Source organism: Trematomus bernacchii, unplaced genomic scaffold (genome assembly GCF_902827165.1).
Source record: "Trematomus bernacchii unplaced genomic scaffold, fTreBer1.1, whole genome shotgun sequence".
Classification (NCBI taxonomy): domain Eukaryota; kingdom Metazoa; phylum Chordata; class Actinopteri; order Perciformes; family Nototheniidae; genus Trematomus; species Trematomus bernacchii.
In genome coordinates this window covers 8,296,916-8,367,625 of record NW_022987513.1, presented here as the reverse complement: position 1 = coordinate 8,367,625, position 70,710 = coordinate 8,296,916, and the positions used below count along the sequence as shown (strand labels likewise).

At 39.1% G+C, this 70,710-nt stretch overlaps 6 protein-coding genes across 8 annotated transcripts; 4 read left to right on the top strand and 2 right to left on the bottom strand.

Moving 5' to 3' along the window:
* Window positions 1-1,848: 1,848 nt before the first annotated feature.
* LOC117468921 (transgelin-3-like) lies at window positions 1,849-8,701 on the top strand. The gene is made up of 5 exons (XM_034113298.1): window positions 1,849-2,040; window positions 6,315-6,501; window positions 6,876-7,047; window positions 7,562-7,664; window positions 7,783-8,701. The coding sequence occupies exons 2-5, from the start codon at window positions 6,322-6,324 to the stop codon at window positions 7,934-7,936; spliced, it is 609 nt and encodes a 202-aa protein (XP_033969189.1). The 5' UTR covers window positions 1,849-2,040; window positions 6,315-6,321; the 3' UTR covers window positions 7,937-8,701.
* A 6,875-nt stretch (window positions 8,702-15,576) lies between these two features.
* On the bottom strand, window positions 15,577-23,417 carry pafah1b2 (platelet-activating factor acetylhydrolase 1b, catalytic subunit 2). The gene is made up of 6 exons (XM_034113628.1): window positions 23,240-23,417; window positions 22,716-22,797; window positions 21,719-21,808; window positions 21,376-21,492; window positions 19,938-20,060; window positions 15,577-17,899 (listed from the first exon to the last, which is right to left on the bottom strand). The coding sequence occupies exons 2-6, from the start codon at window positions 22,794-22,796 to the stop codon at window positions 17,621-17,623; spliced, it is 690 nt and encodes a 229-aa protein (XP_033969519.1). The 5' UTR covers window position 22,797; window positions 23,240-23,417; the 3' UTR covers window positions 15,577-17,620.
* Window positions 23,418-23,732: 315 nt separating this feature from the next.
* LOC117499487 (myelin protein zero-like protein 2) lies at window positions 23,733-26,634 on the top strand. Its single transcript, XM_034151901.1, has 4 exons — window positions 23,733-23,736; window positions 25,779-25,981; window positions 26,036-26,252; window positions 26,407-26,634. The coding sequence occupies exons 1-4, from the start codon at window positions 23,733-23,735 to the stop codon at window positions 26,448-26,450; spliced, it is 468 nt and encodes a 155-aa protein (XP_034007792.1). The 3' UTR covers window positions 26,451-26,634.
* A 2,578-nt stretch (window positions 26,635-29,212) lies between these two features.
* Window positions 29,213-31,867, bottom strand: LOC117469873. 2 transcript variants are annotated; one of them, XM_034114343.1, is made up of 3 exons: window positions 31,853-31,867; window positions 30,362-30,569; window positions 29,213-29,741 (listed from the first exon to the last, which is right to left on the bottom strand). In XM_034114343.1, the coding sequence occupies exons 2-3, from the start codon at window positions 30,539-30,541 to the stop codon at window positions 29,277-29,279; spliced, it is 645 nt and encodes a 214-aa protein (XP_033970234.1). In that variant the 5' UTR covers window positions 30,542-30,569; window positions 31,853-31,867; the 3' UTR covers window positions 29,213-29,276. The 2 variants fall into 2 exon arrangements, with proteins under 2 accessions (XP_033970234.1, XP_033970224.1); XM_034114333.1 differs by lacking the exon at window positions 31,853-31,867 and having other exon boundaries at window positions 30,362-30,820.
* Window positions 31,868-47,474: 15,607 nt separating this feature from the next.
* On the top strand, window positions 47,475-54,489 carry LOC117469172 (myelin protein zero-like protein 2). The gene is made up of 5 exons (XM_034113550.1): window positions 47,475-47,812; window positions 50,134-50,303; window positions 50,675-50,885; window positions 52,159-52,327; window positions 53,349-54,489. The coding sequence occupies exons 1-5, from the start codon at window positions 47,752-47,754 to the stop codon at window positions 53,530-53,532; spliced, it is 795 nt and encodes a 264-aa protein (XP_033969441.1). The 5' UTR covers window positions 47,475-47,751; the 3' UTR covers window positions 53,533-54,489.
* A 4,250-nt stretch (window positions 54,490-58,739) lies between these two features.
* Window positions 58,740-69,138, top strand: scn4bb (sodium channel, voltage-gated, type IV, beta b). Of its 2 annotated transcripts, none has more exons than XM_034152258.1 (6): window positions 58,740-59,065; window positions 59,321-59,618; window positions 63,379-63,542; window positions 63,629-63,848; window positions 64,443-64,572; window positions 64,788-69,138. In XM_034152258.1, the coding sequence occupies exons 2-6, from the start codon at window positions 59,534-59,536 to the stop codon at window positions 64,882-64,884; spliced, it is 696 nt and encodes a 231-aa protein (XP_034008149.1). In that variant the 5' UTR covers window positions 58,740-59,065; window positions 59,321-59,533; the 3' UTR covers window positions 64,885-69,138. The 2 variants fall into 2 exon arrangements, with proteins under 2 accessions (XP_034008149.1, XP_034008158.1); XM_034152267.1 differs by having other exon boundaries at window positions 59,309-59,618.
* The last annotated feature ends 1,572 nt before the right edge of the window (window positions 69,139-70,710 follow it).

The window sequence follows — 70,710 nt, the reverse complement described above, 5'->3', positions numbered from 1 at the left end:
TGAGATCATTTAGTAGTAATGCCTGAATGTAACAATAATCCACTACAGTTAAAAGTCAGATTCCAAATGAAAATTACCAAAGTATTATTGCCAAAATGTATCCAAATTAAAAGTGCTTACTATGGAGAACGGGCCCTTACTAGTATGCTATTTTAACCTTCAATTATATTAAAACAATCAATGATGAAAATAGTTGTTCATCGCAGCCCTTTATCAAAACTGACCCTTAAGTGAAATCCACATGAAAGCATTATTTTAATAAAAATGGTAAATGCTGAAAAATTGAAGATAAAAAGATTCCTTAATGTAAAATAAAGCAATGAATGTATGATAAAATGAAATATTATTGTCAAATGATTTACCTTTTTTAAGCATGCATTTACTGCGTCATAATGACATGTCAAATGTCTATTAGAAGGACAGTTATCTAGCTTTTCGGCTATAAGAAAGCGATTGAATTGTTACATTTAGAAAAAGGGCATTCGAAGATCACAGACCTCAACCAAGGTTGTGTCCGTAAGAGAAGAATACTGTGTGCATCTGATCCAAAATGTAATGGGTTCTTCTTTGGCCCGTGCTCCACTCTTCCACCCAGTTTTATGACAAATTGCTCCTTGTTGACAAACCAACAAAACGAACCAAAAACATAACCTCCTTGGCAGGGGTCAAAGGAAGGTGTGTTACACTGCAGTGTTGTATAACAGAGGGCAGCACGACTTCTTTCTTTGTTTGATTTGTGTTTTAACTAAGGCATTTTAAGGCTTCATAAGAGGCTGCTTCTGATTAACTGTATCTACAAAATATAAATAAAAAATAAAAAAGTCATCACATGTTCATGATCACTTTGAGTTCTTTTTAAGTTCACTTGATAAAAAAAAAGATCCTAAACCCTCATGTGATCACAGTTTGTTCACAGGAAAGAGGAAATGTTTTACTGCAACGAAACCCCACTCAGGTAGTGAGAATGATTAACTCTTTAAAGTCCTGGTGGTTAAACATTAGCCTGTAGTCCTGCAGTTGAATAACACTAAACAAAGCTGACATGGCGTGTCTCAGCTACATGACTTCACACATGCCAGCTCCTCACATTGTTATCACGTCTGATGTTTTATCTCGGAGCCCCGCCGGGTCCTGACATGCCTCTGAGGGAGTGTCTCTCCCTGTTGTCATGGAAACCGCCTAGATTTTCACCTCTGTGCTCAAATTAATGACAAAGGGACAAGAGTCACTTCCAGATGTCTGTGTTTACATCTCCAACTATTAGGTAAAGAAATGCTGTGACGTGTCATGACCTGTTTATTCCTCCTCTTTGTGTCTCAGCATGAAACTCAACAGAGAGGAAGAGATTTGCATTCAACAGCTGCCTGTTTATTTCAGACAAACAAACATCACCAGTTTGAATTAAGGCAATAAATAAACTCCTACTCGTGCCTCACTGCTCTCTAATTACTGTAACTCCCTTCCTGGGCAATATTCTCCAGGATTTTTATCATCCCTCCCTCTTAATCCTGTCTCATTCTTTAGTGGTGGAGGGAGACATTTGGAGAATTCTTTTCAGTGACCACACCAAACTCCCCGGTCACATGCCCACTTTTTCCTTCCCGGCCTTCTCCTAAATAAGGAATTACAATCTGAGTGAGGAACAGGGAGAAAGAGCAAAGGGGCGGGCCCTAGAGTGAAATAAGAGGATGTGAGGCATATATCTCTCTCTCTCTCTCTCTCGATAGAGTGAGATCGAGAGAGATCGAGCTCAGCCTATAAGCTATATATAATCTCAGTCTTCTATCGCTCTCTTCTCTCTCTCGCTGACTATCTCCTATGCTATCTCTCTCTCTCTCTCTTCTCTCTCTCTCTCTCTCTCTCTCTCTCTCTCTCTCTCTCTCTCTCTCTCTGTGTCTTTTGAATGTGGTGAAGTCATATATTACAGACGAGGGTGTTTGCTGTATTTGTATTGGCTGTCCTGAGTGGTGCACTCTGTACTGTGTAGGAAGAAGAAGAAGCGCGAGAACACACCTATTCACCTGAAAGCTACTACACAACGTAAGTAAACGCTTCTTGTTGTTTTTTCTCAGCCTCATTCAACAATCTCAGCTTTCTGGTTTCTCGCTTCTTTGTTAAGCTTGTGGCTAACTCAATGCAGGAAACAAGAAAAAAAGGAGTGTAATGTATCACACACCCTCCCCTCGCTCCTTCCCTCTTACTCTTGTTTGATCTTTGTTCTTTTTTTGTGTGTTTCTGTGTGGATCAGATGATTTCTGAACAGCCCACTAGTTTGTACATTCCTGTGTTATATAATCCTGTTTCTTATCTACCTTTAGTTTCAGCACTTACAGTGTGAGGCCTCATAGCTTCATGGGTTCAGGCTGTAGTTAAATCTCTAATAAGAGAGCTTTCAACATGTAACCAGTATGCTCTAATAATATGTCATTTTCAAGTTTAATGTATGCTGTGAGCACCAGGCTGCTGGTTCAGGATATGGCAGTTAAACTGCGTATGTGTGCATCACATATGTTGTTACTTTTATGGTTCATGGTACAGTTTTATGTGTAGGCGAGCGCTCTATGCATGTGACATAACTTGAAGACTGTGACGTTGGGCTGTTCTCACTATCTTCAGTGATAAACTGATAGATACAGAGTGAATTCACAGTCTAGGTCGTCAGCAGCAGCTGCTCAAGTATCGTTAATCCATTGTGTTCACATCACAAAACTTGCCAAATGCCCTTTAGCCTTTTGCGAAATGACTCAAAAAGCAAATATGATGAGTTTTGATGCTATTGAGTTGACTCAGAAAATAACTGCGATGATGCAGTTTTATGCAGCCCTGTCGCAATAACAAGAATGTTGTGAAACATCTTGAACGGATGACTGCGAGTTACTATGATACAAAGTGGAGAATTTGGGCGGGGCGGGATACGACAAATATATAAATAATAACTGGAGTTGCATCTGAGTGCACACTTAACCCTCCAATGACCCACAGGAGCAGATGAGTGTAGGGAAGAGATATAAAGGACTGAGTAAGAGGATTTGTGAAAGTCAGTCACATCAGTACGCAGCGGTTCTTTATTTCACTGTTGTTTCGAGTAAGGACGCTAAAAAGAAAAGATAAAAAAGAAAACCTATCAGTGTGGTTTGTACTGCAGCGTAGGCGGACTGTTTGACTTTTGGCTGTGGTCAAAATGACAAACATCTTATAGTAAGCTTTATATATAGACTTCCAGAATTTAACTGTGTGGCAATTATAATAAACTCTTTACTGTATACAGTAATTCGTATATTATAATAGTCAAACAGTAAAACTTTGTAAGCCATGTGATGACAGGTGAAGACGCTGAAGCATTGAACGCTGAAGCATTGAAGTACGCAGATCAAAAGTGTATATTGTAGAATAATTCATTACAACATATTAAGACACATTAATTTAGATGTGGAAACTAAAGACACTCATTTAAAGAAATGTGGGTAGGAAATGAAAACGTGTAACTTTAGTTACTCTTTGCCAGAGCATGTTTGAGCAAGTTTAATAACAACACACATCTCTGTTTAATGACGCATTGGTTTTTGTGGGGTGTTGTAGCTGCTACTCTATGATTACAAGATGTTCCCATTGAGTACTCTGCCACTCCTATTTCATTTCTAAAGTCTACAGGTCTACAAAATCTTCCAAAACATGCACTCAAACCCCTTTACACACTCGCCTTTGAATGGCTGTGCTATTATGCTAGTTCGCACCTTAAAAGTCACTTTAAAAGTAAAAATCGGTCCCACAAATGGTAGATATCAGTGCAGAGTTACAGAGTTATGATCCAATCGGCAGTTGACATGTGTAGTCCAGAGATCAGAGTGCAGGTTACACCTAATCCAAAAGAACAAATACTTTGACTTCATGAAACTCCCAGAAATAAATCTGGATGTTTGCAGCTGCTGGATGTTCTCTGGGCGTGCCAGGACAAAACAGATGGCAGTCCTCATGCAATTGAGAAAGAGGTTATCGAGTGTTTAGATATTTACTTTACTCATGTTGTTGTCGCAAACTGGTTTTGGAGTCACTCAGCGGACAGGAAGTAGCTTCTTCTCCACTTAACCACTGCAACCTCAAGACAATGAACAGAGCCACAAGTGTGATCTATGGCAGCACAGGCTCCAGTGTGGGACTGTGGACACAAGGAAGATTTGTCATACCATTACCACATATTGTTTAAAACTGAGAAGCCTCTGTTTTGCAAGATATGTAATAGATGAACATATCTATCTATATAATAAATCTGAGATTTTTGAACAATCTAACATGAACATGAATAAAATGCAACAAACTAGTACAGTTTCCCTGAAGGGCAGAACATATACAGCACCAAAAATGTGTTTGCATATTTGGCAGAAAGAAAAGGCAATCAAGATGATTTTCCTATCAGCTAAAAACATCTCCATATTTTAATACACTTCCCTAGTTTTTCGGAAATCTGAGTGAATTGCATAACTCTAATAATCAGATCTGCAAAAGCAATAGCTGCAGCATGGTGGTTAACACGTACGTCTTGAACTTTCATGTTTTAACAGGCTTCGTGTTTTTTTTCTCCTGCTTAAAGATTGTTCCCATAGTGATCAGCAGTGTGTTGTTTTGTTTAGAGTCATGCACACACACATTCTGTAGCTACCTTTGTCAGGGAGGGAGGAAGGAAGTGACAGCCGAATGAGCAAACAGGATGCAGGTAGCGAGGCAGTTCTGCTGAAGCCAACAGGAAGCTCAGACTGCATTAATAAGTGAGATAGGCCAACCATAATGACTAACAGCAGGGTAGACATTAAGCATTGTTCAACATCCATGGTACAAAATGTCTTTGTTAAATAGAGACACTGACATGGTGAGGATAATGCCATTTCAAAGCTTCAATCTGTGGTTGTTTACTTCACGAGATAGTTATTAAAAGTGCACATTGTAGCGTCATGATTAATAAAGAAGATGAAGGACTCCATTAGAATGAAATACCCTAATGTATTATAAAAGGCACACTCACTTGTGTATGTCCTTGTTCTGTCCTTTACTGTTATTTGGATTCTTTCCCTATTGCCTTCACTTTCAGGTGGAGAGTTAGATAAAAAGATCATAACCACCTGAAGGTTAGCTTAGCTTGGCATAAGAAATGGAAATAGGTAAAAAACGGTGGTTTGGATCCAAAGGTTAATTTGCCTACTAGCACCTCTTTAGCTCATACAACAAAAAATAATTGAATGATTACAATCTAGTGTTTTCTGAGGGCTTATGTGCTATTGTTTGATTTGGAGCAGTACATTAGAGTTAACTGTACACTTCCTGTGATTGACCCTTGGAGGTTCTGGTTAGCAAACTTCAGACAAAGCTAGGCTAGCTGTTTCCCCTTTCTTCAGTCTTAATGCTAGGCTAAGCTAACCAGCCTTTGACTTTAGCTTCATATTGAACTCACAAATATAACAATGGTTGGTATCAATGTTCTCATATAACTCAATGACAAAGTGAAGGATTGTATTTTTCAACATTTTTAAATAATAGTTCAACCATGAGCACTAATTCCCTGATTTCAACACTTACACCTTTAAAGGTAGGGTAGGTAAATTTGAGAAACCGGCTCGAGATACACTTTTTGTTATATTCCATGGAATGCTCTTAACATCCCGATAGCAATGAATATCTTAAGTGCTTTGACAAAAAATCCATAAAAAAATGTCATCTGTGGAAGCCGTAGTACTGTAAAAAGCACGACCAATCATTTTAGCCTGCCCGGCTAAAATAACTGGATGGCCTACCTGCCTGTCAGCCTTCCATCTGTGCACAAACTTATCTCGTGCCCTCATTGGTCATGTGCGCGTTCGTGTGTGTTGGAGGAGGGGCTCTATAAGGAAGTGGCAGATTTTCTCCGGTTGTGTATTTTCAAATTCTAGCGATATCGAGCCGGTTTATCAAACTTACCTACCCTACCTTTAATATATAAATATTATTAACCTAAGCTAACCTAACAGTTTGAACAGTAAAATTGCTCTTGGAACATGTGAGGACAAGTTAAACAAAAACAGAAAAACATATTCTGAACATTTTAAATCCATACGTTCCCAAAAAACAAGGTCTAACTCACAATAGAAACACATTAACACACGCATTAGGCAGAAACAATTTGTTCTGACCGCAGGCCAGGACTGTGGGTCTGGATAGGGCAGGGACTTCACTCTGAACGGTTTGTCATCTATTAAATATCCATTTTGAAAGGACAGAATTAGCTGCCAAGGAGTACAGTTTGCTCAGCTACCTGTGTATCTAACAAAAATCTTCCCTCCCAACAGGGTCAACATGTCCAACAAAGGTCCTCAATTTGGTTTGTCCCGGGAGGTGCAGAACAAGATTGATAAGAAGTATGACCAGGAGCTGGAGGAGAGGTTGGTGGAGTGGATCATGGCCCAGTGTGGCTCGGGCGTGGAAAGGCCGGAGCCAGGGAGGACCGGATTCCAAAACTGGCTGAAGGATGGATGTGTGAGTGTTCAGTTTGCATATAGGTGTAAACATAGATCTGCATTATGTACAGTACTGTATGTTTACAGAGATCTACAAAGAGGCTCAATTGTCTACAAAAAGACTCAAAAGACAACAAGACACAAAATCACTGCAAAGAATCTCAAAATGACTACAAAGAGATTCAAAGTTACAACTACTAAGGGACACAAAATGACTACAAAAAGAAACAAATTGAAAACAATGACACACAAATTGACTTTAAAGAGACACAAAAGGACAACAGTAAAAAAACAACTACAATCACTTTGTGTCTTCCTCGTTTGTAGGAAAAGTGGTGGGGCATTTACACATCATGAACCCATTGTCTAATAATGCACCTTTGCTTCATCTAGCTGCTGTGTGAATTCATTAATACCCTGTTTGGAGCCAAAAAGCCCATCAGGGCCATCAAGAAGTCCACCATGGTGTTCAAGCAGATGGAACAAATATCCATGTTTCTCAAAGCTGCAGAAGACTATGGAATCACCAAAACGGACATATTTCAGACTGTTGACCTCTTTGAAGGTAAGACATCCCGCAGCACTTCAGAGTAATTAGAGATATTATAACTGTTTAGGGTAAACATTCTGTATAGTAGATATCAATATGAAGAAGACATGTTTTGTATGACAAGTTTCCTGAAATGTTATGTTTTAAAATACAAATTGAGAATTATATTAAGGTTACTTTTGGTGAATTTTGCAGAAATGTTAAGACACATACAGAAAAGTGAAGCAAAATTGACTTTAATGTATTTTTTTTCTTTCCACTTGTCAGAAAGAAGACATGCTAAAGGCTCAGAATAGCCAATACTCAAAATGAACCATTGCATTAAAAAACACTGTTTTATTGCCTGTAGTGTCACACTTTAATGGTGTGGCAGATTTACCTTATTGTATATATATATATATATATATATAATAATATTCCTATAAGCAAGGAAAAGGAGCTGTATTCAGTGGTGTACAGCACAGGCCACTGCCCCCTTCCCTGTATTTGGTGTGTGCTCTGTTCATGTGGGACTGTTGCATGTCTTCAGGCAAGGACCTGGCTGCCGTGCAGAGGACCCTGATGGCTCTGGGCTGTTTGGCCATCACAAAGGACGATGGGTGTTACAAAGGAGACCCCAGCTGGTTCCACAGGTGAGATTCCTCAATAGAAGAAATGTGTCTCTTCTCTCTTTGTTGGTAAAACAAAAGAGGTTTTATTCCGGTGCTAAGGAGTGAGATTGTGGACTGAGATATGTCTGTATGTGTGCAGGAAAGCCCAAGAGAACAGGAGAGATTTCTCAGAGGAACAGCTGACCGAAGGCAAGTGTGTTATCGGCCTGCAAATGGGCACAAATAAGGGAGCATCTCAAGCTGGAATGACAGGCTACGGACAAGCCAGGCAGATCATCAACAACAACCCCTAAACCCTCCTCCAAGAAACTGTTTCTCCTGACTCTTACCTTGGCCATCAGGAGAAATGTAACCTGACTGTTTTCAAACATAACTGGACCAAAACCGGGACCAATGCACATTTATCATGTTTGGCACACATACATAGATCGATACCTTTAACAGTGCAAGTGAACAATTAGACAGAGCATTTAACACAGTGAATTGTAAAGGATTTTCCTAAAGGATCATTCCAGTTGTTTTGCATGTTTTAACCCACTACCTAAAAAAGGAATGTGCTTTAGTTTTCTGAAAAACTTGATTTTAGATTACTGTTTTCACCAGATACGCAAAGGTTTCAGTTATTTTCAGTTCACTATAAAAAAGCACCTTGCAGAGACCTGTGACTTGCTTGAGACACATTCACATTTAACATAGTTTGCTTCAGTTTTTATTTCAACACCTACATTATTGCAGCAGGCAATTTCAAAAATCTGCCCGTTGGTGCATTCAAGGACACTCTGATATCTGACGATGTTTAATGGATGAAAAAAAACAAATCCATTATTTGACACGATGTCCATATTTGCTTGGTTGCAATTATACCACAAATGAATGCATCACTAAGGAGAGATTTGAAGAAGTCTGAACTAAACTGATATATAGCTAAAACCAAAAAATGTGCCAAAGGGAAAATGATACACCGGTTAAGTGAATAGTGATAATGTTATCATAAGCAAGTTTGTCTCATTTGTTGTGTACTCTGGACTGGATTAAATTGCAACGTGGAAGGTAACAAGTGTAGTGTTGTGGTTTACAATCATTTTAAGCACACCATTTAAAATTATTAGGTTACAACAAACAAATCCACCGGTCTGGTCAAGTGTTATCGTTAAATACAGTTGTGTGTGTTTGACCTGCTCCATAACACAACCTGCAGTTAGTTAATTCAAGTCCAACTCATCAAGATGTCAGTCCTTCTTTTTACAGTTTAATACATCTTCTATAAAGGCTTGGCTTTGAAATAAACTTAGATTTTCCTTTTAAGAAGACTCTTTTGTGTTGAAAAGGCAGTAGCAGGATTTGTCCACGTATTACTATTGATCACACAAATCACGGTGCTTAGTGAGGCATCAGGTAAACCGTAAAAGTAATGTACTCACTAATGTACATAGCAACCAAAAATGTGAGTTTCTCCAGGTAACATAACACTGCCTTGTTTGCTTTAAACCTGAGCTTTACTCTATAAAGAGATACACAGATGTAATAATGCCTGTTAAAAAAGACAATCTGTCCCAAAGGAAGGAGACAAGAGAACATGAAGCCTGGATTTTTCCTGGCCGGGCTTGCCTGGTTGGATGGATTGAGAGAAACAAAGGGGATTCAGAGGAGGGCTATCACTATATCCTGCCAAGGTTTTGTTTATACTTTGATTTTTAAGCTGTTCAGCATGAACTGACTCTGGAGAGGCCGGAGATGGAGAGGAAAAGCAGGAAGGAGACGACAAAAAGAGAATTAAATCAGGTTTGTGGAGAGAAACAGATTACAATGAAACAAACAGGAAGAATTTAAAGAAGAGATTTCGTACGATCAAGGTGGCCGTCAGGAGAGCAAAGGACCTATCAAGTCAGAGGGTGTTTCCAAAAAAGGAGTGATCATTGCAGAGGAAGGGCAAACAAAACATTTCCTTTTCCTCTTCCTTCTTATTCTTAGTCTGTTAACAGGATGCTGTGTGTATAACAGTTTGCCACAAAGGGGTCAATTGTAAAATCAGGAGAAACAAGTATGAATTTGAAAAAAGTAGAAATTTGAAAAAAGTTAGTTCATCTATTATTTTCACTATAAAAGCATTAGAAAAAATGCTTCTTCACTGTACAGTCACACTTATCAAACAGTTCATGAATATTTTGTTCTGGTCTTTAATGTATCAAGACCCCTTAAAGCTATTCTCAACACTATATAATATGTTAGTGTTGATGCTACAGGACATTAGTGTCTGTGGGACGGCAGCTCTTCTCAGCTCTAGATTAAATAATTATAATTGTGAAACCGCATTTATTATTTCAACACTAATATTTATTTCCACACTCGCGCTTTCAACACTAACTAATGTTCTTAGCATAAGTGAGCACTTTGAGTCTCACAATGCTAAACACACATTTATCTCAGAGGTCCAATAAAATATCGTGCCAGCTTTTTGTCCCTAAAAGACCCTTCTACACTCTTTACTGTTTCTCTGTCTGCAGCAAACACACTGTGTAGGTCTGGTGATTCTACTGTATGTGGATAAAATGGTTATTTAAACTGACATTTTCAACCTTTTATTTGTTATATTTTAGTTTTTTATTACTGTTTAATTGCCATTAGGAACTTTGCAATCATAAGTGAAGCAGGATCTTCCATTCATTTAATCAGAAACAATGCTATACCTAGTCGTCCTTTATTGACTTACTGAGCTAACAACCTTTAGCATATAAATCCACTCCCTCACAATACAATCTTATCAGCTATTGTTAGTTACACTGTAGAGAAGTTAAAGTGAAACAAGTGAATCATGATAAGTGAAAGATTTGTTAAAGAGTAATAAATCATGAGCTATCCAGCCATGAGATAATTTAACACTTTGATCAAGGTAAAGCACTGTGGTTGTGTAAAACTGCCTTAATTCTACCTCAAATATGTTCAGGTAAAACTGATAAATTCATATGATGGACTCATAATTCACTTTTTACCTGAAGAAATGTAGAACATAATATTCTTCAGATATTTTTCAGACAAGCTCAAGCAAACATATCAACCACTGCCTCCATGCAGTATCTTTATCTCACAGTCGCAATGAATTAAACATTCCTACAGCTAGTTTTTTGTTTTTTTAACTGGCGCCCGGCCTTTTTGACACAGGAGCTATTTTTTCACATTCCATCAGGGTTTTAATAAAAGTGTGGAAACACTAACACGCCGCCGGCCTCACAGCAGAGGAATGCACTTTGCTGCCATACAGGGGCATAACAGGGGCGACGATTAGACATGAGGTTAAAGAAATGGCCTTATGACTGGAGAGATGCCCGTCTGATCCTTAGACTGTCGGAGAAAATGTGAATGGGGGAGCTGATGTAACACACACTCCTAACACTAGGCTTTAAACAAGACAAAGGAGAGGGGCTCCAGTAGACAGCTGAATGAATTAACACAAAGGAAGTACAACAGAGTATTAGAGACATTGTAGGTAAAATAAATATAAGCTGGATGAGGGGGGTAAGATTTAGAGTTTAAAGTCTGTGGTGTATTGAGGTTGATCCAAACTTGTGTAAAACAATGTGGGTTAGGGTTACGGTTAGTTCCTTTGCAACATAACAAACAAAACATTTATCTTTTTCCTGTACATTTGGTAAATGTTATACATTATGTGTGTTTTTTTAATTTATTTTGTAATACTACCTTAATGTTAATCTTTATCCCAAGTTTCTTTCTCGTATATGTTCTACTTTTAACTCTGGGTAGTTTTTTTAACGTTTACTATTACACCCCTCACCTGGCTACGTAATGTATTTATATTCAACATACAATGGCCTCATTACGGTGTAACACAAAGGTCATTGAAGGTCAAAAATAGCTTTCAGCTGTGTCTCAATAGGAAGAATACAAGGTTAACCAGATGTTTACAGCAATTCTAGTCACGTATGTACAATAACAAGCACATAATAGGTCCCTAATGTGTCACTCTTAAACCACCATACCAAGTAATGGGGTACAGTTTAAGGTAAACATTTGAACCAGTTTGAATGAATTAAAGTAAATGGCCTTTCAGTCTGATTATCAGGCTAGAACTAATGCTTCAGATGAAGTCACTAAAGTAGGACACTGATCAAGGCTTCCGAGTGATGTGATGGAAAAAGTTGTCGCCCGGGCAGCTTTCATTCTGGCTTGACCCGCAACACAACCTCTGACCGTCCTCCCATGAAAATCCAGTCATTTCAGCAAGGGCCACATAAGGACAACGTCAAATGGCATATCATGGTGTCAAATCAGAAAACGCTTTTATGTGCAGTTCTAGATGGCATGAATTTACTTTGATTAATTTGAGGATTTGTTGTGTATCTTTTACCAAGGAAAGACCTATTGCACTTTTACATTTATCGTTTTTGGGTTTGAATTCACACATCTCAAAATAAATCTCTATTTAATTTTGAAAATGCTTATCTTGTTTTACAATAGCTGTCTTTCCATAAACAAGAAAGTACTTCAATTCAAATGTTCTTTGTAGGCATGTTCCGTTTGTATAAACTGTAAGGAAGAGATGTCAGGCCTTAGGTTCTACTTTCTCAAAAAGTCATCATTTTTGTTTAAACATTCAAATGACAAGGGAGGACAAGTGGGATGTGAGAAAACCAGATGTGTAGCAGTTTAAATTCTGCTGAGGGAGAAAGGTTAAGACACAGTTATTGGAGCGAGAGAATTCCAAAGGGCAGCTTGTCCTACAGATTATTCTGCGCGGAACCACATTTTAACACGGAAAAATAAGAAATTAATTGACAGCAAAAGCAATGTCAGGCTGCTTTGGTTTCTACTCGGCAAGGAGATGTCAGTCAGAAGTCATTCAGGTGCTAGTTAAGACAATATTGCCCTGGGGAAGTAAATAGGACAGCCTGACCCTGACCTGAGACCTGCTGAATTAGCTTTGGGACAAACACAATTACTGTGAAGTGCAGTGCAGAAATCAATGAGTATTAATGAATTTTGATGACCTAGTCAAGGAGTAGTAAGGCCCTCTGGAATCCTTCAGCACTGTGCGAGTGAGGTAAAGACACTCTTACACAAACCTCTCTGCGGGTAAAAAAGCAGAGCCAACAATGAGCCAGATTGGTTATTTTCTGGACTGTACAGTCTTTGAATGCTGTTTAATTCAGGTGAAATTTGCATTGGAGATCCCCAACGCATGAAGTGTTTTTTAAATGTTGAAAAGCAACTTGTTTGTGAAACATAGAAAAAGGATTTGAAACAACACTACGCAACACATAAAATAAACATTGCCTCTGAATATGTGTGAATGACTCAAGAGGCTTTTATGGTTGATCCAGAAAATCACAGAGGAAGGTGCAGCAGTGTGGCAGCATGCGTCTGAAGCTCTCTCTGTGGCTGCATTGAATGAAAAGAGGGTGAAAAGGTAGGTCACAGGAGTATCAGGTGTAAATGGTGGGTAATCTGAGTCAGGAATATGACTAGAAAAGGTTGTTTTAGAGGCCAAATATTCTGAGACCTGAAAGGTGAACCGTTCATTTAGACGCCATTAGAGGAGGAGGACAAAGCTGTTAAGGCAGCATGACAAGATGGAAGCTGAGAACGAAAGGGAAATATCCACTGAAATCCCTCAAATCTCACTTTGAAGAAATGCTGATCAGGTTTTTCTTAAACTTGCCAAAAACCCAGATTTCATTCCACTTTATGATACAATTGATCGCCTTGTCAACCAATTATTACTGTCTGTACAGTATGCTGCATTGAAGCTGAAAAGCGTTTGGCGTTAGGAAGAAGTTCCTCAGGGAATGTGATGAGGCCTTTAGTCTGTTTATGAATCCCAAGAGGCGCAGTCATGTAAAGTCATGTGCCAGATAACGTCCTTTCTGTTGATATAGGAAAATGCTTTGGTCATGAACACGTAAAAATAAATATACTCTATATTGTTTATACTCATTGTTTATATCATCTTTTAAAAATGACTTAGTCACAGGCTGTATATTTAAAACTCAAAATTAAATGGCTAAAGATATAAAATACCAATACTCCTCAACCTCCGCACTACGGCATTACACTTACTACAGTACGCTAATGAGAGCCCTCCCCTGGCTGGTACTGGTTACTACCTCAGGTAAGCCCAATATCAATCCCACCATCCATTGTGTCAAATAATTGCTCTGCTGCTTAGCACAACAAAAGGAAATGCTAAAAAAGTTCCAATGTCACATTTTCAAACTTCTGCTTTCATAACGACAACAACTTCTGTATTTAATTTCCTCTTAAATGACATGATCCGATTGTGCAATTAAAACATGTGATGGGCTTATTTTATTGTAACAAATAATTACTGCATCACAAGGGTTACATCACATGGCCCTTGGCACAAGTCCGCACTTATATTGGTTATTATTTATGAAATGAGGACATCTGAGAGAAATAAAATTGCATGGGCTTCAAAGACACTGAAACCCATGAGAAAAATGTGACTAATTCAAACTGTAGAGCTTCTTGTTTTCAAGTAAGTTAATTAGATTTGATCTGTAATTTATTATCACAGACATCTTCAATTTAAAATAACTAATTCCACAGTACACTTGCAATGCAAATAGCTTTTGAAATTCCGCAAATAATACATAACTTATGTTATACCGGGGCTGTTTTATACATATAGTTTTCATACTATAGGTCTCAAATGCATTTTCGTCCATTTATCACTTTTGCCAGTATATTGCACACCCTGACCCCACAGGTTCATTAAAGTAGCCCCCTGGTAGGTGAGAAAGTATATATCTAATCAGAATGTAATGTTTCCCTTCTTGCCTTCTCAGTTCATTCAGGCCCTTGAGATGTCGTGTTACAGACACACCAACATTGCCGGCTTGTTAATAGTGAACTCCAGCCAAATCTCAAACAGGTCGATAAAGCAGGAACGACAAACGGAGCCAGATATAGATTTTATCAGGGTGTAGTCTCAGCCTCTAAAACCTGTTGGGAATTGGAAAGTTATCATTTTACATTTTCAAACTGTGTGGTGATAGACCAAGCAGGCAAATATTTATCTACAGAGAACATGTGTGGCTTTGAGAACATTAAGTACATCATTAGATTTGAATCTCTCGCAGTCTAAACATATACAGTGTTGCTGGAAATGTACAAGCCGTGGACGTGAAATAGCAGCTTCAATAGGTCAGTAAATCCAGCATTGAATAGATTAGTTTTGGGCTGAGCTTGGTGTGTTAACAGAGCCTCAAACTTCAGACTTAGTCGACAGTACGGGGCTCTTAATGAACCAAATATTTTAGCTACACCGGAGAAGCTTTGACTCAGTTAAAATGAATGAGTGTAACATTTAACATGAACAAATGGTTTAATAACTACGCATTTTACAGCTTGCAACAATAATCATATACACTCCAGCACGGATAACTACATGTCATAGCACAAGTCTACATTGCTTCTAAAGGGCTGTTTGTGAATAATTACATTAGAGATGAATGGATAACGTAATCTAATCAGGCATTAAGGAACTCTTAAGGTTTATTATTGTCTCCTTAAATTAGTTGTCTGATAAAATGGTTCCCTCTGCTGGTGAGTGTAACACACAGCGCTGAAGATCACTATCCTTTATTTCAGAACCACAAGGAGAATAGAGAATCTTCTGTTTTTCTTAAACATTCAAACATGATCCCTGAAGAAGCCCTGAGAGGCACTTGGGGGGGGGGATGAAATCACATACATTTCCTAAATAAATAAATAAATAATGGAAATGAAAAAGAAAACAATCCAAGCAAAACCCCTTTCCTTGTCAGTTTTTTTGTCTTAAAATCACATACAATTATTTAGATGTTTTTTTTTTTTTTACCACTCAGGGCTTCCGTAGCCCACTCTTCAAAGCTATTGATAACAGGCAGAAATCGAAAAGACCACTCCCAACACATGATCAGATCCTTGTTTTCTTTATTGGAATGCTTTACCTCAACATGACATGAGCCAAACAGTGCACATGTTGTATCGCACCAAACACAGACTCCCACAATCTGAACCCCCTTCAAACATCATTTCCTCAAGCTTCACGTCTTATATACAGCGGGGGTCACAGTTAAGACACTCATATGTCCAACTTACACAATCCAGTACCAGACATACTGTACACAACCATCCCTAGGAACACTTAAGGCACACACACATACACCATTGATATATCACACAGCACGCAGGTGTGCAGAGCTTAAGACAGCAACATAGGATCATTTGACTCATGAAGAAACAGCTACAGCAGAAGCTAACAGACGTCATGTTTTTTTAAGGTGAATTGTATTTGCTTATTAGCATTTCGCGCGACAATGATCAGCATAGCCGTGTTCAGGACATTAACCATGTGGCTACTTTTTATTCCCAAAAATATTCAGTAACTACAGATGTTAGGGCCGAGGGGGGGAGTCGACTATAAATACAACAGGGAGAGAAGAGAGGAGGTGAGAAGCAGAATAAGAGGTGCTTTTTAGAGAAAATACTGAATATCCATGTATTTAGGAGGGAGAAGGAGAGAGAGCATGTGCTTAAGTGTTAGACTGCTAGTGTTTTAACATTAGTGTGAGATACAGAGAAGATTTTCCAAATCCATCTGTATTTTCATATGGAATAACACGAGGACCGGAGCTGAAGCGAGAATCCCCATTTGTTTTACTTCATTTTGAAAAATAAAATCAAGTGCTCGGTTGCACTGCAAAGCTTGTGAAACAATACGATCACAATTTAAAAAAGCCGGCAGGTCTTGGTTTTGGCAACACAAAACGTTTGAAACGTTAGTTTTAAGACATCAAATGTCACAGTAGATTTATCTGTATAATGTACAAGTAAAATATAATCACACGTTTTACACAAGGGTGTTTGTGTGTTTGTGTTATCAGGGATCATCATTAATGAGTAAATAGGACAACATGATTTTCTCTTGATGTTCAATCACTTAAGACAGAAGCGTGGTGAATGTGTGGTTTGTCGGGAAGCAGTTATCTCCCCGGATAAACACGGATATATCTGATATTGATAGGTTAAAAATGACTTCCAAGTATTGACTTAATTCAAAAGTAAACATTTAGAGTGCTCTTGTCTTGCTGAGTAAATGAAGTAATAAACATGAAGAGCTGGACAGACAAAACAATATCAAAGTAAATGTGTGTAATTTGTATGACTTTTGCTACACTGGATTATTAAAGCAAAATCATCTAATAGTGAGATTTTTTAAATAGTGCGATACATAATTGTATAAAGACAGTGATTCCCGACCCTTGGACCAGGCGACCTTAAAAGGTCACTTTACTTCTCAGATCGTTTCAATTTGGCTGAAGAGGTAAGTATATTTTCCCATCTTAACTCTTAACTATCTTTTGACTTTTAACATTTTTGGTGCCACCTTAGGGGGCCTTGACCCTCGGGTTGGGAACCACTGCTCTGCATCACACAGGTCAGACTCATAACATTGTTCAATGTTTTTTAACGTTCTCGTTCTGTATGTGTGTGGAGCAGTGCACTTCTTATGTATTAACATAAAGTTTGCACAGCTAACTGTTTAGCAGTCGAATCACAGAAGAAGAAATGTCATAGTTTTTCTGTTTTGCATCATATCTCAGATGGAAACACACTTTTATTGACTACTTAATCTGTGTGTTCCACTGCAGTCCTGCGTGAGCTCGGTATATCCGTCTATAATTCATAGTAGGCTGACATTGGAAAACCTTTTGCATTCACAGTGTGTACGTCTGTAGTGAGGTCTCTCCCTCTCCACACCCATCCCTCCCTCATGTATGTGATCCCACACCCCTTCAGGGCCCACTCACATCGGTGTGCCCCCTCCCCCCCCCCCCACCACCCCTCCCCCACCCTATGAGTGAGCCCTTCCTCCTCCAGATACCAGGGACATGTCTCCCCCGTCTCCCACAGCAGCGGGTGAGCCATACCTCTGGATAAATGTGGTGCTGGGCCCCTCAAACCAGGGGGGCCCGCCGCTCCCCTGGCTTCTCCTCCAGGATCTGCAGCAGCAGGTCACTGAGGGGCTTGGACAGCGTGCGGTAGCCTGTGGGCGTCAGGTGGAGGTAGTCAAACATGTCCTGCGGGCTGATGGCGCCGTCAGAGTGAACAAACTCCCGGCTCACGTCCAGGAGCTGAGCCCGGCCGAGCCGCGGCAGCGAGTCGCACAGAATCTCGTTAATCGCCGCGTTTTTCTCCCTCAGGGGGTTGGGTCGCTCCCCTCGAGGCAACAGACCCTGAGTCAAGACAAATATTTTTAACCCATTTATTCAAGTCCATGTGTGAGTCAAACCTTGATATATATTTTTTTTATTTCAGTTGTTTGGTTATATAAAAAAGAGGGGTAAGATAGCATTTGATAGGGTGAGGGTAGTCTTCCACATTATAAACCATCACTCAAAAATGGAGGATCCTTGTATGTTCATTTGTACTACTACTCCAAGTATCATTCATTATTGCACACTAGCCTTTTAGCAGAGCATCAACAGTATTCCAAACTGCAATTTACTGAAAATATTGAAATCAAACACCTTTGAATCTTAAACTAATTGTATCATATTATATATTTGTTCATTATGGAAACCAATTCAGCTTCTTTTTCATTCCTGCATTTTTAAGATGGCAACTTGTGAGGGAGAACAACATTGGATGAATCTAGTTATGTTATTGTTTTTCTTTATCATGCAATGTTCATCATAAAAGGACCAATCGTTTTTGTCGATTTTAATAACAATGCTAAATCTTTACAACAGGGTTCCTGCAGGTTTCACCAACTCAAATTTAAGACTTTTTAAGACCACTTTGAATAGAATTTAAGACCTATTTCACGGCAAGAAAGTATGAAGGAAAATTGCTAGGAAAGAAGAAATACATCCCATAATGACTTACAAAGTAAATGTATTCATGTTCAACATAAGAACAATGACTGAACATAACAGCATACACAGAACTGTGTTAGCGTGTTAGACAAAAAGTGTGTATGTGTGTCTGTGTGCTTGTGTGTGTGTGAGAGAGCTTTTACTATAATGTTGCTTTTAAATACAGCATTGAGGAGCAATACACTCTGAAAAACGGATTTGAATATCACGTTCTCTTCATTTAAACAAGCTTATTTCTTAAATTATACCAATTTATTATACTTGATATTACATTTTATACTGCTGTTTATACTATAAATTGTTATATTAAAGTATAAGCTTCCACCTTGTATAAATCCTATACCCTATATTATCTTATGTTAATGTCAAAATGTTGTTTTGCTCTAAATATAAGAAAACAGACAAACACTAAGGATCATTACATAATCATATATTATTTACTAAATTGTGTATATAGAGATACTAGTGCTGTCAATTAATAAAAAAATTGAACTGTGTTCATCACTATAAAAATGTTTAAAAGTTTAATGTGTGAGAGAGTGACAAGAGCTATATTCAGAGCTCTGCTGCCTTGGCTACAATCTTTCATCGTTGCTGTTGTATGATTGGTGTTTAACTACGGTATTTAGCGTCTACAGCACCTCCGCTTTTAGGGTTGACGTAGACCCAAACGTCGCCCGGAGGTCCCCCGGTGTTGTTGCGGGAGCTGCTGCACTAGCTAACACTGCATTAGCAAAACAAACGCTAATTTTGTTTGCAAAAGGTGCAGCGGGCTTCAAACACGTTCCCTCCACTGGTTTCAACCAAGCACTAAATTCGATCTTTTCCAACCAAATACGGTTGAACTTACACTTCCCCATATTTATTTGTAAGTAGATTCGAAGATACATGAGTTCCTGACTGCCGCTAGCTGAAGCTTGGTTGCTAGGTTACTAGCTGGGTGTTCTCCGATAAGGGGCCGGGGGAAACAAAGTTAGTGATTACGGGTTCCATGTTGATTTATTTCAATACAAATGGTTGGGGGGAACTGAAAGGCTATTACCGTACTGGTTACTTTGCAGCCCGGACATTTCCCCCAAAACACATTTAGACGCGATCGCAACCCAGAAGTACCTTTCAAATCCCATCATTTTTAAGACCTTCTAAATCATATTTAAGACCTTTCTTATTTTTTTGGTCATATTTAAGACCTTTTTAAGGCCTTGAATTCAGATTATCAAATTTAAGACTTTTTAAGACTTTTTAAGACCCCGCAGGAACCCTGTACAAAATATTGAATCAAAGTTAAATTGGAAAAGTAATGTTTTCTCAATGTGATAAGTGCAGAGAGAAGACCACAAAGGAAACTAAATAGCAAGTTTAAACGTGCCTCTTACTTACAAACTAGAGTACTTACCAGAACAACTATCTTCGCCTTGGGTAGGCGGGAGGTGAGCAGTTGCGCAATAGCATGAACTCCTCCTGCAACTTGCTCTGCTGTGTGTTGGTGGTTATTGGTTCCTACCCACAACACCACCACCTGGACAAGGCCACAGACAGACAAATTGTTCATGTTTACTGAACACAGTTATGTAGCTGACGCTCAAAGTGCCCTTGTTTATTGTTTTGTATTTTTTGAAGAGTGCCTAATGTATGATTGAACTTTGTTAAAAATGACAAGAGTTTTATTTCCGGAAGTCAAGTGACCTCTAGCCCGGATGTTTACTTTGTGTTTGTGAGAGGGTAAAGGGCGCTAAAAGTGTAAACGATGTATAACGTAATTCTACTGCTGGTCTACTAGGCAAACACGTTTTCACGGTGTTTCATAATTGTACAAAGAAGAAAATAAACGTGATTGTGGACATCAGTTCGATGCGTAACGTTCTTTCAAGACCAGAGTAGTTACAAGTTAAATTGACAAAAGTGTGATCAAAGCATTGCATACAGAAATGCTAACATCCTGTTAGTTTTGACTATAGGAATGAGTTGTCTTGGCTTTATATCTGGGTGATGGGTGAGCAATGCAAGCTGTTCCCTATGTCTATATCATCAGCACCACCATAAGCACTGTGAGGGGGATACAACAGACTGTTGCCTCTGCTCCTCCTAAAAGGGATCCTCCAAATCTGGTATGTCACAATACCAGAAATGTGTTTATTGCTAGGAATACCAGTGAAATGTGCTATTCTTGATACCAATTCATTGTAAAAATCAATAAATAAAAATCAATTAAACCCTGGCTCAACTCACTTATTACCATTGCCATACTGGTTTTTGTCAGCTAGTTAACTATGTCATAATTCCCTGTCTTATATCTCTTTTATATTGCAATAATAACTTGTTTTTATTTGTTTCTTGCCAAAAATTATTTTCCACTATAATATAATTGAGCACATCATGAAAAGGTTATAATTAACCTTAGCCCATGTAGGTTTTTACTAAATAGAGCATGAACACATCATAGTGCAACTTCAAGGAACCTTGCTACACCGACTGCTAACAGCTAAAGTTAACTAGCTCTCCTGCCGATTTAAACTAAGATTTGTTTTTCACAGCGTTACAATATAAAAGGAAACCGTAGGATGCATTCCCTGGATGTGTTGTGAGTGCCAAACCAAAACCTTCTCTTTTGCCTACAGGAGGATGATTTGAAATGATAAAGAGGGCAGGGAAGATCACATGCAAGATTTTTGTAAAAGGACCAAACTGATTTCTGAGTCAAAGAGACAAAAGAAGTGTATGCACATGGTGTTTCATGGATAACGGAAATCAAATGTGTATGCAGAGTATTTGTTGTGCATGTGAGATGTAAATTAGTGAACTGTATGCTGGAGGTCTAGGCAGGTGTTTCTCACCTTGGGACGGATGTTATCCAGCTCTCCATTCTGCAGCCTCCACAGCACATTACAGGTGTTGTCCCCTCCAATGCCAAAGTTGAGCGCATGAAGAGGAGAGAATAACTCCCTCCAGACCTGTGCGGAGGAAAATAAAAAATCTACAATTCATATGAACATTTCTGAACTTTGGTGACTTATATCAAGCAACTCACTGAGGCTGAGTAAATGTTAAGAGAGTAGCCATTACAAATGTACATTTACATTAGAGTACTGATTGAAAATAATATGATTTAGTAAAAACTACATAAAGATGCAAGTGTGTCGAATGAGCCTGTTTAGAAAGATAATTATCTTGTCTCACCTCATACTGCTTCATTAGTTGTATCATAGAATCTCCCACAAAAAGCACGTCTGGTTCAGCATCCTTACACTCCTGCACAAATCTTATGTGCTGTAAAAAAACACCCCAAAACAACACAGCCTCGTCACAACAGAGTATGAGATGCAGTCAATAATCATGATCATAAAATACACTTTAAAGAAAACTATGCCATTTAAATCAGTTGCTTATTATGCATTTCAATCTGAATTAAGGCCTCAGTTTTCTAAACGTTTAGATAATTGTCCTTCCGAGTCAAACAAAATAATGCAACCTTATCGCACGACAAGACTAGTTGTAGCTTTTGAAAACTACATTTGAGAAGACAGACCAGAAGGTGCCACTAAAAAACTACATAAAGTGATGCTCTGAAAGAAAAACATCCATCTTGGGAATGGTTACTTCAATCTTTGTCCCACATTTGTAAATTGTATAATTGAAAGTACTGTCAAAGCATTATCTCATGAGAATGTGTTTTTCTCGCCTCTAGCTGTGGGATCAACGCACAATATTGAAAATGAATGGTGGATATTTAACACAATATGAAATGTGTTGTTGCTGCATTATAAAATGTGTTGTATTTGGGGCAGATTAAATAATAAGATTTCCAAGAATATACATTCTAACAGATTCAGGAGATGTGAATGTCAATCACTTGAGCATACAGACACATGAGAACAAATATATTAAATAACATACGTTTTATATTTATTGTGCATGTGTTTGAGTGGGAAGGGTCAGGCAGAGTTGCAGTGGTTTGTTATTTAGACTGAGCAGAAAACAACAAACCACTGAGACAACACTAACATAAAGCATGCATAATAAAGACAATGCCCAATCAAATGTTCCATCTGATCAAGAATGGAAAAAGACAAACCTTTCAATGAAATAATGCCAATCCTCCAGATGATAATAATGCATTGTAAATAGTGAATACATTTAGTCATTTTTATATGATATAGCTATTAAAAAAACAAACCTGAGACATCCACCGGTCATCTCCTTGCGCATCCTCTACTGGCTTTGCCACTGCAGCTGGGTTCACTTCATCACCACTCATCCTGCAGGAGAAACCACCACTTATTCACACGTAAAAAACAACATATAGCTCTAAATTAACAGAGACACGAGGCGTATATGAAAGAGGACGGGTTCATGTTGTGGTAGGTTGGTGGGGCTGCGTTGAAAAGGGAAAGCATCAGCACTAGCTAGCAGAAACCTATGCTGTGATGCAGAAGCGTAACATACCAGCAGCAGAGACACTGGCCTAATAGAGATACAGGCAAACGTGCTTTCGCTTTCCAGGCTTATGGATCACAGAGCAGGTGGCAATAAACTTGCTGTGTGACAGTTGATATGACGTTAGCTTGCTAGCCAGCTAGCTATCCTGCTAATGACTGGAACCTGTTATGGCTGCACCTCTGATACTCAACGTTTGACAAGACCGTCATAAATATAACAATGTAAAAACATATTTCGTCCTTAATTTAAAAGATAAACTACCTGGCAGGGTGTCAGCCGTCACGTGTCGACTCCCTCGGCTTCAGAGTTGCTGTTTTGCCCTAACTAAACTTCAACGCTGGCGGGTGATGTTCGCTAGCTAGCAACGGTTAGCCAACTCTAGCTAGACGAGACAACAAAAGGTGTGTCAAGAAGGCAAACTACAGAGAGTGTAATGCGAGAAGAGCGCCCATTTGATACCACTAGCCGTAACCATTCAGTCTGGCCGTTCGAGAGCACTGCAGTGAGCTAATGCTAGATGATGGAGTTTGTTCCCTGAGTATTGTCTGACAGGCAGGCATTTGTGACTGGCTGCCAGAACCAAACTCTTATGTTCATGGCAATAAAAAGCTTATGTAGCTTAAACCAAACATGCTGCTACATTATGTAAACTGTGGAGGTTGTTGAGGTCGACACACAGCTTACAGATGCTCTTTCCTGACAGATCATTCTCAGGGGAAGAAAAACCCCAAAACAACTGGTCCCGCAATGTATCATGGGTGGGTCGCTGGCATACAAATGCTGCATTAAAACCATAGACTCGAACTTTAAAACCCTAATAGAGTTTACTTCCGATTCACAAACAACGAATTAATCCGTGGTTAGACACTAAGGAGGAAATTAATTCGAAGTGTGAGGGTATAGTTCAGACAGTATACAGCACTGCCGACATCTTTTCTGTATGACTCTCTTACTTCCACTGTTGGCCCATCTTAACACCAGATACCGTATGTTTAGAGAGCATCTTTGTTAATACACCATCTCTGATCTCAGCCCTGCCTGTCAGATTATCGCAATGCATCATGGTCACGTTTGATAAAATACTGCATTCCTGTGCAGTATGAAATACAGGAAATGTCATGAAACTATTATTTTTAGCAGTTGTTGGAAATAATGCTTTAAACACAACCAACATTAATTACACAATTTCATGAATTAATCACTATAGATATACACAATTGTGTCATGGCCTCTTTAGATCTTTTACCCTAAATTACAGTGACCATTTGAACATGGTTGTTGATGTCACATCAAATCTGAACTAACACATGATCAACCAGATCAGCACTCCACCCAGACTGTTGAGTTCCTCTTTATGCCATACACAGCCACCTCTGAGAGCGGTAACACCACAGTTCTTTGTGTAACTACTCAACCACTGTAACGGGGGTTACGTATTGTAACCCTTGTTATATAAGCACAGGCGGAGCCCTCTACTGGACTCTATGGGTACTACCTTATCATGCAAGCATACACCTACTGAGATTTCTATAGATGTAGCCGGCCCCGGGGCGGGCCTACCTGAATGCGCGCGCATCTCACCTCCTGACCATCATCCTACACCTCTCTTCAGCGAGCGGTATAGGACAGACAGTGCCCCTGAGTAGAGGGCTCCGCCTGTGCTTATATAACAAGGGTTACAATACGTAACCCCCCGTTATATCTCTCACAGGCTCCGCCCTCTACTGGACTCTATGGGTACAGTGGGCGGAGCCCCGATGTATACACGCACTGTCGTCCAGCACACCGTTCCACCTCACTGTCCCTGACCGGCTTTAGCAGCCGCTGCGCCTCACTAACCTCTCCCTCGGTTGTAACCGTGGAGAAGTCCGGGCTGCGGCTGACAGAGCACACCTTGATGCGCTTAGCTCGCGAAAAGTGTGCTGAGGGCTCCCCCCCGTCCGCCTATAGGCAGACAGAGAAAGTCCCCAGCCCTGTATGGGTTCACTATTGGCGCATTTCCACCACACGGTTGGCCTCGGCCTCGCTCTGTACTGCTAGGCCGCGTTGGGCCTTGTTAGGGCCGGCTCACATCATGCTGCGCTTCCATTACAGTTTAGGAACTGGGGTAGTTACTATAGTAACGCAGTGTAGGCGGAGCCGTGACGTCATCTTCAATGAGAACCCCAGAAAAACAACACAGCCGTTAGCTGTTAGCACTCAGAGCTCACAGCTCCTCATATATGTTCAGAAAGTAGACTAAAGTTAAACAAGTACACACCACAGACTGCCTGTGTCATGACGAATACAGTCGCTGCTTTATTTATGTCTGTATAGGCCGTTGTTGTGAGTGTGGACGGTCGGAGCATATATTGAGTTAGCTTAGCCAATCTCCATCTAGAAAACACGCATTTTAAAAGAACCTGAACTTCTAATTCTACCTTACCTATGCAGACTAAGTCCACTTGAAGGGGGTTGTTTGATACCATTAGATATAAACATATTCTACTCCACATGAAGTGATGGTTTGGCAGTTAGTAATATTAAGCTGTAAATGCAGAAATGTCCTGTTACACATATTTGTGCAAATAAAACGTGCACCCAGTCTGGTCAGTGTTATTTGTCAAACACATGTCAAAACCCTGAACTCTACACACCCTTACAATCATTAACCAGTTGCGAAATTAGAGCATTGACCAGAATGCATGACAGGCAATAAAAAAGTCCTCTGGATTTGTTGATTTATCAATAGGTACAAAAACAAAAACTGTTTATTTTTACAATTTATACCTACAGACACAAGACACTCTTCTATAATTAGACAACCCATTAGAGAGCATTTGTTCTAACATCGTTTTTCTTTCTTTAGGGATGCAAAAAGTCAGCGGGATGCAAGTTTATACTGAGGTGGAAGCATTTAACGGGACAGATGTGAAACTGAGGTGCATCTTCAGTTCCAGATATCCTGTCACGTTTGTGTCAGTGATTTGGAAGTTCAAACCCCTGCACGGGAGACCTGAGACGGTGTGTGGCACTGGATGTTGAAGTTGTGTTTCAATGTCATTTTGTGTGTTTCAGGTGATGTACTACAAGGTGAGGCCGTATCCTCCGCCTGAAGGGCGTTTTAGAAACCAGGTTGTGTGGTCAGGGGATGTCATGAAAAAAGACGCCTCCATCACCCTGCTGCAAGTGTCCCAGACTTTCAGTGGTACCTACACCTGCATGGTGCGCAACCCGCCTGATGTACATGGAAGAGATGGAGAGGTCGTCCTCAGAGTGGCCAACAAGACAACAAGTAAGCCCTGTTTCATCCCGTATTCACAAAGCCATGCTTCATTCTGGGGACCCAGATTTGCCACTGGTCATTTATGTCTCAATAATTGTAATCGGTGGGAGTCCTTACACTATTGTTTCTATCACTCTTTCCTTCTCTATTTTTCTTGTTGCAGGTTTTATTCCACATGACTTGCACCTGGATATTATTTGGAAATGAATGGTGCAGTGGTGTGAAGGATGTTGAGTGAAATTGTTTGATTACTGAAATGTTCAGGTCCAAGTATTACTATAAGACCTTTAGAACTAAAAACAAGGTGCGTTCCTGTTGTAAGTGGAGGATCTACTTTTCCTCCTGTACAACAGTGACTGTAGGTCTGTCACTTTCACTTCTAAATAAACATTCTGTGGTTTGAAATCTGTGTGATCTCCTTATTTTTTAGACTCCACTGAGCCTGTGTTGTGTCAGTGCGGGTATTTTTAATAATATTTTCCAACAAAAAAACATATCAGACACAAATCATTATTCAAACATGCTTTTATCAGTCCTGAACACATAGTGTAGATGTCTGAGTACATAAATACTTTTAAATTATCCAAATTTGAAGAGATATGTCTATTTAGGAGTGTGAAAACTTAGAAAATGAACAATATGTAATGACGTACAGCACTGTATAGTCATACAAATGTCAGTGACTCAATATTGTTGGGAAAATATTTTCCAAGGCCCATAACTTTGGCCCAGTTTATCAGTTCATACTGTCCTGACTGAGCACACGCACTTGTAACCTTGGCTGCTGTGCTCTCATTGTTTTGTCTCCCTGTTCCTGCCTGTTGGCGTCAGCTGATAGAGGTGTATTCTATCTTGTTATGCACAATGTTGATTATTCTCTCTGAACTAGCTAAATACATGGGTCTGGGGTAGAGTTCTTCAGAATTTACGTGGCAATTCTGCCGTGAAGTCAGATTCTCTGACTCTTTGACTTGTTTTGTGAATTCTCCGGCCGAAGCTCCAAATAAACCCATCAGTGTTTGACATCAAAGCTCCAGCTCTCCTCGTGTCTCCTTTGAGTCGGTGACTCCTCCTGCATTGCTACACAGAAGTTTCCCCCACAAATATGTATATTTATCTTTGAAACCTTGCCATATTTATAGATGTTTCCTCTAGAAAGAGATAATAAGGATGTAAATCTGTGAATGTTTTGGGGTGGCAAAGACAGTTACCTCGGGATCTAATGATGAACTAAATAAAAGGCTAACAAATAATACAACAGTGATGATACTTACTATTACATGCAAAATCCTCATGTTAACATTATTTTTCTTTTTATAATCAGGAATTAGCTGTAGGCCACTAAACCTATTATCATTATGCAAAATAAAAAATGTTAGAAGCTTTTTCTACTATTTCCCATGATACTCGAATATAACACTGTCTTCTGCTTAAGTGAACAATTACTATTTGTGATATGACCCTGTTGCCACAAGATGGTACCAGTCAGCAGAAAACTCCTTTAATCATTCAAACCTTAAATTGACCCTCAGCCACAGCAGTGGTGAAAGTAGATTTACTCAAGTAAACTTCAATCAGGTACTTGTACTTGACTATTTGAATATTTACTACAGATTATTGATATAATCAACACTTAAATAAGACTTTAGTTACAGCTTTGATAAACACAATAATACATCTATAGTTATAATCAAAACATATCAATTATATTATTCTGAAATAGGCCAATTTGCATAATGAGTACTTTTACTTTTGTAACTTTAAGTATATTTTGATGCCAGTACTTTTGTACTTTTACTTGTAACATAGTAGCCTATTCGGTAACACTTTACAATAAGGTACACAAAATGTGCTTAGTTACTGCTTAGTTACTGAGGAACTACTAGGTAGTTAATGGTTAGTTAATGAGTAGTTCCTCAGGGACTGCGATTGAGGAACTGATGGTTAGTTACTGGTAAACAGACTGGGGGGTACTGTATTAACGAATCATTCGTTAATGGTTACTTAATGAGTAGTTCCTCAGTGACTTCGATGGATGGTTAGTTAGTTACTGGTAAACAGACTGGGGGTACTGTATTAATGAATCATTCGTTAATGGTTACTTAATGAGGAGTTCCTGGGAGACTTTGATTGAAGCAATGGTCCGCTGCAGCAGGGCACTTTTAAACCTGCCATCTTCGGCTGGCTTGGGTCCCACACTGGATCAACTGGTGGAGGTGGATCCGACTCACGTTTTACTGCTTAAGTCATCATTATTTACCTTACCATTACTTAGGCCGTTTGGGTACGGTAAACTCAAGGAACTCAAACAAAAACAGTAGTTACCCATTACCTAATGCTTACTTTACCGTTACTAAAACAGTAGTTGCCCATTACCTAATGCTTACTTGACCATTCATTAAGCAGTATGTGTCCCCTCAAGTAAAGTAATGCATCAAAAACAGTAGTTACCCATTACCTAATGCTTACTTGACCATTCATTAAGCAGTATGTGTCCCCTCAAGTAAAGTAATGCATCAAAAACAGTAGTTACCCATTACCTAATGCTTACTTGACCATTCATTAAGCAGTATGTGTCCCCTCAAGTAAAGTAATGCATCAAAAACAGTAGTTACCCATTACCTAATGCTTACTTGACCATTCATTAAGCAGTATGTGTCCCCTCAAGTAAAGTAATGCATCAAAAACAGTAGTTACCCATTACCTAATGCTTACTTGACCATTCATTAAGCAGTATGTGTCCCCTCAAGTAAAGTAATGCATCAAAAACAGTAGTTACCCATTACCTAATGCTTACTTGACCATTCATTAAGCAGTATGTGTCCCCTCAAGTAAAGTAAGGCATCAAAAACAGTAGTTACCCATTACCTAATGCTTACTTGACCATTCATTAAGCAGTAGTTACCCATTAACTAATGATTACCTCACCATTATTTAAGCAGTTTAACAAACAAACAAACCCTGTGCACTCAAGTTTACATTTTTATTTAAACAACAATCCAAAGCACACTAATAACAAAAAGGAGGTTGCTTTCAGAACTTGTAAAAGCGGCGTATGTCATGCAGCAATCTGCCTAAGGGGCCATCTTTGTGTTTATTTGCCAGCCAATGTGTCCACTCGATCAAAGCAAGATGACTCTTCAGAGTCTTCTCTGTGCGGTTTCCTCGCAGTCTCCAGACCTGTGACTTGTACGTTGACCAAGCCCGCTCAATGTTTTGGGTGTGGGCTCCTGTGACTGGGTTCACAAATGAACGGCTGTGGTTCACAGAGAAATGGACAAAGCCACTTTCTGCGATTGCAGTGATGTATGCCCTCCACATGTCCGTTATCACCGTGGTCCCTTGGCGAACGTATTTTGTGACCAGAGGAATTAAGTGGCGCCTCGATCTCTGTTTCACCAGCCTCAGGATAGGTCTTCTCCTTGTTCCTCTGATGCCCAGCATACCAAAGACCCATTTTCTCCTCCTCCACGTAGGACCGAATCTTCCCCTACCATACTGTAATAAAGCAGTGAAAAAGGACAACAAAATTATATAAAAATAAACATCAGTAATTTCAATTGATAAACAAAGTGAAATGTGTTTGTTATTTGCGTTTTTTTACAATTTAAAAATATTCACTTCCTTTCTCAAAAAAGAAGAGAAAAATATTAAAATGTAGTGGTACAAACAGAAAAGGCTGTTTAATTTTATTAAGTTAAAGTTTGCTTATTTTGCTGCAAGAAACATGAAAAGGTAAGATAGATATTGGAATTAGATGATATATAAATAGATTATGCCCTTTTAAAATGTTAGTAATAAAATGTAAGAATATGGATTTATTTCCTTATTGATTAATGATCTGATTGGATGAGATACTTCTTAGCTTCTAAATTCTTTTTTTCTGTTATTTGACTGTGTATACACTGTGGAGCTGGCTCTCTCTAATGTATACTCTGTCTTGGAAGCCTAAGCACGCCAGTCATAAGGGTGTGAATGACACAATTATAAAATTACATTACTTTGCTCAGTCATTTGTTAATCTCTGACCTTAAAAGATATGTTATTATTTCACCTTGAAAAACAAAGTTTTTAGTTTTAGTGAGGCCAAAGGCTAAGGCTCTGTAGTTTATACACACCTTCCTTTTGTGGTAGAAGTTGCTTTCGTCCAGCATGACAAATTCATTTGGTCCTCCAAGTCTCTGCTTTCCCCTCCTTTCTCTCCTCCTGATTGCACGCTTGCAGACCTTCCTCAACTTCTGGCTCATTTTTGACAGCGTGCGACTGCTTCCTGCCACGCCATCCTGCAGCATGTCCATTTGCCTTAGCTGCAGTCCCTGGGAAAATCTGTTAAAGATCAATATACAATTACTAAATATGAACAAAAACATATGAAGACGAACGCATTCAGCACCAGTGGCTAATGTATTAATTATATAATTCACATTAGACATTTGTTATTACTCAAAATGAAACAGAATATTTTAATGTTGCTAATTAATTGTATCTATCAAGTTTTCCTATATCATAGCATCTACGCATGTATTTTTAAACTATTAGAATAATCACACATTTAAACATTCTGAACCCATTTTTTTGTTGAGGAACATTTTTGAATGCAGGAATTTTACTGTAACAGAGTATTCGTACACTCTGGTACTTCTACTTTTACTCTAGTACAAGATCTGAGTACTTCTACTCAAGTGCAATATCTGAGTACTTCTACTTTTACTCAAGTACAATATCTGAGTACTTCTACTTTTACTAAAGTACCCGATCTGAGTACTTCTACTTTTACTAAAGTACCCGATCTGAGTACTTCTACTTTTACTAAAGTACAAGATCTATACTTATACCACCTCTGTTTATAGCCTATGAAAAAATTAGAAAACGAAGGCTAAAGCTAATGTTAGCTATTTAGTGACAATGTATGCTAGTTAGCTAGCTCAACGATTCCTTAAATAATATTGCGACAGAAAAAAAATGTTGTTCACATCACGCTCTGCTCTGAACACCCGAACGTAAGGCGATATGGGTCCGTTCTTATTGTGCATCCATGGGTAAAGGTAAAACGTTTATATACAGTCTATGGGTAAAACGCATGTAGTACTGAACACGTAACATGAACGTGCCGGGCGGCGCGGTCTCGTGGGTTAGATGCGCGTTCATAATGCCGAGGGAAATAACTCTCGAATATTGTCATCAGAGTCCGGCGCAGTTTGTTTGTAGCCGTTATTTAACCAGGTGAAAAATCCCATTGAGATCAACTATCTCTTTTTCAAGGGATACCTGCAGTTCCTGGGGGCTTGGTGTGAAAGCGACGCCAATGTGCCCCGCCACACCTCCAAGCCGCCTGCGTTGTGAATTGCCAAATAACTAGCATTTAGTCCGCTAGCTCAATGCTAACATATAATGGATAACGGAATTGACGCGCTAACTGAAATTAGCATTTAGATATCGGCAATGTTAAACAACAGTCAACATGCTTAAAATAAACGTAATACTTACAGGCATTAATTTGCTGTGCTCTGAGGAAATGACTGATATTATTGATTAATTAATATTACCTGTAAATGTATTTCATCCAGCTGCACAAGGATAATTTGCTCCTCTCAAACAGGGACAAACACCTCACTGACTTCTTCGTCGTTCTCCCTCGGTGTGTTTTACGTCGGCACTTCCTACAAAAGACACATCGTAAATTCATAGTCCTTTTTTCCTGATAAAGAACTTATCTTTGTAACATTACATATCAGTAAACAGAGGAAGTCATCGTTAAAACCCGTGCTAAAAATGTAAGACTTACCACTGCAGTCCGTCGACGTTTGAGTGTTTCTCCAGTTTCATCCTCTTTTTGCAGAGTTTGCATTTCATTTTACCTTGAAGCAATTTGTTTTTCATTAGCCATTCAATTAATTTTTTCTTTTTTTTATAAAAGTCTGTCTTCCGTCAATAAGACTGAGTACTTTGGTGTGCAGTGTCATGATTATAACCTAAAACCATAGACTACTGCGGCGTTACTACTGCGTTACTGCGGCCTGTCCACAAACCCTAACACCCAGCGTAGTTCAACATGTGCTGCCGCTGGGCCAGACCGGAAGTTGAAGCACAGCGAACTCCGCCGCGGAGCCACTTAGGGCCCTAGCACCCTGATCCTCATTTCTTGTTCACACGATTCAAACCAATAGTTTTGATGTTTTGAATCAGGTATTTCATCTTCCTTGTTAAATTGACAAAGCACAGCTTCTGTATCTTCACTGATATACAATTAAAATATTAAAACTGTAATAAAGTGTTAATGCGCTGCAAATCGGGATCCGGCTGGAGCACTACGCAAGACACGCCCCTTCATAGCATTCAAGTGCTACGATTGGCCATGAGCCTGTCACGTGCATCTCGGCTAGTGACAAGACGTGAGTTCAATCCCCCAAAGACTGTATCTAAAACCCAACCTCTACACCTTATACACACAGTCTATGCTCTATACGTAGAACTGAAAATGGACTCGAGGAAAAGCAAGCGAAAGAAGATGCCCCCCAAGCGTTTAGTGTCTGAATGTAAGTATGAATTTAAATGTGTTTTTTATTACACATGTATTACACTTTTTGTTCTGTGCTATCTGATTTGAGGTTGCTAGCTAAACCACGAGGACCCACCGTGACACACGTGTTACATAATAATAATAATAATAATAATAATAATAATAATAATACATTACATTTATAAAGCCCCTTCCTGGAGCTCAAAGCACTTACATGACATTTCAATGTTCTGTAAAGTTCCTTCAAATCAAATCAAATCAAGGTTTATTTATAAAGCACATTTAAAAGCGATTTTTGGTCGGGCCAAAGTGCTGTACATGTAATAAATACTACAATCACAATAAAAGATTATACAGCTTTAAACTTGTTTTTATCTCATAAAGTCCTGGCGCGTTTCCACTACAGCCCGCAGCCCGGTTTAAGAGGGCTGTGACGTCAGCGGCCCGTTTGTGGTTGCGTTTCCACTTGGCCTAGTACCGGCCGGCGGGTCCTAATTCACAGTTTTTCTGGCCTCATAAAATCGTGGGGCCAGGGCCAGAGACAACGAGGCTGAGTTTGTGACGTCAACGCTCTCGGCTGCTGATTGGTCGGAGAGAATCGTCACAATCTGCGCGCTAGATAATCCATTTTTACAAACAGCATTTTTGTTAACAGAGGAGCTACAACAATGGCAAAGAAAAGCACACCATGGTCGGTCGAGGAAGTGACGACGTCCATTATATTGCAGATGATAAGGTCCAGCGGGTGCTCGACGGGACAACTCGCAATATCAAAGTCTTTCAGGAGGTCTCTACACAGACACTGGCGTTACTGGAGTCTGCATGGTACGTTTTTGCTAACGTTCTGTTATTTGCTTGAAAGCTTTGTGTCCCTATCTGTTCTAAAGCTCACTTCTAACAAATAAGTCTATTTTATCCTTACATTTATGTTCGACAACCCATGATTTTATGGAGCCCCGAAGGCTAGCTAGGCAGATAGCATTAGCGAGAGCTATTGTTTGCTAACACCATATGTGCCATTGTTTACGTTCAGTTTGTCTTTTCTATAGTTGTTGTTGCTATTTATAGTATTGTGCTGCAGTAGTTTGTGGAATTTACAAGTCATGTTTCTGTTCTAGATGATTACATTGGGACTAGCGAGGAGGAACAGTTCCGAACAACGTCCTCTGCATCAACAGCACAAACCGAGGAGGAGACGATCTGGCCCTGCAGGAACGGCAACTGGCCCAGCAGAATCAATGCCATGTCTTATCTTATTGCTTGTTGATAAATAATTGCACCCACCAGCGATCACACAGAAAGATGGCATCATCTAGGCGTCCCTCTGCAGTCAGAAATATCATAAACACCATCGTCCACAAAACACTGTACAGGGGTTTATGGATTTAAGAGAATATTTATCACAGTGAAACCTTTATCATCTGTTGCAATTAAAGCAAATAAGAGAATAAATACTTGGTTAAATAATACATTTTAACTCTTTAGCAGGACAACTCTGCATACTGTTTGAAATTGAGTTTGCTAGCTTGAGGTCCTCCTCTAAAACATAACATTACATAATGGTATTAAGAATACATGATAAATACATGTAGTAAAAATTACTCAATTGTAATACCCTCGTTGTGCTAGACTCAAACACATTGCTTATATATTTCAAAGAGAAGAGAACAAAATAAAACACCTATACAAAGAGAGCGGTGCACAGCGCTTAATATTTACTTGCACTATATTTCTGTTGATCTGGGTTATTGTGTTGCACTGTTGGAGGAGCCTGTGACCTAAGATGTTCATTGTCATAACTACACTAGCTATGTTCGTATGACAAAATAAAAAACCTTGAACCTTGAGGCTGTGTCTTTCAGACAAACCATCATAATCATATTATTTTATGCTGTGGATACTTTAGCCTCCATCCATGTTAACAATTTTTTACACTTGCATTTATGAATATAGTTCTGTTGTGTTTTACACTTTTGTATTTATGTTTATAGTTTGCTTTGATATTTGCTTCATTTATTAGATTATTATTATTATGGGGGCAGTACTGGTGCTTGAAATTCAAATATTTACTAAATAGTCAATTCTGATAACATTTTTTTGGTTTAAATAATTTGACAAACACATGTATGTGAAAAAGAAAAGATGTATTTATGTTCAATACAATGAATATTTAGGTATTACATTATACATTCTAGGTATTCAGGTGCGCATCAGACCCAAGTAACATGTAATGTAATGTTGACTAACTTATAACGAGCAAAACATTCCGGTTTTTAACATATATTATACAATAATGTCGCTTTCTCACAATGTCCTCAGTATTTATTGCTTTTATCACTGAATAAACATGTATTACATTTTGCAAACATGAAAAAACACATCAGTTTTACACATTTTTAAACACCTTAATTCCTGAATGACAACTTCGCTGTTTTCTGTTCATAATGCCCTCTTTTGAATTCATGTAATGAACGTAGGTTTTCCTCAGGCATCCTGAAGTTCTCCACCCACTTTGTGTGTGAAAGATGGAACAATCACATTCCACCACTCGGTAGCTCGGTCGGTAACTTCTGAAATACACAAACAAAAGCATACATATTTTAATACGTAAAAGTGGTAGCTACAATTAATTAAATACTTGAAATACTTTGGTCGTATAGGGATCGTGAGCCTAAACACATTGCTAGTTAGCGAACGTTAGCTTACCAAGTAGCATCGTAGTTAGTAGTGATTCGAGTCGTCCTGTAGTCTCTGCGGCGTAGGAGGACTGCCCGAACTCTCGCGTCAGCTTCTTCTATACGTCGCCTCTTTCGAAACAACTCTTGTCTATTTCTTGTGATAATAAACCACACAGCAAAAAACAAGCAAACGATCGCTTTCACATCTTCACATCCTCCATTGTTGTGTCGCATTGAAGATGACGTCACGGCAGTTTTAAGCAGCGTCGCTCCGCCTATACTGCGCTACTATAGATACTACCCCAGTTCCTAAACTGTAATGGAAACGCGCCATAAAGTGAGCTGGTCCTAACGAGGCCAATTGCGGCCCAGCCATACCGAGCGGGGCCGAGCGAGGCCGTATAGTGGAAACGCGGCAGTGACACACCCTGAACTAGTGATGGGAATTCCGGCTCTTCTTGGTGAGCCGGATCATTTGGCTCGGCTCACCAAGAAGAGCCGGCTCTTTCGGCTCCCAAACGGCTCTTCAGTTTACCACATATTATACCTTTTATAATTCAATCAAATGTAGCCCTGTTTTGACTAATGATTTATATGTGTACACATATCACTTAAATTATTCAATACATCCTTTGTACTGAAGTATTCAAAAGTAAAAATTACATGTTTAATATCAATTATTTGCTGTGGGCAATTGTTTTCATTGCATTTACAGACCCTTGTATCTCTCTGATACCACCCAATGAATGCACAGACTTGTTTGTAGAACCACGCTACACAAAGCAGATAGCAACACAAAAACTTAAGCATAGACATTTAAAAAAAGGGGCTACTGTATCGACATTTTAAAATTATATTTAAAGAAAGGGCCCTGACAAAACAGCAGGGCTCTATTTCAGTATTAACTATCGAAAAAAAGACAGCAACAGCTGACATCAAATCTTTGCTGAGCCCAAGGATAATCATAAATAAATAACATAGTGAAAATAAATATATTGCAATGCTCAGTACAGCAGCATCCAACCGTCTCTAATCATAAAAAAACATAATGCAAATAAATGTATTGCAATGCTCAAAACAGCAGCATCCAACAGTCTCTAATCCTTGGATATTACATGTCACTGCATGCATGCACGGAGCAGCTGTAGTGCGGAGATCATCATATCATTCTGTATTACTAAAAAAAAAAAAAAAAAAAAAAAAAAAAAAACGGCTCGTTCGCGGGCGCGAGCCGGCTCCCGTCGTTCACTCAAAAGAGCCGGCTCTTTGAGCCGGCTCGTTCGCGACCGACACATCACTACCCTGAACAGTCCGGTGGGTCATGTGCCGGTGACATGTGACAAAACTAGCTACATTTCAGAGGCTTGTTTTTGGTTGCTAAAGGTACAAATCAAGCCATTTTAAGAATTAAAATGCTTACATAACATGTACTTTGTAACATTTAACCTGTTAACATATATTGATAAAATTGATATGAAACAAATTAGATCAATATCGCTGTGACACTGATGTCACATCGGGACATGAACCTTAAACTTTCACAGTAAATCTGGAGTAACACATATGTCACAATTACAAATATGATTATGATCTGCTCAGTTAATTTAGCTGATCCAATTATATTTAGTTAATATATTCTTTATTCTTCAATTCAAAGAATGTTAAAACCAATTTAAATCAAAAAATCCTCCTCATTCATTAAGTTATAAATAAGAGTTACTTTACCATTAAAGTTCAATGTGACATTGTCAGAAATGTGGTCTATTTAGTGTAAATTATGTTCCCCTTAATTTCCCCAAAAGTAGAAATGGGTCTGGGTTCTTATGGGTTAAATTAGTTAAATTGTCAAATTAACTCTGAAATATCTCAATTACGAAGGTTTAACCTTTTATCTTAACTCTTAAATAAGTAAATGACATTAGGGCGCTAGAAACGAGAGTATTTTTATTTTAACACAGCATTGGGCGATATGTAATGAAAATATAGTTAAACAGTACATTCATGAAAATTGAAATGATGGTTTACAACCATTAAATCTACATCTGTGGATAAATTGTTTGGAAATTGTTGGTGCAATTTATCATCAACTCTCATTTAATCATAAGTATTACTGTAACTTAATAATCTGTTTATTTCCCACTGATTTAATTCACATCTAGCCTCTATTTGCATCTTCCTTAGAACAAAACAAAGTCTGTCTCTACAACCATTGCTTTGTAATTAACATGTATGTAAAGTTTCAACCGTCTGGTCAACACTTCTTGTAATGTAAATTGGCCGTTATTTGGGACAAATGGCGCATTTCCATTGCAGCGCGTAGCTCGCTTTAAGCGTGCCGTGTCGTGCCGTCCCCTTTTTTGGTTGTGCTTCCACTAGGCCTCGTTCCGGCGCGGCACGGCGCAGGGCCACTTTTTCCCCTCTTTTCTGGCCCTAGAAAATTGTGGTTCTATCGGGGCCAACAAACAGGGCTGAGTATGCTAAACTAGAGAGAGGAGCGCTGGCAAGAGGGCTAGAACTACAACAAGATGGACATATTTGACCGTGATTTAATTGTAATACACGTTTCAAAATGATGCCGAAGTAACAACATACTGATACCGGTTAGTAAAAACCATGAATTAATGCTTTGTCAAGTCTGCAGACAGACGGCAGGCGAAAAACCTTTTAAAATTCGTGTTTTTCTAGATGGAGATTGGCTAAGCTAACGCAGTATATGCCCCGACCGTCCACACTCACAACAACGGCCTATACAGACATAAATAAGGCAGCGACTGTATTCACCATGACACAGGCAGTCTGTGGTGTGTACTTGTTTAACTTTTGTCGAGTTTCTGAACATATATAAGGAGCTGTGAGCTCTGAGTGCTCACAGCTAACGGCTGTGTTGTGTTTCTGGATTTCTCATTGAAGATGACGTCACGGCTCCGCCTACACTGCGTTACTATAGTAACTACCCCAGTTCCTAAACTGTAATGGAAGCGCAGCATGAAGTGAGTCGGCCCTGTTAAGGCCCAACGCGGCCAAGCCGTACCGAGCCGTACCGAGTGTGGCCGAGGCCGACCGTGTAGTGGAAATGCGCCAAAAGGGAGAATTATGCTGGGAATCTATGGATGTAGGTTTCTACAAAATGTTCTCAGACAGAAGGGTGTCGCCCTGACCATTGTCAGTCAATTATCATATGGATGTTAGGGTTGTAATTAACACACTGTGCTTCCCCTTCTGTCCTATGTCTCATCTGTATAAATGACATTGCTTTTCCGTGTAACGGGGTCAGATCCTGGTACTATCTACTAGTGCAGGACCTCTGTCCTTTCCAGCTGGAAATATGATTGATTCTGTTAAATGCTATAACTCTTTATTAAATAACACAACTTTGGTTTAAGCTTGTATATATATTTTTTCTTATCAGAAGGTGATTAAGTGTGGAATTTCCACAACAACTCAGATAGTTATACATAATTTCCATTTTTTTGTCCTGAATAAGAGTTCAAAATGTAATGTCATTATATTCTAACATGCATGCAAGAGTGGCTTTTCAGATATCCAATTTTGAAATAGTTCCCATGAAGTTATAATATAGCTGCAAAAAAAACAAAACATACTTCCATATAGTAATGCTCTCTACATCAACAACTCTTTCTGTGCTCCATAATGTTACAGCGGCTAAAAATGTGGCTGGTCAGCCTGAGGAAGAGCCATGCAGCTCCCACACTGTGGCAAAGAAAACGGGTAAGTGTTTGCTTTCAAATGTTAAACATACTTTAAGGATCCACTCAGTCTCAGATGGTGTACCATTTACAAAGAAGTAGTTGCTTAGCAGATAGCAGTAAAAAAAACAATATGTAAACGTATAGTGGATTAAAGATGTCACATGCACAAAGTGAAGCCCCTTGTTATCTCCTGTGTTGAGGAGATTCTTCCACTGTGCTTTCTTGCCATACCTTTTTTGGTGGTAGAGGTCAGGGTGGGCAGATAGTGGTTTTGACGACAGGCATGTTTTTTGGGTCTAATTTGGCATTTTGGACCTTTACACAATTTCAAATATTCCCTATCGATATATGTACCATTTTGTCAACACTATTTCTAATTTATGAACTTTCTGTCTCCCTTCTTAAAGCTGTAGTGTACTGCAGTGATGGGTCTGACTCGGATTCATTCACAGGACAGCAGTCTACTGTGAAAGCATCAAGTAAAGGTTCGGTTGTGTTGTGAAATTGCATTACATTTACATTTTATCTACGGTTACTGTTTTTTGATTGTGTTATTTTTATATATATATATATAATATTGCACAATATACTAGAACAAGAAAATATTACATAACGAAAATGTAAACGCTTGTGCAAATGTACTAGAGCCGATTTTCCTTCTGTATGGTTGAGTGCATATTAAAAGTTGAAGTTTTTTTTTGCGAATACTTGTGAAGCCCCTGTCAGAAACAATTATCTTACAGTTGCCTTGAAGTGAATATAGTACTATTTTGTAATGTATTATCATAGGTTTTGCAGTGTTTAAATGCAGTTGCAAGTCCCAATATAGAATTCAACAGTCTCTATTAAATGTGATCAATGACATGTCTGCAACTTCATGACAATACAGGCGGTCGTAGATCTCTAATTTTGACATTTTATTGTACATTTTTTGAAAACACTAAGCAAAGGCATGGAACCACAATCTGCTTATACATACTATTTGTGTAATAACTACAGAAAAGATAATGTTATTTTTTTGCCGTTTTTGTCATTACAGATTTTTCTGCAGCTCCCACAGCCATAGTAGCTCTGAAGCGCAGAAACCAAGACAACAATGCCTTAAAAATAAGGCTAGATGCTTTAAAGGACAAATTGTTGACTGTTGAAAGGGACAGGGACTATCTGAGGATACAGCTGGCTGAGGGTAAGCAAATCAATAATGATTAAATAATTATTTATTGGCATCTGATAGCTTTTGAGAAAGAAAAAAAAAACAGGCACATACACCAAGCCCTACAACATTTCTCATCACAGTCCATGAGGCCATACATGCTTGCAGATGACTAGTTGCATCAGCAATTCAGTCATTTCACTGCAAACATATCATGACAAGCATATAGGACGGACACCACCAAATGGTGGGGTGGAGCTTGACAGATCAGGCTCCAGCTCACTTCTCCCACTTATCAACAGACAGTAAAGGGTTGGATTGAGAGGGAAAGAACAGTCACTTGTTAAAATATGTTGAGTCCGTTTGTTCGGGGGAAACTTGGAATAGGCATATCACATGCCCCGTTTGAACTAGAGTCATGAAAATTATCTCACATATTCCATAAATCCTAAAGAACAAATTGTTTCAGTTACCTAACATTTCAGGTCACGATATTTTTCACTATTTCAAATTTAGTGAAAAACACTACATGAATTTTCACCGATCTGCGTGAAACTCTGAACACACAATATAAGGTTTAAAGATTATTGTAAATGTTCTGACCCTTAGTGGTAACAATAGTTAGTGCGAATGCTGTTTACAGCATTCCACTATAGTTCTTCGAATCTTTATTCTTCCCCTTAATATTTAGTGCGAATGCTGTTTACAGCATTCCACTATAGTACTTCAATTTCTTTATTCTTCCCCTTATTATTAGTGCGAATGCTGTTTACAGCATTCCACTATAGTTCTTCGAATCTTTATTCTTCCCCTTATTATTAGTGCGAATGCTGTTTACAGCATTCCACTATAGTTCTTCGAATCTTTATTCTTCCCCTTATTATTATTAGTGCGAATGCTGTTTACAGCATTCCACTATAGTTCTTCGAATCTTTATTCTTCCCCTTATTATTATTATTATTATTTCAGCCAATACTTTAGCACTCCATAACTTCAGCTTATTTTCAGCTACAGAAACCATTCAAATATTAAACTATTCAGCCTGTTCAGGAATCGATGGGAAACCTTCAACTTTTTAAAAATATTTTATACTTTTTGAAATATTCAGCTTTTTAAACTCTTTTTTTTAACATTGAAGTCAATGGGAGATGCCGTCAAATTCTCTTTTCCTAAACTTTGCGCCAAATGCTACTCCTTCCACATACTTTCAGCTAGACACTTCATTCCAACTTTCAAATGATCACAAGACCTTCAGCTATTCAAAATAGATTTTTATTTTTGATATCTTTTACACTTTGTTTGGAGCTTGGTAAAGAGGCTTTCTTCAGATTTTAACATCAGTGTGGATGGAGCAGCTCGTTAAGTCTAGAGTGCTTTGATCTCAAAACAGAGTGCAGCTGTGCTCCCCAAAAAATGTTTTAAACTTGCCATAATTCCCAAACCCTACACTCCTCAGACATATCTTTTCATGAAAAACGTAGGAAAACCTCTCCTAGGTTGGAAAATTAAAAAAAATTAAGAAGAAATATTAAACAAAATGCCTCTTGCGGGCATGAAGAGACAAAAAGTCCAGCTAGCTCCCAATTGATTCCCATGTTAAATCTTTCCGGAACTTTCTTCAGAACAGAGAGAAGTACACTTTAGACAAACTGCTCCCATCTCCACATTTTACACACAAAACCAAAAAAAACAACATATATCAGTTCATTGGGGTTCCCTGATGCTCACGGTCTGGTCATTTTTTTTTATAGGAGCCATGGTTTTTTAACAGGTGGCAAAATTGTCAGATATAATCCTCAATGCATTCTTAATGGGGACTCAGTGCTGCAGTTGGAAAATCGTCATAAATCGTCACCATGGTAACCTTTCATCTCTGGGTTTACACCATAGACTGTATATATAAATGGACGTAGGGTCCGTGACGTCACCCATAGGATTCTGCAGAGTTGCCGAGAAGCCCTTAGTAGGCGGAGTCGGCCACTAACGGCTCGACAGTGACGTCTGAGTCTAACTCCCGCCTGCTCCAGCCTGCTCCAAATAAGGGCAAAGAGGCGGAAGCCGAGGCGGGACCTCTGCCTCCAGCTGGTAAGTAACAGAGCTAGCTCAAGCTAAGAAGCTAAGCTAACATGCTTCCCCATCAGCACACTGCCGTCACATTTTACGTTTCTAAGGTAAGCGGACATGAAACTATTCAGCAAAACTATAAATAATAATCTAAGTTATTGAGTTTTTAGCATAATACTTCAGAATCTTAAATCCCTTAACGTTTGTATGCAATGTGCTAAATGCAACACTGGAATCAAGCAAATATTAATATGTTTGTATGACATTAGTTATTTATATTTTGCTATCACTTAATTATACGTTTAATACATTTAAGTTAAGCTAAGGTGCATGTGATGGTAGCTAGTTAGTGCTCTTACCTGTGAGGCCTCCTCCAAACCGCATTATAACCAGACTGTATCATTAAAACTATAAGTACCAGTTCTAGATCCTTGACTTTAGACAAACAATACAAAAGACAAAATGTATTTAAAGACCAATCTTTATTTGAAGGTGCCTCTTAACCTGGGATATTAGTTATACAGTAATAGTATTGACAATCTAAAAAAACTGAGCAACTCAACAGTCAACTTTATATTTCTTATTGTCTAAAGCATTTATTATTTTCATTTTCCCCTCTCATATTCAGTGTGGACGGATTGAGACAGCGTGGTGTCCAGAGAGCTGCAGAGACTTCAGGGAGAAACCTCCGTGTGATGGACGTCCAGTCTGTTGGTTTGGAGAGGACTGAGGGGCTTTCCTCTGTGAGGAGGATCAGACCTGATGGAGGAGCCCATGCATAGCTGATACCACCTGATCAGGCCTTGTCTGTCACTTTATTTGACTAAATGTGTTTACTTATACATTTAATAGGTTTACACCTTCTGTCCATATGTGCTTTTTTATTTAAACATGTTTGATTAACTTTTGGTTCAGATTTCAATAAATTGAATTTGTATTTGCACTCCTTTTGTCCATTATTCTTACTGAAAATGTTAGATTACACATTCACATCCGACTGAAGATTGGCCCCATTTATTTGCGGTACAAGGTACATGTTGTGAAGCTCATAAAGTGAGGCAAATAGAATTAATCAGCTGATGGAGTGTAGATGTGGAAATAGGTGCATTCGATCAGCTGACTTCACAATAAAAGTAGTTTCTTAGTGAATGTCCTGTACTGGTCTTAAAATCTCATAACATCAGCTTTTAATTTTCCTCTTGGATGTTCTTCTTGACCCTCAGAGAAGGAGAACATGTTGAGTCGTGTCTTTCAGGCATGTCCTTTCCTAACAAAAATGACAGGAAACATAAAACATATTATTGCAGAACAAGTGTGTGTATTTATGAAAGAGGTGTGCTTGTGTTTAGGGGCTTGTAGATATAATTATTTTGTAATTGTAATGTTTTATTTTATTTCAACAGTGAGCTACAAAGACAATCAGATTATGAATGAACAGTATGAAATTCATCAACATTGAAATATATTTTATTATCAAAATAATATTGAACTGTTATCAAAACTTAGTGCAACTGTAGAAGCTTGCTCTGTTCTCTCACTGAAATCATAACTTTTACCACGTTTTTTACAGACAATATTGAGAGATAAATAGTAGCAGTTCTCACTAATAGCTTTGCCTTCAATACCTTAAATTAGAAAGCTGACTTGCTTGTTAACATTTAAATGTAACCCTTTGCATGGAAAAAACCCTCAACTTCACTGATGTGTAGGTGATCTAGTATTTAGTATTGTTTAATGGAATGTATATCAGTGTATTAAAGTCAATACTTCATTTATTTAAACCAATATCTTTCTTGATTCTTTGTACAGTATGAAAAAAGAGTATTTGTACCTGTGCTGAAGTTCACTGCTGTGAGGAGTCCAGTTCTGTCTCTCACTCTCTGGTCCATCCTGTCTGCATCACCTGGAAACTTTAAACAAACAGATATATATGTAAAGAACCATGTGTACAAACAATATAACTATTCTCTTCTGTTGAACATGTTGGATTGTGTATTGTCCGAGTCAGGGTTCTTTTTATTTTACTGTAACTTTGGAAGTTGTGTTACCAATGCTGTTGTGTTACTGTTTATTTGATACCAATTTGGTAATGCAATTAATAAAAACAACAACGTTTGGGTTCGTTCTTCAGATGACTGTGACGTTAACGTGTAAACTCAATAATGAACTCCAGCTCAACCAACCATATTGTAATATCTAAGTAATCATCTTGAAAAATATGACATTAATAATTGTAATATACACACATCTTATTGTGAGGTTGATTTCACATACACTACTTCGACGTTAGCTTGTCTACATACTTGAGCATAGCTACCACTCGCTTACACGCAAACCCAAGCCTTAACATTCATTACGTATCATAAACACATAAATAAAGTACTCGAATTTCACTTACCGCAAAACGGCATTCATGCACCGTCTGTTTTAACCGCAGAGCGAGTCACAATAGTCCGATATATAAGCATGAAGAACAAACAAACACGGCCGGGATCAAGTTGTGTTCCCTGGATGAACTGGGCAGGCAGTGTCCCTGTAGCTTCACGGACGGAGCAGCTAGCAGAGAGACAAAAAGCTAACAGCAGCAGTCACCTGACAGAGCTGTCACTCAATGTGACCACGCCCTAATTTATGCAAAAACTTTAAGACCTAATATAAATAAAAGGGTCGCGTTAGAAAACAATTCACTCACAGATTCATAATCACGAAGGTGGAATCTAACTATATTCATAATAATATTTATTGGATCCATCGGTAGAAACATGTTTTTTTTCTGCTGTGAAAATGGGCATTTTAACATTGGGGTCTATGGAAATTGCTCCTTTCTGCAGTCAGCGCCTATCGGCCAATATATGAACTGCAGTTTGTGGCACTTCCGCATTGGCGTCCCGGCTCTTCCCCAGAGTTTGCCGCTTGGTGCTAACAGTCCAGCCGTGAAGACATCTACGGGACAGTTTTGAGATTTCTTCAAATGCCGTTGCCATGGCAACACAATGCTCACCATGAAACACGGTTTTCTCATAACTTCAGTGAAAATGCTCGAAATGGCCCAAAACTTCACAGGTTTGGTAACGATGCAGCCATCAACACATCTAAGCGTATTATGGGGTGTCATCAAATGCCATTGCCATGGCGACAGATAATTCACCATCAAGTTAGTTCAAAAGTTTGTAGTTCAAATATTCTGCTGCTTTCCCAAGCCTTTTTACTTTCTTTTCTCATCTTAATACAAATTCATTCACTACTACTTACATCTGATATTTAACTCCTTCATCCTATTTTCAGCTGCAGAAACCATTCAACTATTACATTATTCAGCTATTTCAGGACATCAAGGCTATACATGTTTGTTTAAACCTTTTCTTTTAAATATTAAGCTTTTTCTCCATTTTGTAGCTAAAAGCAGCTACCATTCAGCTAATAACATTCAGCTTTTTCTGCATTTTCAGCTAAATTCAGCCACAAATGTTCACAGTTTACAGCATTCGCACGCATTTTCTGCAGGAAATGCATTTTCTAGTTATGTTCTAATCCTCTTGTTTGTTTCAGCTATGGCCCTTCTAAAAATGGCATCAGTTAAGGCGCCAGTTACTTGGGAAGGTGACCAAATAGGGGCAGCCAACTCCTCTTCTTCCTCCACCTCCTCGTCCTCCTCCAGTTCCTCCAGTTCCTCCTGCTCCTCATCCTCTTCGTCAGACAGAGGGAAGACTCTGAAGAGTCATCTTGCTTTGATCGAGTGGACACATTGGCTGGCAAATAAACACAAAGATGGCCCCTTAGGCAGATTGCTGCATGACATACGCCGCTTTTACAAGTTCTGAAAGCAACCTCCTTTTTGTTATTAGTGTGCTTTGGATTGTTGTTTAAATAAAAATGTAAACTTGAGTGCACAGGGTTTGTTTGTTTGTTAAACTGCTTAAATAATGGTGAGGTAATCATTAGTTAATGGGTAACTACTGCTTAATGAATGGTCAAGTAAGCATTAGGTAATGGGTAACTACTGTTTTTGATGCATTACTTTACTTGAGGGGACACATACTGCTTAATGAATGGTCAAGTAAGCATTAGGTAATGGGTAACTACTGTTTTTGATGCCTTACTTTACTTGAGGGGACACATACTGCTTAATGAATGGTCAAGTAAGCATTAGGTAATGGGTAACTACTGTTTTTTGATGCATTACTTTACTTGAGGGGACACATACTGCTTAATGAATGGTCAAGTAAGCATTAGGTAATGGGTAACTACTGTTTTTGATGCATTACTTTACTTGAGGGGACACATACTGCTTAATGAATGGTCAAGTAAGCATTAGGTAATGGGCAACTACTGTTTTAGTAACGGTAAAGTAAGCATTAGGTAATGGGTAACTACTGTTTTTGTTTGAGTTCCTTGAGTTTACCGTACCCAAACGGCCTAAGTAATGGTAAGGTAAATAATGATGACTTAAGCAGTAAAACGTGAGTCGGATCCACCTCCACCAGTTGATCCAGTGTGGGACCCAAGCCAGCCGAAGATGGCAGGTTTAAAAGTGCCCTGCTGCAGCGGACCATTGCTTCAATCAAAGTCTCCCAGGAACTCCTCATTAAGTAACCATTAACGAATGATTCATTAATACAGTACCCCCAGTCTGTTTACCAGTAACTAACTAACCATAAGTTCACTGAGGAACTACTCATTAACTAACCATTAACGAATGATTCGTTAATACAGTACCCCCCAGTCTGTTTACCAGTAACTAACCATCAGTTCCTCAATCGCAGTCCCTGAGGAACTACTCATTAACTAACCATTAACTACCTAGTAGTTCCTCAGTAACTAAGCAGTAACTAAGCACATTTTGTGTACCTTATTGTAAAGTGTTACCGCCTATTCCTACACTCTAGTTTGTATTTTTACTTAAGTACAAGATCTAAGTACTTTTCCTACCTCATGACACTTTATACCACTGTCTTCTGCTTAAGTGAACAATGGCTTTGTGATACGACACTGTGGCCACAAGATGGTACCAGTCAGCAATTCTAACCTAATTCAAACTTTAAGTTGACCCTCAGTAAAGCTTTGACTTATAAAGCATACACCGACTGCTCCTGCCCATAAATCCACACTACACGCTCCGTGAGAGGCTAACAACGAGCCTGAACAGGAGGCCTACTGGCAGGTCGTGTGTGTCGGTATGTTAACAGGTTTTACCAGAGGAGAGGTGAGGCAGTAGACGCCGCCCCTCAGGTGTGGGCGCAGTGACTCACTGTTTCACCACCGACACACGGCTCTTTCACTCCGACACTCCGCGGAGACATTTGCGTTCATGCCTCCGTTCAACAAATGTGCACGAAGAGACTTTTAACAGAGTAACTAACCTGCCGGAGGTGACGCAGTTTAAATGTTTTATCCCATGTTTCGGATATGGCCTCTGCTTCTGCTGGGAGGACTCGTGCTGCCAGGTGAGTTTCAACAACTTCCTGTAGAGGGTACCGTAGGCCACTTATTATGCAACCAAAAACAAAGTTAAAGAATGTCTTTTTAGGCTCGTAACTATTTACTTCAATATCCTGCCGGAATAAGTAGGAGCTGTTTGGACAGGCAGGTTTAGACACACCTGTCTTGTATTGTGTTGTTGTTGTGTGTTGTGTGCTTTGTTGTTAAACGCAGGCTATCCCTTTTCTGGAAATGAGTCTTTGGCAGACATGGTAGACTTTTTACTCTTGTTGTTGAGTTGTTAGAATATCCACCAATGCTCCATACCTGATTGTAGTGACATTGTGAGGCTGTCCGTTTGATAAGCACTCTCATGGCCTCACAATTAATAGATAACATGGAGCAGGATTTGTAACACTCCTTATGTTCCCAGGCTTTTTCAATTGAGGGCAAAGGAACAACTGAAACTAAACTGCTCTTGCAAGTAGCACAGACCTGTTTTATTGGCAACACTCACCTGCAAAGCTATGCAATTGGAAAGTCTTTCATTTGAACTGTCATTGATATTTATTTGGAAAATTGCAAGTGTTAAATGTATTTTATATTGTATTTCTACATCCAGTTGTGATTCTGCTTTTCGAACTTATTCCTCTATCTGTTTGTTCCTGATGATAGGCTGTAATTGGCTGTTAACAAGCTCATGCTAGTTTTATGATGGTTATCTCAGTTTTATTGCTCAATCTGTGCAAGGCAAATACTGTACTGATCTGTCTTAGTAAAAGGAGCTTCCATTACAGTGTCCACTGAATGCAAACTCCATACACATCAAAATATTAAACACTTAATCACAACAAAACATTTGGTTGGAAATGAAAAGTGTTACTTTAAACTACTTTGTGAGCCTAAATCTCCACAAAATGAGGGGAATGTGGTCATATTAACAACGTACTTTAAAAAAATCAGTTTGCTTTTTTTTTTATTCTGTGGAAAAGATGTGCTTAGGCTTCCTGTATGGATCGAACTTGCGGTATCTGATGAACTTGCGCTCTCCCATAAATATATCCTGCACCACACCCCTATGATTAAACTGTAAGGATTCAAAATAAAGCTTGCACATTTTCCTGTCAGTCTTGGTCCAAGCAAATCTTATTCAAATGTTATTTCCATCTATGGCTGGCAATGGGCACGAAAACAAAAGTCAAAAAGATTGCTCTGGTCTATCCAGGTGCAAAGACATCGATAAGAGGAAGTGATAATGTTAAGAATATCACGTTATCAGGAATTAAACAAAGAAACCCTTTCTTAATAGAAAGACTTCCAAACCTATAAATAGATTTGAATAAATAATCCATCAAATCATTGAATAAAGTGACAAATAGAGTCTCTCATTGGCTTAAATGTGTATTTAATTAATGTGTGAAAAATATTCAGTATTTGTTATTTGTAAGTTCATTGGTATCCTCTTTTATTGTTCAATGTCAGTATAGGTAGGTCCCTGTAAGATTACCATACAGAGACACTGACCATGTCCTAAAGACTAGGGCTGGGTGAACTGGGGAAAATCAAATATCACAATATTTGACAAATTGCATCTATATTGATAGAGAAGACTTGTGCTATATCAAAATCCAAATAATATATCTAGTCTTATTTCAAAAAATTGATTTTAGTATCTATATCTTGCCTAAAAACGAGCATCAATGTAAGGTTTCATTTTGGTATCCCTCCATGTAGAGGATTACAGAACATTCTTTAGGCTTCAGGCTTCTTCTTCCTCTTTTTGTCCTGGAATCATTGGGAGGAATGCTTTAATCCTCAGGTCTGCTCATCACTTTTTTTTTTAAAGGTTTTCCTTTTTTGTCATGTAAAAATATGTATTATAGACCAGGTGTTAAATAAACAAACATCCAAACCTGTTTTAGATATTTTCATACCCCCTGGGTTTCTGAAGGCACCTGCAAATGCTGTTTCTATCTAACCCTCTGTACTTGCACACACATGCAATCATTAACCAATTGTAGGCGTATCAGCTCTTAGACTAGTTGAATTATTTGCTCTCTTGTTTGCTGTACCGAAGCCCTGAAGTAAAGTCATAGAGGAAAGAGAGAACCCAGCTCTTACAATTTCAAGAAGTGGCTGTGGAATAGTGGGCCGTTTTTGTCCCAAAAAAGTACAAAACAATAAACATCAGATATCTGAGGCTTTCTCTGTTCCTGTGCTCTCAACTTTCAAGGACATTTTGTTTGTTAAATACGCAGTGATAACTATGTTTGCACCTAAGAAATGAAAAAAGTGTGTTCATTATTGTCGAGGAGTATTTATTCTTACTTGCTTGTCTTTATTACAGGGGTGCAACATGTCAGTGGAATAATTATTTACACGGCGAAAGAGGTGGAAGTGGCCAACGGGACGAATGTGAAACTGAAGTGCACGTTTTCTTCCAATCACCCAGTGTCAGCTAAGTCTGTCACCGTGTCCTGGAATTTCAGAGCCCTGAACTCAAATTCAGATGAGTCGGTGTGTAGAAACTGTGTTTTTTATTGTTTTTATTAATGTAATTATTTTTGAAACCTTCTCATTATTTAGTTAGGTCCTGAAAAGTTGTAATTGTTAAGATTAGTAATATGGCTTCTCCACTTTTGTAAAAACAGCCTTTCAATATCTTTGCCGTAATTTAACAGATCTTGGTTAGGAGTGTAAGAAAATATCAATACACTTGAGTATCACGACATAATGTTGTATGATAAAAAAAAAGAGACATTTTTAGTTAATAGGCAATATTGCTAGCATTTTTATTAAATAAATGGGTTTTTCTTTGCAGAATAATCTCATGCTTTCTGATGTTAATGGACTTCTACATATGGATTGTGTGTGTGTTTATGTTCCAGGTCTTTTACTACCAGGAGCAACCATACCCTCCCATGGAAGGGCGTTTTAAAGGCCGCGCGGTGTGGTCGGGAGATATTATGAAAAAGGACGTTTCCATCACCCTGCATGAGGTGCCTGCGACCTTTAATGGCACCTTCACCTGCCAGGTGCGCAACCTTCCAGATGTGCACGGCAGCAGCGGAGAGCTCACCCTCAGAGTCGTCAACAAAGGTTAGACTGGAGGCACGGCAATGTTCTACAGAAAAAGAACATTTAAAAGATGTTAAACGGTTTATTTGTACAATGTATTTCTACAGGGAGGTCAGGGCTCAAGGTCTTCAATAGCCGCGTTCACACCGGAGTACTTTTCACCGTACTTTTCGCGTTTAGTTCCGTTAGTACCCCTTATGTCGCGTTCACACCAAAAAGAGCACTTCATCTCGGGAACTTTTACCCCCATTTTTAGTGGCTGCTGAGAGATGGTACTTTCCTGGGGGAAAAAAGTTCCCCAGTTCTGGTTGGCTGGGCGAATTGCAAACCACGCCCCGTACAACTCTGAAATGTTTTGTAGAGCCGCCATTTTATTATCCTGGCATTAGCATTATTAGCATTATCATTCGCCCAGTGCACAAACGCAGAGAGACTAACTTATGGCAACACAAAAGAAAACATGGGAGCGGTGGAGATGAGGAGGTGTCGGCGTTCTGGCGATTTACTCGGAAGGCTTCAGTAGAAGCTGCTGGGAGTCCCAGCAGCTTCTACTGAAGCCAGTCCCCAACTCCGGGGACATCCGGCCGGGGACTCCAGATGGCAGTATACGCCGTGAAATTGTTTGCGGCCTGCCAGTAAACCCAAAGCAGAAGAAGACTAAGTGACGTCAGCGGCTCATTTGCGTAATCTTCCCTCAGGGAAAAGTACTCCGGTGTGAACGCGATCTGTACTAAATACGGCAAAGTACTTGGTGTGAACGCGCCTATTGGGACAGGTAGGGGTTCAGTGTCTGGCTCAAGAGCACTTTGACAGACCACGGCATTGTGTGAAAAACAAAAAATTTGCATTTTTACATATCAATTACTTAACCTGTGTTACCTTGAATTCTTTAACACTTTGTTTTTCTTGCGTGCCTTTATGTGGTTTTATGCCCAAACCTCACAATTTAATACACCTCGGACTGGATCAGTAGCGTGAACTGTTGAAGCTTTAGACTGTATGTGGAAGTGGTATTATACGTGCCCCCATTCACTTCAATTCATCCATTTTTGGATTCTTCGTCCCTATGGAGACATGCAAGAAGAACAACGTTTTCTTTAAGAATTCAAGATAAAAGGGGGAATGATTTATAAAGAAATCAATTTTTATGGGGGTGAAGTATTGCTTCAATCACTCAGGCAGCGTGTTTTTCTTTTGTATTCTTATGGTATCTCTATTTTGTCAAATTTCCCATTAGGCTGCACCCAGCTTTCACCCGTTGTAATCCCTGATTTGAGTGTATTGTTGCTTCTAGTTTCCCTCTCTGAGATCAGCATCCTGGCAGCAGCAGTTGGCGGCGCCTGTGGTGTCATCCTCATCCTCCTCTCTATCTTCGTGGTGGTGAGGCTCTGCAGGAAAAAAAATGTGGAGTCCGACCCTGAGATGCAAGTGCGGGAACACGAGTGGAAGGACCCGACCGTGTGGTGAGGGCCGGAGAGGCAGAGCTCCTCTTCTTCTCGGGACTGGTGTCGAGCCTGATTGGCTGCTGGAAAAGACAAATGAATTTTGAGGGTGGGGATGCATCTTTTCCTTCCATGTTTGCTCCTCCTATGTGAACCTCCTCAGATATTATTATAGTTTGTCTTCTTCAGTATTAGAGCTTTAATATCCGATTTGTAGTAACGCCAAATTATACACTTTTATATGTTTTTTACCAAAAGTTTGCCAGTGATTGTAATTACTTGCTTAATTTTATTGAGAGTTTTATAAACTGTTGAGGAGGAGATGTACATATGGAGATTTGCTTTCCTTCCTACAGTACATGCTGTTCTTGGAGCTTGTTAATTGACCTCAATTCACTCCAGCAGTGCACTAGTTTACATTATTCTCTTGATTATTTTATCATATTACCATGTGATTTAAAAAAAAAAATCATTAGTTGAATTATGTGTTTTATAGAATTACACTTAAATTAACTAATAACTTTAAACATTTCATTGATCACATCCCTAAATTGCAGAAAGAGCATTTCAAACATGATACTGCTGCAGTGAATTGAATCTTATCTTCTCGACTGCCTGCTGTTTACGTTTTGAAGCTATGGAAGATAAGCTGAAAAACTTTTTTTCCCTGGCAAAACATTTCCTTCTAACTGTGAGCAGTAGCTGCAACAACAACTGGTGCTTCACAGTTTGTGCCACTTTGATTTGTGACTACAGGTGAACACTTTGAGACCCAGACAACCATGAACTGTATTTGTTGGAGAAATGTTCACAAATTCATGTTATGGTCCTCTTTGTCCACGGAAAGAAGCAGTACATCAATTCTCCGCGGTACTCTGGGTTTGGTTAAAGGCTAGGATTTTGGGTATTGTATTCTATAAAGCCTCCATATTTGTTATTTTGCCTCTTTTTACACTTTCCCTGCTGCCGGATATCCATGAATAGTCTGTTTCATTGTTAGCGTGTGTGTGATGTATTTTCTTTTTTGCGGGGGTTGCGTCAGTTCACCTGAAGAGGCCATTCATCTAACAGTTTTCAAGGAGAAAGAACCTGTTAGCTCAGATGATGAAGCGTCTGAACCCAGCAGTGGAGATGATGATGAGGAAGAGGATGGCCTTGAAGACGATGACGACGATGACGACGATGATGACGATGATGATGGTGGAGATGACGACGATGATGATTAAATGGACACACTCAAACGATTATAATCGTCTTTCCCGGTATTAACGTCTGCCTTTTTGCCTCTCATGAACATGATTGAAATGGTTATGTGTAATTTATTGTACATTTTTCAGAGTTTTGTGCATTTTTCAGAGTTTCGTGCATTATAGTCAACGAATTACAGTATAAATAAGAGTAGATGTTAAAGGAATGCCCACCCTAAAATAGCTGTTTTTCTAACAATAACTCGCCCCGTACCTGAAATTCGTAAAGAAAAAGTAGTTGTTTATTGCATGCCTCAAGTGTGGATTAAGAACTCAAAATCTTAGAAAAGTTATGATGAATTAAAGCAAACAACAGCAATACTTTATACAAACAAAATTGTTTACAAACCCTCACACAACTATACGCAGACTTTGACATGTACAATTGGCAGAGTTCCCCTTTTAAGTTCTGTGTGATGTACTGTATGGATGTGGATTGATTGAAGTGAATTTGTTGTACATGACTCCTGTAACTTCGCTTATTTGTTGTGTTTTTTTTACTGGATTTCCATACAACTGCTGGAATTCTATTGCCTCAGATCAATTTAGTGAAAACTCATGAATTTTCATGTCAAATAAATGGTCTATGGATTTTTTTCCAGAGAGAAGAGCCAGTTTATTTTGGCTCATTGCTTAAACTTCCACTTGCTAGTGGACACATTGTTTTTTCCAACCTATAAATGTTTCTCCGGTTTAATCTTTAAAAGCATCAGCCGAGGGTACAAATCCTCATTTAAGAAAGAAACGGTTTACCTGTGTTACCCATTTGAGTGATGAACAAAGCAATGTGTTGATTGTATAAGTGATTTTGTATTTAGATTTTGTACATAGTGTAAAATAAGCAGAACTTTACTCTTTTTAAAAATATGAACCCTAGAACTGTTGTCATGTCTATCTATTTTTAACCTATGGAATAAAGAAATGTTTTTAAGATTATTGAGCAGTATGAAGTGTATTTTGATTATATATGTTTTAAAGAGTACAGTGTGTGGGAAGAGACCAGGTCTCTAGGCTTACAGATTGGGTGAGTGAGTGTGAAATTCCATCAGCCACTCCTTTACTGTACGTGTGTCACACAGGACAATGAGTAACACTCACACTTCCTGGGCTTTAAACAGCTGAGTGAATCTCAGTTTATTCACCTTTGGATCTTGCAGTGCAAAAATGGAGCTGCCTGTGTCTTGGAATGACTTAATTTGTTTTCTATACAGGCCGAATTATTCTCACTGTTTAAAAGGTTGAGGGATCTTTTAACACCTACTGAACAAATATATAAATACCAGGCATTGATGTTTTGACACTTGCATTATAACTCACTGGAACATGAGTGTTTTTCCAGTGCAGGGATTTGAGCACTGAGTCATAAAAACAACAGTAGGGGCATGTAAGACACTCGCCCCCTGGTGGTAACATAGCCTCCCCTTTTCATTGTCCTTAAGGGGTGTTTTACTTAGTATTATTTGTTTAACTTGGACACAATCCATGCTTTCATATCCGTCCTACTAAAACAAAAAAACAGTGCAGTCAATATAGTTATTCAAGTCATGTTAGAAAGGGACTCTGGGGCATGTGGGAACCTGCCTGGAATTACACAAGTTCTCCTCACGGATTCTTTAGTTCAGTCTGCATTGTACATAATACTTTGTATGAGATGCCGTGCTAAACAAATTAAAAGAAGCAGTTTACTCACTTGTTTCTTTATAGTACTCTAACAACTACTGAATAACAAAAATGGGTTTGGGTTTATTAAGCTGTGTGTGCCTTTATACAGTACTGTAGCTATAGTAGGCACAGAAAGAAAAATAAATATATTCTGCTATTTATCATTCTGGGTGTTTTTTGTAATTTGTGTAGCCTAGAGGTAGAATGTAACAGCACATCTGCTCAAGTGCCATCCTTGAGTACAATTTATGCTACTTGTATGCTATACTTCAGTATTAATTCTTCTGAATAGCCTCCGTTTCACTTAAATGTGCAATGCCTATGTTAACAGTTCCACCAAAGAGTAATTCCTCTTAACTGCTGAAATGTAATTATCTTGGGGGCAGCATAAAGAAGATGGGAACAGAACACTAACAGCTCTTCAAATTCTGAGTTAATATTTCGAGCTTCTTGGCAAACGTTGCTTATTTAGCAGCATTAGCATTAGTGTTTATAGCTATCTGATAAAGGTAAGTCCAATTAACTCTCTTTTTAGCTCTATTAGTAGGCCTAGTAGGATTACCTACTTGCCCTAGAGTAGCACCAAATGAAGCCTCTCATGTATTAAATGTTTTGTTTTCCTTTAGAGAAAACAACATGCTGCTAACTGTCACCCCTAATGTAGGCTGATTCACAAACTGGGGCTAGTTCAGTTTAGCCACTAAACATTTTGCTAGTTACGAACTGGCTAGGTTTTAGGAACTTTTTCTTTGCCTTTTGAAGATGACGCTATGGGTGACGGTTTGTTTGTTTGAAGTTATGTTTTGGATGAAGCCTTGAATTGGTACAACACATAACATTTAGGGAGAGGTTTCTTTTGTCGTTTCTGGGCACAAGCAGGTGACAGTTTGTGGTAATACTGGATTTTAATGTTGGTTTCCCCCCAGGCAAAGATGCTTTCATTATTAACAGATTCTAAACACATGTGCAATCTCTGAAACACCTTTGAAGAACTAACTGGTGCCAGATAACAGGTTCAAAACAACTATTTATGTTTATTCTAGTCTATGGTAAATGTGGTAAGAACAATTTTTACATTTGATTTATACTCATTATAGTCAAACTCGACCCCTAACCGTAAACTCCAATATTACCACAGCTGGCAGATTATTTTTTAACAGCTTATTTTTTCTTTTTTTACAGTGTAGCCTACTGCAGTTACTGTTCAATTATGCAATACAATTATAGTAAAAGTAGCAGAAACCTTTTAATGTAGTGAATTAAAACATGTGAATACTATTTCCACCACTGAATTTATGTTTTCATTATGTTTTGCTCTAACACTCCAACCCACAGAGCGCTGACACGTGTGTCCTTGTCTCTTTCCTTTGGAGCAGCACACATTTTGCTGCAGTAAGAGCAAATGACACCTACGTGCTTTTAAATGCTGAGGTTGCACCTACATGGCATCCATTAATAATATGGGACACATGATAATTCATATATGTTTACTACATACCAAGTGGTTATGTTTGTGTGACTGTACATGAGCACTCTGTGTTGTCCTGCACAGGTCTGCAGCAGCACCCTGTCTTTCTGCAGCAAAATGCTTCTTTTCTTTTTTTCCTTTGCAGTTCTGGAAGAGTTCCCACCGCTGCTGCATTAAAACTCCAGTGGAGGGGCCTGCAGAGGAGAGCGGTGAGCATGCAGCCCGGCCACATGATCTCTCACTTTAGAGTTTCACATCCGTCAAACCACTCCCTACTCTATCTGTACTGTCACCCAGCACCACACTTCACCTACTTCTATATATGCTTAATATGAACCATATTAGTTATTATTGGTGTTTGTAATTTACAGCTTATTAATTGTGTTCAGGCCCTGCAGGTTCCAGCCTCGATAAAATCTATTACTGTTTAATTAAACACAGATTTACTTTGTGCACTCATCAGCCAATTACACACATTAGATTTTAATTTAATTTCTTCTAGTTTTGCTTAGTGAGTTGTGTCAATACCCTCTTTTCCCCTCACAATCCACTAAAACGTGCTTATGATATTGAATGCAATAGTATAACAGCTGACATCTGAATTAGATGTGTTTCACAAAATCTAAACAAATAATAGGTATTTCAAATTTTGCATGAGCTACAAGATGCCATTCTTAAACATCTGCATATTTGCCTAATAACTTTCTCAATTAAAAACAGATTGCAGTGTAAGTATTTTCAAAGTATTGTACAGTATACTGTACACGTATACTGCGTGACAAATACCTGCATCTATCTTTGAAACTGAAGTTAAATCTAGCAAATTAAATTCCAGTTGCATCCTCTTACGAGTTGCAAACGTTACCTTTTCTTCTCATGTTAAGGAAAAAGCATTTCTGTAAGCTGAGAAAAATACATCAGGAGGTTAAGTCCAAAATGGATGTGTAGCTGTCCCCGTGTCCTCTGCCTGTGTAACTGTACCTCGGCTCAGATGGCAAGCCTTGTCACATGGTCTCAGTTGCATCCAGTTAACACTCACATTTCTCAATTCTTCCCAATATGAAACTCTGATTAACCAGTCACCAACCTTTTTTCTTCTACTGAACTCATAAGACACCATTACTGTGTAGTCACCTTCTATTTCCAGTAATAGATGGAGTTAGACAGGCATATGATCTTAAGTGTATGAATGCAACGTTAGCCAGGTCTAACCTCAACTACTCAAATCTCTGAGCTAAGCACTTCCTGCGCCATGTCCTGCAGTGAATAGTGCAGACAGACACTATTGGTCAGCTGTCGATGACTGATGCGTGGTTACATTTATGGGAAAGGAGCTGTCCCATTGTGAGAAATGACTACACACACAGCCTCATATCATAATGTATTTGCTGCTGCATCACACTGATCACACTAGAGTAATGAAAGCCTCATGATGTACAGGACAGTTTGACCTTCGAGGCATTGCATGGGACACATATGCACACATCACCAGGGGACGTTGATTATCCTGAGCCAGGAGAATATGAGTCCCAGCAGGGGCATGCCTTTCAGGGGAAGGGGGGAGGAGAGGAAAGTGCAATCATAAGAAAACGTCTCCCACTATCAATAATATAGAAGACAAAAACAAAGGTAACTGCTTTCAGAGGTTCATCCCATTTGAATAGAGAGTAGCAACCGTATGGTTTATCCTGCTACTTGTAATTCTGTAAGTTTGTTCCTCGAAGGTGATGTTATCAGTGAGAGAACATGCCTATTTATGAATGGAGAGTTTTGGTGTGGGACTGTGTGTCTGGCCCCGGCCCTGTGGCTGCATCACTCCTCCTCCTGCTCAACCTGCACTGCAGAACTTTTCTCTGATCTTCACAAACACTCTGACAAAAGTGCCTGAGTCTGCATTCACGCCCCGAGTCAGGAGATGGGGAGGAGGGTGAGGCAGGGAGGGGGGAGGAGGAGGAGGAGAGAATAAGATGGTTCGGGGGGCAGGTGAGGGAGGGGAGACGGAGAGATGGGTGGGGGAGAGAGAGGTGGCATGCAGCCAACAGAGAGGACGGGGAAAAGTTGTGAGGGAGCCGGGGGGACGGGGCAGGGAGAGGAGTCGGCGTCATTGATGCTCTGCTGAGGGGAAATGAGAGCAGCGGCTTTTCCTCCTGTCCGTCTGTCTCCCTACGTTTGTGTTTTTCTCCCCCCTCTCCTCTCTAATTGTCTCCCGTCCTGGCTGCCGCTGCAATGTGGCTGGCTCTGCAGTGAAAGTGCTGGCTGGCTGGATTCTCCTTGACTGAACCCTGACTGTGCGCAGTGTGTGTAACTCCGCCGCTGTCCTATCCACACTGACTCAGCTGTGCAGCCTGCCGGCCTCTGAGAGAGCACCGGCTGCAGGAGCAGGTAACATGACAAAACGTAATCTGTGCATGTGTTTTTTCCTTGAGCTTACCCCTTTTACATGGGGTAAAGAGTAGTTTCTAGCATGCAGGAAACACACACAAACCTGTACCTTTACCTGTCCCGAATGTGCTTTTATAGGGACTTTATGTCCTATTTTAACATGTCAGTTGATCAACTTTTTCTTTCCTCCCTGCTCTCTCTCTCTGTCCCTTTCTTCTTCTTTGCCCTCTGTCTAACCTACAGTCTCTTTCACAGGAGTGTAGTGGGGGCTGGCGGGCAGGCTCCTCACCCCCAGCTGCTGCAGGAGCACAGCTTGGACTTGTTTGGGCTGAAGACACCCAGACAGCAGCTTCCAGATTTAAGTCCAGTATACCAGAGAGGATAAGTTGCTGTAAAGGATATTTTACAAGTTCTCTGGAGCCCGCTGGATTCTGCTGCAGCAATTCTTTTGGAGCTGATCTTGCTGCCATGGAGGTCCAGTGGGCCGGGGTTGAAGTCCCGAGGATGGGCCCTCAACACACAGCTGTCGGCCTGATCTTCTCTCTGCTGCTTGGTAATGTCTGGCTCTCACTTCACGTCACCTCTCTTTACTTGCTATGGGATGCCACAGCTCATGTGCACAGTGCCTCTTGTCTCTCACCTTTATTTTCCTTTAAACTTGAGACAATATGAGCATGTTTTTGTATTGTTATGCCGAGTTAGATCTGACATTGACCTTCATCAGCTCCTGACATACGCAGGTGTTTTTTGTATTTTTATTTAGTCCATGTGTCGGTACACTAGGATTTACAAAAGAGGTTTGTTTTGTTGATAGGACTAGTTTAAAAGCTGTGTGAGTAGTCGTTTGTGGAGTTTATGGGTTTCATTACATCAGCAAAATGTGCTGCTGGGTCTGCCTGGAAACAGAAAGGACACAGACCATGACGGGTTCATAAAATGCAGTTGTTCGGAGTCTTTGACTGATAGTGGCTGCACACTGATCTGTGATCCGAATTGCTATGGATTGGGATTGTATGTCCACAAAAAGATATGTCAGCAGAATAGATGCTCTTGTAAATGGAAAGCTGTGACAGACTACAGGCCCTGCCATGCACTGTTTAGTGTGCTGGACCAGAGGTGCATCTGCAGTAAAGTGCAGTAGGGTCACTTTAAGCAGTGTCTTGTAAAACATCAGGAGTGCTTTTGCAGTGAACGGACAGTAGGTAACTATGGGTGTGGGTTATCAATGCAGTAATAGTTCAGCGAACACATACTTAATAGATAAACATCCATCAGACCACGGTCACTGACATTATTGTCAGCTCTAAAACATCCTTTCAACATGACCAGTCTTTCAAAGTCGATCACATTAAAAATCAATAATACATTTAAACCATTACTGTCCCATTTACACACATGACCTTCATTGTCAGTGGTGATGTGCTGCCAGGTTAACATTGTAATGGTATTTCCAGGATTTGTTGTTTGCAGGTGTTATCTTTATTTAGAATGAACACCAAACAAGATGGCGGCCTATAAGTTAAACTGCATGGTAGACTAACTAGCAGGTGCAGGTGGCTAAGGAGCAGAAAGAAAGATGCTACAGCGGTTTCATCAAAGCTTCAGCATTTTACAGGGCTGTAATGATATGTAGTGATCTTATGTCTTAGTATGTTTGGCTTCCAACAGGCTGTTCATGTTGAATTATGTTCCACTTTGAGAGACACTGTTTTTTTTTGTTTTTTTTTCTAAATCCTCATAATTCAAAGCAAATCACCTTTTACCTCAAATAAGATTGTTTTAGGGCCCCCCTTGCGAAAATCTCAGTTTCAATGATGTGGGTAGCATAGTGATAGCATTAAAAAACAAGGTTTGTTCTAAGTTGACATATTTAGGCTAGAAACTAGAGCATTGCTGTTCTACTTTTATCTGAAGCACCATATCTTTACCTTGCAAAACAAAACTTGATTGGATACCTAAAACACAAATTCAAAACAGAGCCCTTACTGATTTAAGGGGGATTAATGTTTTAATGTTTAGACACAATACAAAAGAAATTCAGGCTCATTGAAAGGAGACCAGATACTTTATTAAGAAATTCAACTTGTTTTGTTCTTGGTCTCTTATCAACAGCTTCAGTACCTAGAGTAATGGCATCATTATATTGTATCTTCATTGAAATCAAATATTTTAAGTACACACAAAGGAACACAAGTTGTAAAGAATGCAGAATGCAGAATGCGCATCTTGCATAAGGCTGATCAAAAAGCCAGCGTGACACTAAACATTTGCACAAGGATCTAGACGGGAGGGGTTGTTTCCATTAAAAAAATGTGCAAGCTCACTGTGCTGCATTGGACCAGCTGAGGAAAATGGTTGGAGAGAGTGAGGTTTGTGAGATAGCCGGGGTGAGAGATGAGAATGAATCAATATCGTTCCCACATACAGTACGCCACAGCTCCGCATGGATGGAGCCGTATCTGATGTTACGTTACTCCTCTTTGCTGCAGTGGTGCTTGTCAGACGTTGACCTTGACCGTGTTATGAGCCAGTCGTAACACACTGTGCCCAAAACAGAGGGCACAATCCTGGGAAGGTTAGAAACAGCACCGAAAATACAGCTGCTCCTAAAACCATTTATCTTATCCTGGTATCAGGTTTTTTTGTATTACCTCTGCACTAGTTCTGCACAGCATCTTTTGGGCATGCAGTTTACAAGTCACACACTAGATGGAAGCATTAAGCACTAGGAGCCTTAGTGGTGTGAGCATTCAGAGAATTTTAACAGCTGGTTAAATGCTAAAGTGAACCTATTTGTTACCTGTGATCTTGACACAAAACTAGGTGGCTAAATGAGAAGGTGAAATACCTGCTAAGTCGAGAACAAATAAGGAATAAGGCAAAAACATCTAATAAAAAAGACATGGCAATTTTCTCTTTTGAATGGTGGAAGTCAAATGTAATTACAGGGACTTCCTGTCTGTGGTCCCTGGTGTACAGGAACAGTTCTTACTCTGAGAGTTTCTCTTCTCTTATTTACATAAATGTCACAGGTTTTTGGGTCATGTCACTGTGGGTTTGACTAGCCTAGTGCCTTAGTATATGTTTACCTAAAATTAAATTAAACTGGTTTCCAACAGAAACTTTCAAAGTGGGAGGCAGGAAAATGTGAATTTGTTCTAACATTAGCTAAAAGAAGATAATATAGAATAGCCTAAATGTGGGTGATTTGTTTAAAGAGAAGGAGCTGGAAGTAATGACTATTTAAATTGTCAATGAATCTGCTTTAGCCTATTAAAGATAATGTATGTTCAGGATTTCTTGCTGTTCTGAAATTGTATTCTGATGGTTAATTGCACCTTTTGTTAGTCGGATTTGATAAATTGTCAGCTAAATGAAATGCAATGTAATGGTAAATTAACTGTATTTGCGTAGCACTTTATCCAGTCTTTACGACTCCCAAAGCACTTCTACACTCAGAAGTGATCATTCACCCATTCATACCCCATTCATACTGAGCAATGGGCCACTTGCTCACACTGTTGGCCATCAGGATAGGGATAGGATACATCGACATATTGACTACAGGGGCTGGATACAACCTACTGATAGAAAGCCCACCGCACTTCCTCACAGCCACATCACAGTAATCTGTTGATTGTTTCTCAATGAATTGTTTATTTTGAGTAGTCTCAAATCTGTGAACATCTTGCTACAGCAAGCATATGATTAACTTAGCTTAGCACAAAAACTAAAGAAAGTATCTGAGTGACAGCCACAATAAGAGCTGTTCAAATTCTCTAATTGCTAAGGAAAAGTGCTTAAATGCCTTCTTTCTTATCACCTTAAGCATAAGTTACCCTATATAGACCATCCTTAATGAAAAGAAAGAAGGAAATGCTATCCCACACTTCATTTATAGTGATGGCAGACCCACAATAACATCCACATTCACATAGTTACAGTAGGTAGCCTATAGGTGCAGTCCAATTCTCTTAGCGCTGTAGTTTTCTTTTCTTAGTCCTTTCCGGTTCGAAAAACAATTATATTATAATATAATTTTTACTCTTCAACCGCACCGAAGACTTTCTCTTGACCCCAGGAAAAGTTACTTCAGGAAGTACTTTCTCACGATAATGACAAGACTTCTCAAACATGCATGAACACACAGGAAAATCTTTGTTCAAACCTTAAAAACAGTCTAGGACATAGGCCCCTGTAAAATTGCATAAAGAAGCACATGATACCCATTTCTCAAAATGTTGAAAGCTTGCTTTAACGTAGACTGACACTGCTGCACTGTAAAATGTAACTCTATTCCCGTTCATCCTCAGGCGCGTGGTATGTCCAGGGCCTGGAAATGTCTGTGGGGAAGATTCCCTTCCTGCAGGCGGTGAATGGCAGCACAGTCTTGTTGCCTTGCACGTACTTGAGCTGTATTGGCATTAAAGACCTCTACTTCAGCTGGACGTTTAATGAAAATGGCACCATGCAGAAGGTAAGATCCCTCTAGTTGAGAGAAATGTTCAGGTAACTAACTGTTTGGAAGTTTTTAGATGATTGACTGCTTGTTGCTCCCGTCAGGTGTGCGATTCCTTGATAGTGTCAGAGGAGTCGAAGCCAGAAGTGAGTATATATCGAGAGCGGGTGGAGTTTATTGGGAAGAACATTGACCGCAACGTCTCCATCTTGCTGTGGAACATCACCTTCGAGGACGCAGGCGAGTGGACTTGTTTTGGACGCAACCCCAAAGAAAAGGGCCGGAACCACAGCACCATCTTCACCCTCATCGTGGTGGACGAGTGTGAGTGGTCTAAGCTGGTAATGTGGGTCATATATGTGAAGGAGGGATATGGTTTATTTTCCTTTCATCATATGAATGGGTTCGAAGGTGAAATTGTATTCTTATTAATTTGTATTTACATTTAGTAACTGCCCAAACGATCTTAAACCAGTCCAACATAATCTCACCTTGAACAAATATGTGTCCCTTTCAGCAACAAAAGTGGACCTAATTAAGTGGAAAATGTGACAACACATCCCCTTAGATTTGAATAGTTTAACTATGTGCCCTGACATACTGTATATTGGCCAATCACAATGTAGGACAACTCATTGGGGCTAGCTTGATAGCCCCATAAGGTGCATGCTGAAGTGCAAATAAACTAGAACATGCATTAATTTGTATGCTAATTAGATAAATCAGGCCACATATACATATAAGGCTACTGCTGAGTAAAAGAATGAAAATTACCAAAAATGATCAGATAAAGAGCTTATATTCCTTCTGTTAAAAGTTGGAGAACATTTTTATTTTTTGGAACCTCTCATTAAACGGATTATATATACATTTGTTCCCCCAATCATCATTTCTCTGGTGTTCTGTCCATGTCTGCAGTGAGGGTGGTGGACAACACACTGACCATCATCATAGCCTCTGCTGTGGGCGGAGGAATCGCAGGGCTAATGGCCTTCATGTTGCTCAAGAACTTCACTCTTTTTGTTCTTGCCAAGCTTGAGGAGAAAAAGTGAGTTATCACCACCACCTGCGCGTTTACCAGCTATGTCACTTTTTCAGACTGTTTGATCAGAGCCCACTTTTAGAGGTCGGCAGGCAATTTCGAGTAGCTCAGATACTGTAAATGCTGAAGAAGATTTTTGAGTGAGCTCAAAATGTGTCTTTGACCTGCCGTGCATGTACAGTTCTAACTTTGTCTTCTTTTTCCCCCTGACGCCACTGCAGTAAGGAGTGCCTTGTAACTTCATCAGGGATCGACAACACAGAAAATGGCCTCTCAGGATCCAAAGCTGATTCAAAACCAACACCAAAAAGGAAATGAGAAAGTGCACGTATATAACAGCATATAAGTACTTATAATGATGTACTGTTGCATATATTTGTATATGCACACGTGTTTGCACACAAGCAAATTCATTATGTTTAGGTAGGTTCTTAAAAACTGCCTGGCTGTGGCCTTCAAAGGTGAATACATACATGTGCACGGAAAGGTAGCTGTGCAGATGATATACAACTATAGCTTGTGCAAGTCAATGCACACATAATTATTTAAAATGTGCTCATAACTTTAAAGAAAACAATATTTAAAGGATAATGTCACCTACCATAAACACTTATCCTCTATATACTGTATATAGGATTCATATGTACTGCCCACCTGGAATCCCAAAGACCCTTTGCCAACACATTACCAGAAAAAACAACTGAAAGGTGTCTTTGTTTTTCTTTTGTGTGTGGCTTGCTGTATCTTATGAAATGTCCCTATTAAAGTTAATGTGCACTTTTACTTAATGAAATGTGACCTGGTGGCGCACAGAGCCTGTATATCAGGTCCAAAAAGCAACTAGGAAAAACACTGTTACCAAGTTGCCTCTGGTTAGTTAGACAGTGGATGGAACACATTGCTGTGGCAACAGTCACAAAGGACTTGTTACCTTAAAAGGTAGTTTTACAACTTAACTATTAAAAAAAGAATAGTCTGGAAATTCTTCAACTGATCGATTCCCCACTGTTCGGCAGGCTCTGTAAAATATAAACGCATCAAAATTGTATTAGATTTGTTGATTTATTTCTGGATTTTTGGTCTTTTGAAAGATTCCCAGTGGTCATCATCTGATACCTCCACACCTAAAAGCATGCTTGTTAATGAGCATTAAGCTACGTGTCTCTGGTTGGTGGTTTCTTGTTGAATTGGTTACATTAAAACCAAAGTATGCACACATTTTATTAGATTATGGGAATGTTTGTGTGAATGTGTTTGTACATTTATTGTGTGTGTGTGTGTGTGTGTGGGTTTATTCAAGAAAAGATACCAGCAGTTGTATATCATTTTGCACATATCAAAATCTGTGGCCACAGCCAGAGTACATACACATTTAAACTTTGACTGTTTTCATCCGAAGTCAAAACAATAGATTTTTTTGTTTAAGCGCTTGAGACAGGATAAAATGCAATGTAGTTATAGCTGGGCTGAATCCCTCTTTAACAAACACCAAATTCAAAGTATCCCTTTGATGAGATGGACATCTGAGTCAACATCAAATTATATGATGTGATATGATGTCTGATTTATTCAAACAACTAACAAAACAAAGTGTTCTTTGTAACAGAATATTATAGGACTCAGCCCAGCTCTTTATCCTGTACCTTTCTGCTTGATATAAAACACAGGTGCCTGTTAGTGCTTCTATGCTCCTCTGCCAGCGGGGACAACTACATATTGCAAAACAGTTTATAAAGCTCAGCAAAAAAGTAATAATACAATAAGCTTCTGAACTGACATGATAGACAATCCCTTAAAAACAACCCCACCCCTAGAAAATGAATGACCCTCTGATGATGCTGCTTTTAAGACAAATAACCAATGCATTTTAAGCATGTGCAACACAAGCCAGATTTTAGATACAATGCTTGAAAACAAAAACCCTTCCTTTTTGGAGAGGAAACATGCTCCGATGTACTAAGACTGATAGAGTCAGCTCTGAGGTTAACTGTAAATCCCATTGTATGCCATGCTAATTTCATTGTGCTAACCCTTGCTAAGGCTAAGCATTTTTTGGTGACGTCGCCCTGGACACTGTATGCCTTGATCAAACTCAACATATATTAGTACGGGCCACCTTGTAAAACATGACTTGTTTCTTCTTAAACAGAGACAAATCAGTCTGTGTTTTGCAATAAATTCACAGCAGTGAAAAGATGATCCTGCCCATGCATTCAGTAAATTAACACCCATTTCAAATGTTATCAACCCATTAAATGGCCTTTTATCAGTTGTTATCACTGCCATTGAATTGTAATGCTGTGAAATGGTCACGATTTTAAACATGTAAATGTAACAAAAACACTTTGTTAGGTTTTGAAGATAATGGTTTAAGTTCAAATACGTACATCAGTCACATAAGTTAAGTTATACGTAAGTAAAGTGTGTTACCGCTGTTAAGGACAAAAAAGTATGTTCACTTTCCTTTATTATTAAATATAGATCAAGATTTGATTCAACAGAGGACACAAATAGTAAGCGCTTGATTACAGTTGCAGACATTGTTGCTTTAAAAAAATGTTTAGTCCTACACATTGGCTCCTGTCATTATTACTATGGCTACTACATGTTGCAACCTAACGATTTTTGAATGTCCCAGCGTTGGTCCAACTCACCAATAGATAAAAAAGGTCTACTGAGCCAACTATGAGGTAAATTAGAGCCATACCACCTCAAATCATTGCTTTGATGACAACTGGTACAAGGCATTTATTCGGCTAATAAGATTTGAAGCAGGTGCATAAACATCCATTCAGCCAGCCACTACTTTTTGCAATAAATCATCTTTAGCAACTGCACTGCAGTGAAAAATAATTAACATGGTTGTGCTGACCATGCATACAGTAAATAACGTATAAATTCATACTCTAAATGATCATGGGATGAGGCCTCAGAAAGCTGGCACGGTATGGGGGCTGTAGTTCAAGCAGGAAATAAAACATGCCAAACAGGGATGATTCCTACTGAGCATCATGTTAGGAGATGAATGTATCTGCATCACATACTAAAGGTGAATACAATTTCACCTACATTTACTGTTGCACATTTAAGACACTGAATGTCTGGCTTTAAAATAATTACCTCTGGAGAGTGGGACAAATGTGTGTGTGAGCTCTGGGTCAGATATGATTGTACCTCCCCAGTTTCAGCAGGTGTTAGCTCAGCATACTGTACACTGTGAGTTTCTGGTGGTGTCTGAAGCTAATTTTTATGTTGACAATAATGTGCCTCCACATTAAAGAGACTACAGCCTTTAGTCACTGGCTTGAAGCAATATTATTAAATGGATGTGTGTGACACTTTAAAAACACGTTTATTATTTTTGTACATGATTATCCAATGATGAGATCATCATGCTTTTTTGCTTTTCGATGCAGAGCTAAATAATTCAATACCACGCCATCTGACATGGTGAGTACGAAGCTACAGCTAATGTCTGCTTAGCTTAGCTTAGCATAAATACTGGAAATGGGGAAACAGCTAGCCTGGCTCTTTACAAAGGAAACAATCCGCCTACAAACACCTTTAAATCTCACTTAGCATGACATATCTCATTTGTTTAATCTTAAGTGGCACTTAGAGGTGTTGGAAGTTAGATTTCATTTTTCAAAAGTGTTTGACAGAGCAAGGCTAGCTGTATCCCCTGCTGTCTTTAAAGCTATGCTCAGCTATCATTTGAAAAATATCCCATTAATTAAGTTATAAACCAGTGGACTATTTGCTATAAAATATTGAATTATTATTTAGAAAGAATTATCAATTGTGGGCCTATTTGATGACACTGATGGAAAGGCAAAATTGCAGAAAAAGCTGAGGTCACTTCATTGTCCCAATTATTGGGATATTTAAAAAAACAACAACAAGGTCATTGCAGGTAGAAGGTGCAACGGGTAATATATACATTTATCATATGCCTTTACAATGTTAGACTCAAGAGAGAAAATCCACCTTGGCGAAGAACTGTATGAATTGGGTTTTCAAGATATCAGGTCTTAACCTCCGGCTGTTGCTTTAAAAAATGAATACAATGTTTAGCAAATTATTTTATGGCAATGATTTTTTTTAACTGTTGAAAAGTGGGTTTTCTTTGACTGGCTAATCTCTGTCAGTTGTTGTCCTGTTAGACTTCAATGAGTGAATGAATTGAGAACGTTTTTGGGCAGTGATTGTGTCAGTGAGGGCAAATGATGACAAGCAACTCTATGCAAATCACAAAAGTGACAGTTTGTCACACTGCACCTTTGAGTTACTGTGACAGTTCTGTGAGCAATACAACAGTATGAGATGTCCTGGATCAGTGGAACATCCAGAGAGGAGTTTGGAGTGGACTGGAGCCCCTGTACTCGATCAGACCCTGCAGAGCGTACAGACTCACCAAGTCATGCTCCACCGCTGCTCTCTGCATGCTGTACATCTTTAAAGCTCTTGCTCACCCTTAAATTATGTCTCCATTGTCAACCTTTCATCTGTCCATGAGCTCTTAATGTCTTTATTATAGAAACACAAAATCTAATAAAGTTTTTAATAAAATCTGTTCTGTTTGACTATAAAGATTACAACACTACATCTATTTTTTTTGCACTTTTATTGTCATTATGTAGTACAGGTACGATGTAACGACATGGTTTCTCTGCATTTGACCCATCCTAGTGTTAGGAGCAGTGGGCTGCCATTATGAACGGCGCCCGGAGAGCAGTGTAGGGAACGGTGCCTTGCTCAGGGACACCTCGGTAGCACTTGGTCTTGTCGGGACTTGAACTGGTGACCTTCCAGTTGCCAAGCCAAGCCAAGTCCCTATGGACTTCACCACCACCGCCCTTCACCACATCTTTGAGGTTTAAATCAGAATTCTTTATTTATCCCAGGGATATGCAATGTAATGGATAATTTGGGTTTTGTGAGTTGCTCCATAACATAAATAAAATACAAATATTCTTTTTTTTTTTATCAATATGTTTATTGATTTTCAGCATACAAAAAAATCACATACATAGGACGAAGACATAGAGCCAAAAGCAATACATATATACACAGGACAACTACATTACTTTACATTAAAGAAAAATAACAACACTAAATTTAATTGGTACATACATACAACCAGTGGCGTTTTTATATGTACAAAAGTGGTGGGGCACAAAAAACGTAGATGTCTATATATAAGCTTCTGCAGTGACGTGCAGTGAGGTTCATGGCTGGTGAGGCACTGGCACTGACTCTTCAGGTTTACAAATATTATATTTTGACCTAAACCAAAATATAATATTATTTTCAAAAGCTTTTTTGTCTGATGCTTCGATTAATTTTAAACAGTTCAACAAAAGGATACCCAAAAAATGTAATTTTATCATTTAAATATTGAATTGTTCTCTCTTAGTAAGATCCCATTTTCAATAAAATTGCGGTCTTACCTTGACTTGAAGATGAAGTCCATTTGTCTATCCTTCTGGACAAAAAATTCTATTACTTTTTTGTAAAAGTCCTCCTTATCTTCTTGTAGTTTCAAAAGTCTATCATAAATCTAAATCGATAGATTTATGATTCAAAAATTATAAAAGTAGGGTAGACATGTGGATATTATCCGGCTGAACAAAACGTGCATTTATCTAACAGGTACGTTTCCCACAGATCTTATTTCGAGCTATTTTCTAAAATCCTATGGAGAAATCTCATTGCTTTTTTGTCGAGGGAAGCCATGCGCAGCTTACTTCCGGGTTTTAGGACGCGTCACTGCAGCTCTCTCGTCTCCTCTTCACACGCCACACTTTTCACGGCACACGTACTTACAGCCAATCAGCTCTGAATGATGTGAGATGACGTATGGTGGGGATGGCAGCTCAGTGCCCCTATGGTCATTATTTTTTTGCCACACACATTAAATAGGAAAATACTCTGAGCATGCGCAGTGTAGTTTTTACAGTCACCGTTCACTTAGACCAGTGGTTCTCAAACCTTTTCTGTCATTCCCCACTTTGAACAGGTGGGCCTTTTCAAGCCCCACCTGTTCCTCATCGCTCCAATAAAATGGTAGGCCAAGCTTAAAATTGTCAAATGTATCGTTCTATAGCAGGGGTCTCCAACCTTTTAGGGTGAGGGCTACTTTCA

Bases quoted from the DNA above. Each gene is read 5' to 3' on its own strand.
- LOC117468921 (XM_034113298.1), top strand. From the start codon at position 6,322: ATGTCCAACAAAGGTCCTCAATTTGGTTTGTCCCGGGAGGTGCAGAAC. The intron at 6,502-6,875 runs GTGAGTGTTCAG...TGCTTCATCTAG, and splicing joins ACTGGCTGAAGGATGGATGT to CTGCTGTGTGAATTCATTAA. The intron at 7,665-7,782 runs GTGAGATTCCTC...GTATGTGTGCAG, and splicing joins GACCCCAGCTGGTTCCACAG to GAAAGCCCAAGAGAACAGGA.
- pafah1b2 (XM_034113628.1), bottom strand. From the start codon at position 22,796: ATGAGTGGTGATGAAGTGAACCCAGCTGCAGTGGCAAAGCCAGTAGAG. The intron at 20,061-21,375 runs GTGAGAAACACC...GGCCTTGTCCAG, and splicing joins TGGATAACATCCGTCCCAAG to GTGGTGGTGTTGTGGGTAGG. The intron at 17,900-19,937 runs GTAAGTACTCTA...GTCTTGACTCAG, and splicing joins AGGCGAAGATAGTTGTTCTG to GGTCTGTTGCCTCGAGGGGA.
- LOC117499487 (XM_034151901.1), top strand. The intron at 25,982-26,035 runs GTGTGTGGCACT...TGTGTGTTTCAG, and splicing joins TGCACGGGAGACCTGAGACG to GTGATGTACTACAAGGTGAG. The intron at 26,253-26,406 runs GTAAGCCCTGTT...TTCTTGTTGCAG, and splicing joins AGTGGCCAACAAGACAACAA to GTTTTATTCCACATGACTTG.
- LOC117469873 (XM_034114333.1), bottom strand. From the start codon at position 30,676: ATGTCTAATGTGAATTATATAATTAATACATTAGCCACTGGTGCTGAA. The intron at 29,742-30,361 runs GTGTGTATAAAC...GCTTTATTACAG, and splicing joins ACTTCTACCACAAAAGGAAG to TATGGTAGGGGAAGATTCGG.
- LOC117469172 (XM_034113550.1), top strand. From the start codon at position 47,752: ATGTTTTATCCCATGTTTCGGATATGGCCTCTGCTTCTGCTGGGAGGA. The intron at 50,304-50,674 runs GTGTGTAGAAAC...TTTATGTTCCAG, and splicing joins ACTCAAATTCAGATGAGTCG to GTCTTTTACTACCAGGAGCA. The intron at 52,328-53,348 runs GTGAGGGCCGGA...GGGTTGCGTCAG, and splicing joins TGGAAGGACCCGACCGTGTG to TTCACCTGAAGAGGCCATTC.
- scn4bb (XM_034152258.1), top strand. From the start codon at position 59,534: ATGGAGGTCCAGTGGGCCGGGGTTGAAGTCCCGAGGATGGGCCCTCAA. The intron at 63,543-63,628 runs GTAAGATCCCTC...TGCTCCCGTCAG, and splicing joins AAAATGGCACCATGCAGAAG to GTGTGCGATTCCTTGATAGT. The intron at 64,573-64,787 runs GTGAGTTATCAC...ACGCCACTGCAG, and splicing joins GCCAAGCTTGAGGAGAAAAA to TAAGGAGTGCCTTGTAACTT.